The sequence below is a fragment of the Eleginops maclovinus genome, chromosome 12 (genome assembly GCF_036324505.1).
Source record: "Eleginops maclovinus isolate JMC-PN-2008 ecotype Puerto Natales chromosome 12, JC_Emac_rtc_rv5, whole genome shotgun sequence".
NCBI lineage: Eukaryota > Metazoa > Chordata > Actinopteri > Perciformes > Eleginopidae > Eleginops > Eleginops maclovinus.
The window spans coordinates 11,394,758-11,450,577 of NC_086360.1; the positions used below are offsets into that span (position 1 = coordinate 11,394,758).

The following is a 55,820-nucleotide window of genomic DNA, read 5'->3' on the forward strand; positions in this document are numbered from 1 at the left end:
TCATTTTCAACTTTGATTTGTTCTTTTAATATGAATTCCACATATAAGAATATTGTTCCTTAAATTATCTGCTAAAACAAATAATGGAAAGAGAGACCATTATTTTTTATTTTTGATGAGATGAAGAGAGCTGAAAATACACATTTTATTATTTAGGTTGTGTGTTTACCTTGTTCTTTAATATAAAAAAAGGCTATGAAGGATAATAATGTCATTTATTCAACAAAATAGAGATCAAATCGTAAATTAAAGCAATTTGACTTTGTATTAATTATATTCCTCCTGTTTCCTATAGAAACACCACTTGACTCGACCCCTTTTGTACGGACTTTAAATGGCCCCCAGTGACCTCATTCTGTCACATTGTCAAAGCTCAACAGAAACACTTTGACAATTATTGGATAATTAGCTGCAGCATTGACAGTTCTGGTAAAAATTAGGAGTTAGGTCTTTTTTTCTTCCTCTAGCTTGCCCTTTAAATAAAAGTTTTTCTTGCAAAACTTTAATCGATAAATGCAGATGTGGTGATCCTAAAAACCTAAAACCTAAAAGGAGTAAAAAAATGATATAATCTTTTTGTTTTGTATGTCATATTATCTCATTTTATGTATGTTGTATGTTTGCCACATTTGTATAGTCTTTTTTTTGTCTTTTTGTAATTTTTATTTTTCTAAATGTTTTTTCCAATTGTGCATGTTGTTGCTGAACAGCCCCTTACAAACAAGACCGTACATTTCAAGATTTCTTATTTAAAAAAACGCTTCACAAGAGTTAGAAGAGGAGCAGATAGGCCTACTGTACCTCTTTCATGACTCTACTGGGAGATGGTTAACTTAGTTTAACACTCAAACAGGATCCAAGGCTGAAGATAGTTTGAGAGGTTTGTGCTGGACAAACAGAATGAGAACAGTGTTCTCCTCCTAAACGTGATCAGTATAAAAATTACAGAAGCATACTTCCCAAAACGATTTTTTCAGAAGTTGAAATGTTGTTTTTTATTAAACTATCTCCACAACAACAACAACAACAACACATTCATGGTCCCCAGAAGTTGAATTGCAATTATTTTGATCCCCTGACCTCTCATCCATCGGCATCATCTAGTCAAATTTATAATTTTACCAATACTTAATGACCAAATAAAACTGGCACTTATTTAACAAGCTTATCAGAGTCAGATTGGGCTATTTATGGAGGGGGGCTTAAATGGAGCATTTCAGACAGAAGGTGAATAAAGCTAATCTTAAATAATGTTTTTTTAACATTAAAGCATGTCAACATGTTCTAATAGAAACCCAATATACATGTATGAACCTGAAAATGAGACTATTATGCCCCATTTAAGAACAACCTCACTTGCTAGCATAACTGTACACTCTAACACGTGTTTATTAGTTTGTTGTCAAGACCAGATACAACCTCCAATCCTAGTTTATAAAAAAGAATGAATATGTTCAGCTTTCTCGTATCATTTGATAGAAAATAATCCGCACATGGATGATAAATACTGAGGTGCTGCTGATGGATCATGCCTAAACAGGCATACATGCTCTTTATATTAGACAGAGAGACAGAGGCTACATATCAACAGTATGCTCTGAAGTTGCCGTCATACTGCTGCTCTGTAGGATAATTATTCATCTCTTACTCTATTCCTGGAAGGATGTTGTTGACAGCATCTCATCTCACTTTCTGAATACAACTGGTTTCCATTAGGGCAGGGATTGCAACGTCTTTGTGAAAGATTCAACAGATGCACTACATTTAAAAGCTTCGAAAGCAAAAGTGATACTGAGGCAAGAAAGGAAACATTTATTGTTTATGAATGTGGAGTCACACAGGTCCTGTCAGAAAAGAACAGGGAAGTGAGGTCTTGGTTTGAGGTCTCTGACATAATCCTCTCCTCTTTTCTTTCAACAGACAACTGAACTTTGGGACTGTTCCACATCTGCACATTCGTGTAAAAGCGATACATTGCAATTGCAAAAGACAGTCTAACATTCCACATGACAACTAGGTTTTACATTTGTGATGCCCACTGTAGTTTATATTGTTATAAAAATGTACAGAATAACATTTTTGTGTCTCAGTGCAAAAGATATATTTGAAAAGAATTTCAGAAAAGCCGTGCCCTTGATAAATGACCCCCCACCTCTCCCCTGATCTGTGCCCCCAACAGTACAATAACTGGCCTGTTCACAAGACCACCAATAAATAACCAACAGAAGCAGTTTTACAGTCACCGTCAGATAGCAGCAGTGTTTCAGCTTCGACTTTAAATACATATTCACAAACAACAGTGTGTACACCCAGAATTCATCAGAAGAACTTTAACTATAGATAATAATAATTACAGTTGTATTTATAGTTATAACCATACCAATTACAACCAAAAAAAGAAATCCAATGTGTCATATCTGCATTACAATATTTACATTGCTTTTTCAAGTTCTGTGGCTTAATTTCCGTCTGTGAATTCCCCAAGTAAAAGAAGGCAATGAAGTGTCTCTAAGGTGAAAGGCTGGGAGTGGGGAGTTTATCAACTGGTGCAGATGCTGTTGATGGAGATGATGGCGGGGTCCACCAGACCCAGCTCCTCGTGCTCGTTAACGCACAGCTGATAGCCGCAGCCTCGCCTACGCTTCAGTGGGGTCACCTTGGCGTCAGGCTTTGCGCGAGGCGGGAGGAGGAAGCCCACGCTTCCTGCGATCAGCATGTGCCAGATGCTGTGGATGTAGAAGTAGTTTTCCTCTGTCTCCACGAAGGCGTAGAGGGCCACGGCTGACGTGGCGATCATGGTGCCTGGGAAAAGGAAGAACACCCAGCGCTTCCAGGTGGGTGGGTAGCAACGCCGCCGACGGATGGTGCGCACCGTCTGAGAGGATAACACACACCTGTTATTCATCAAGTCTAAAGTGTAGTCGAAATGTCTCACAACCAATTTATTTGAGCTATCAAATTACTACTAGAGAAGTAGGAGTGGAGTTGGTTGAATTGAGTCTTTATTTAAGTTTGAATTTTAGCACCATAATATGAAACTCTGTTGAACAGCGCTTATCAAACGGCTTTTCCATTTTTTCATTTTCAAAGTACACCGGTCTACATTTTAGCAAGAAAAGTATTTCCCAGAAAATAACTTCACAATGCCAAAAACTTTAAATACTGAGATCTATTTGTTTGCCCAGGAAAATACAATCACATAGAACCAGAAAATGTTTAGTATGTTCACTATTGATTGAAACTGGGGTTATGCTTCTCTGGGCTGAAGGTAAGCCACTGTACAGCGGGTAAATGAAAGTATACCAAACGTGTTCTCTAAGAAACAGTGTCCTGTTTAAAGTAATGTTTAGTACAACTGAACATATAAAGTGCCAGTCAACACTATGTTGTTGGAGATTTGGTTGATCAGCACTTAAAGAATAATCCAGTTTAAGACATTGTAAAAAAGTCTCCAATACTAAGGTCCATTCAAAGGAAATGGCTGAGAAACAACAGCTGCATATCAATTTACTTTCATACAATTATTCGGAAACTAAGGCCAATAAAGTTAATTTCTCAAAGGCCACCTTGTTTAATCTTCCTCCTTCCTTAATTTAATGAACACATTTCATGTCAAAACAGGTTATTGAAGTGGGAGATCATACAGGGCGCAGACATTAAAAATTGAGACCAATGGGATGTGAGTGGGGGAGCAGCAGGCAGTTTACTTTGAATGGCAGAACAGAGGGTTGGATTTCTCATATTTATTGGCTGAAATTAGCATTCATGGCTACTGCTGCAGCCTAGTACATCACAAGGATCATAATCAGCTGATAGATGCTTTAAATTGGTCATCAGGGATTGGCCAGTCACAGCTTTTGCTACATTGTTATTTACAAATGTATTTATTTGTGGCAGTAACTGTTTACGATGTCTCTACTGTATTTGTATACCATGGAACATTTGCTCAATCTTTGCTGAACATGTGGCACAGAGAGACATTGCATTTGTTTCTTTCCAAACAGTATTTAGAGAGTGCTTCATTATTAAATTCAGACTCTATTTTCATCAGTACATAAACACGGATTTCTTGCATTAGATTTTTTTACCAGTAAGAATCGGGGAATTGCCAAGGGACATGTAAGTTGTTTATGAATGTTTATGAAAATTGCTCTCATTGACTTTATGTATGCATTTTATTTAAATAGAATACAGCCAATTCAAGAAACTTGGTCCCTTAGAAACTGCATCCTTTTTTTTTTCTGGTTAAAACAAAAAAATAAGACCAAGATGGCTTTTCACGTACAAAACTCAGGGACCTCATTTAGTTTGAGTTAGGGATACTTGGCATTGATAGATTTGAACTTCTCCCCTCCTTCTTACTGCTCACGAAACGTCTGCAGAGCTGAGCAGCAGACGCTTGGTGCCCTTCACTTGACTGATCTAATTCGGTTGTGTCTGGGAACATTCAGAATGCCAGGCTTTGCAAAAACATGACAAGTTGAAATGAAAGGGCTCTTTTAGAAAATGTGCAGCACTCAAACTGAGGCATTGAGGAGGTGGTGCTGAAATGCAGACTATTGAACAGCTGATAAATTATGAAGTGATGGGTAATCAAAGCCTGAGCAAGAGTAACTTTAAAAATTGGAAAACAGTAGGATAACTTGCAGGTGATTTTTTAAATACTTGTTAAATACTGTGGTTAGGCAGCGTCTAGGTCATCGACATATGAAAATGAATACTCTGTGTTTGAGTCTTTAGTTTTGCTTTTTTTCTTAAGAGTATGGTTTGTGCATGTAGTCCTTTATTTGATAATGATAGTAACAATAAATCAGAACATGATGTTTTCAATTTGTCAAATATTGAACAAGCTATACAAATATGCTCACATTTATAAATAAAAACATCATAATAGTGGAAGCCCATTGCTTTATGTAAACTCCTTAATACATTCACTTTTTTGAATGATAAACTAGTGCCCTGCATGAATCCTGAAGCACTGCTGACAATCTAAAATAAATAGAATCAGCTCTATGGTAACATTGTGTCCTTAAACTGGAGGATTTACATGTAGGAATTGAATACTACTTCATCTTCCACAGTTTGTGTATGATCCTGCAGCTCATAGAAAGATAATTCACAGTGTTCCAACTCCCACACTATATTCAAAGCAAAGCTTTCTCCAAGGAAGCCACAAACCTTGTTTTCAAACTCATGTCAGAGGTTTGGTGTTAAAGGCTTTTTTCCAAGAACCTTGCCTGAAAGACTATTATTTTTTATCTTTTCAGTTCAGGGAGCACATTATGACTCGGAGAAGAGTCAGTGGAAGTACAAGCTGACTTATAATGGAACTACAACCCGTGACTAATGACCACAGGCTGCAAAACTTTTAAAGCCCCTTCCATGCTATGTAAAATAGCTTCACTGGTCAGAAACCCACAGTTTTTAGCCATGCACATGTTCCAGCCCTAAGCTTAAATGATGGATTAAATCCTTTTACTTACTAGCATGAGGAACAATAGAGGAACAGTGCTGACACATTTCATCTGCATGTTTCAACAAGCGTCTATGAATGTCAAACACACTTCGTGTATTAAAATCAATCTTCTTTTATCCCTTGTAGACCACACGCTGTAAGAAGTGAAATTTCTGAGAGAAAAAAATCTGTCTTCAACTCGGAAATACAAGATTAAGAAGCCTATATTTAAAATGTTGTTATACAAGATCCTACTGTGTGTTACAAATAGAAAGACATTGTTAAACGCCTTTATCATTGGTATATTCTCATGAAGTGGTTTTTACCTTAGAATGGCAATTTTTCTGTTTTTAAATGCAGATAAACTCATTATTGAATAAATCTGCTTTTAGCTGTAGTCTCCTGGTCTACAATGCAGATAATACAAGAGTTGTTCTTACCCATGCCACGGCCATGATGCCCAGAGCAAACAGGCTGGGTCCCAGCAGGTTCCACAGACCGTGACGGTCTAGCTGCAAAGCCATAGACAGAGACATCGCCCCAAGCAGATACAGCACCTGACAAAAAACACATGGATCAATAACAGCCCTCTACAAACTCTGTTGACACTGTTACTACCCCAGTAAATAACAGGATAGTTGTGTATTCACAACACATCAGTGGTTTTGGTGAGAGTAAAACTGCCATAAATATAATTTCCTCCTCAAATTGTATAAAAATGGCGACAAAACCTTTGAAGTCCTTAAAGATTATTGGATATTACTAAAACACCTGGAATTGATTTTCAGTCACCAAATTTGGAACTACATTTCTTTCTTTCTGCACCTGTGTCCTGCTTTTTGGGTGCAAGTTCCACTTTTCTTAACACAGCTGCTACATTCATGGAGGTCCATTGTATAACTGTGTTGCTCCAGAAAAGCTAGAATGGAGCATAAAACTGGCAGGAGAAAGAATTGTGTGTGAGTGTAAGTCAATTAGTAAGAAATGGAAAACTACAGTAAAGGAGTATTAAAATAGCTGGAGATCTATTTGTGTTCTACTATCAACTTATCCCTCCCTGAAACAACCAACACCAATGATTTGATCCTTTAAAACATGTAAGCGCTGTTTGTCTTATCATAGCTTGATAAAGTGTATTCCTCTGTGCCATTGAGCACATTTGTGTCCAAAAAACTATTAAAAACACATCTGCCAAACTACTGTCCCTTTCTTACATTATCAGAATATGCACTATAGCACCAAATGTGTCTCTATCTGCAGCTGAAAAATGTGTTCTCAACAAATGCACTATTTACTCCTGTTAGGGTAATTCAAAACTGCAGGACAGTACTTTATGTTGTTAGCCTTCTTTCATCCTAGTAATGACAGAATATATTCGGTTTCCTTTGATAAAGAAAACATCACAGCTTCTACTAGAACTGACTTTCAAAGATGTGTAAAAAAAAACTTAAAAGCCTGCTCGTAAGTAAGCGTTTCATCAGTGCATAAAATAGAGGAGCTCCGCTGAAGTGTTTGCAGAACGATACACCAACTGAACTTTCTTTAAATGACTGAGAGAGCCCCAGCATTACAAAAAAACAAACACTTGCAACAGAACTCCATGCTATAAATAATGCCAGTTTAACTTTTTTTGGTCAAGTTCACAATTTGACATAAAGCCACAGGATAAAATAAAGTGAGAGGGAAGAAATCAATAAACTGGGCTACAGAGCTCTGGGAGAACTTAAGCCTGTGCAGGATGCCTGAGGTCTGCTTTCTTCTGTCTGGAAGGGCACGTGAGGAGGAATTGGGGATTTTTGAGATGGGAAGACCTGTGCTGCAGGAGACCAGGAATAATTGGCACAGACCGAGGAGGAGAGGAGCAGCGTGTTGCAGCCTGAGGACTCTGTGCAGCGAACAGTCATCAGTCATACTGCACCACTGGATCAGACAGGGGTACCTAAACATGCATGTATACATGTATTGTATGCAGGCTTGACTACAAATGATGCTCGCAGGCATAGTTTTAGGTGTAATAAATGATTATCTGTAGCTGTGACGGCCAAGCCTTTGGGAATTCGAGTACAGAGTCTATTTTTGTCTGCCACATATATTTCCACGCTTGCTTATATACAGTAATAAAGACTGTAGTTGTGCATATGTGGATTACAACATGTCCAAAACCAGTGCCTCGATGAATTGCGTTACAATGCTTAACAAAGAAAAAGGCAAATTATTTTGTTGAACATTAAGATAGTGAAGAGCATCCAAACACAAAGGTGTACTTCTGAGCTTTCAGAGCTTTAAACTAATCTCATAGTTAATAGATACATTTAAGACCTTGTCTTTACCATTTCTTCCCCATAATAAAGATCATAGTGTAATAATGGCAAGACATTGTGTTTCTGTATTGTTATACGAGCTGACATGAAAGAGATAACGAAAAATAACATCAATACCTAAAATTTCAGTTTTATATATCTGTCACGTTTTGCCAAGGTGCTCCCTCCAGGTCTGAAATCTGAAGCCATTGCTCAGGTGCATTTAAACTGCATTATTTCTTGTTTTCAATTTCTGTTCAGGCCAGAGAGTGCCTTTATTGAGAGGTATAGTAGTGAGAGAGGGAGACATAGGGGAGGACATTGTCTAATAGTTCAGTTAGTTTTTCCCAGTATTTCCACTTCTTACATTCCAAGTAATATACAGACCAATGTGGTGGTTCAACTTTGACAAACTTTAGCATACTTGCCGAAACCGTGCTGCCAAAAGTCTTTTTTGGCAGCATTTTTCAGATGATTGATTGTCTGAACGCTATTGTTTCATGTAGGGTTTTACCGAGATCTCAGCAATTACTTTGGTGAGGACAAGGTATCATAACTGATAATATAATACAATTATATTAAACTCATTATCCTTTTTGATTTATATGATTCTGAAGCAATGACCTTCAGCAGATTAAGATAACAATATTTTACTGAAGACAAAATGTCCTTGAAAGATATTCTGCCGACATATTGTGAGACTTTCAGCCTTTGGAGGTCTAAAAGTCACATACAAACAAACACACTATCAGGTGCTCCTGGGCCCTCTGCCCTCTACTGCTGCTGCGGTCATGGACAAAAACAAACAAACAAACAAACACGCACATACACAAACAACAAAGACACACACAAACACACACACTGTCTCCATCTTTTACACAAACACACACAGCTCCACTTGCCAGTCCTGACATGTGCGATTTGATTAGTGACTGTGTACTGCAGTGCTCAGCAAAAAATGAAAACTCTAGAGGACAGCAGATGTTCGTATACTCTCCCTCCCTCCCACTACTCCGCCCCCTCTCCCCCTCCCCCTCTCTCTGTCTCATTTATGGACACACATGCACACACACACACACACACACACACACACACACACACACACACACACACTTTCCCTGAGACTGCTCCATCTTGGTGTGCAGCCAGGGAGCGACATAGGGAGAAGGAGCACCTGTTAGTGTTTACTGTTATCCACCGCAATATGTCAACAACCGGAGAATTTAGCACCAGGCACTGCTGATTCTAACACATTGATCTTCTGATTAATAACTACAAATTGGGGCATATGCGGTACTCATTTATATTTTTCTCATCTACAGCTTTACTTGTGCATCATCTAAAGTTTGCCACATAGTTTTTCTCAAGTTGTCGACTGCTAATGTTGACCTCTCGCAGAAGTCTCGATGCTGTCCTACTGAATGCATGACAGTGGAAATGCTTTATGGTCCATTGATGTAATCTAATTCTTGATGTCTGTACAACCTATATTTCAAGCAAATCAAACAAGTCTGGAGTTTCTGTTCGGACAGGCTGCATCTCTGTTTAGAGACAAGAGCTTTTTCTGTGTATCCCGGTGCCTACCTGTTTGATGATGGACTTTAGCCTGGCCATCGCGATCACAGTGACCCACACTGACATAAGCGACCCGAGGAAGTCACAAAACTGCAGCACGTCGTACTCCATGATGCAGAACACCACAATACCCGGCTGATCACACGCATGGTAGAACTGTCAGAGGAGAGGGAACAGGCAGTGAGTGGTTATACACACAAGAAGATGCGACAGAAAGAAATTGGGTTTGTAAAGCTATTTATTATTAAATGATTTGATAACAAACACTGACATGTACATTATTGTAGGTTTTGCCTTAGCGTATGCTCATGTGGTAGGTCTTTCTAATATGGTGTACATTTCACTCTAAATTGGTATTCTAACCACCACTGTAACATCCTGATAGTGTGTTTATAGTTTCAGTGATATTTTTCTTAATTTGTATTTTCAATTCATATCTAATGTTTGCATCCATGTGTTGTAGTTTGCAGTTTTCTGACAGTCTGCTTACAGAGATTTCAAGAGATGTTTAGAGTCAAGCAATAATGCAGCTTTCCTACAGTACTATCATCAGATCCAAAAATATTTTTAGGTCAACTCACAGTTGAAAAGAACATGGTGAAGATGTAGACTGAAGCCTCCAGCAGGTAGTGGCTTCGGATGGCGATGGCCACCGGCGGGACGAACATCAGGTTACTGAGACAGAGCAGCAGGGTGGAGAGTAGCTGGAAACTGTAGGAGTAGGCCTCCGAGTTGTCTGTGCATCCCCAGCCATCCCAACCTAACACACACACACACACACACACACACACAGTCAGTACTATACTGTATGAGGATCTGAGAAAGTAGAGATTTAAGAGAGAAGAAAGCTTTTGTGTTCTTAGGCTTTTAATAGTTTGAAAAGAAAAACCGGAGTTAAAATGGTTTCTGACTTCCCAAAAACTCTGAATAGACTTCAGGAAAGTTTTCTTAAAGCTTTGTCTCTTTAGAATTCAAAGCATTTTTTTTAATGTTTAAAATATGTATCTCTTGACTAGATCAATGCTCCATGGGCCCTTATAAAAAGACATTTCTCTGTGAAAACAATCAAACAGATAAGTGCGAGGTTGTTTATTTTTTAAACAAGTCTCCGGGTGTGAACTCATCTTCGGTGAAAAAAAAAAACACCGCTGCTCTGCTTCTTTAATTCGATCTTCAAAAATAGCTGGATTAGATACGACACTGTGAATTAAATATTCGTGAGCACAGTTGAGCGGAGAGTTTGCCGTGTGAGATGGGCCAAGGGCAAGTGCTGAATGCAAAACGCCTGCCAGGAAGCAGTCACACATATGAAGTATGACAATGAATTTAACTGAAGAGAAAGCAGCTCTGATAAAAGAACATCAAAGGCACGATTTTTTTTTAAAGCCCGAGAGGACGCGCATTGTTTAGTTTCATAAGCTCATCTTTTATTGAAAAGCTGTTCGTAATTAAGAGGGTGTATTATTGGCTTATATCAGAAGATTAATACCAGGCCACTGCATGACGCATTCAACAGCGGCACATTTGATCGCGGTATTGCTAGGTCAATTCTGAGAAGATACCTGTGCCATTTAACCTTCTTGTCACACTGCATGATGTATTTTCAAACTAATTAAAAATGTATTGCAGCAATGATGACCTAATTCTGTTACATAAAGTCATATCTTATCTTGTATGCAAAAAAGCTTTTGACTGCTGAAAATCACTTTCACTTATTAAATCATGGTCACGCTTTTTTTTTCTAATAATTAATTACTGATTAATAATAAAAGACAACGTAGAGCATACAACAAATTTGCACAACTATTCATTAACTTCTATCAAACAACTTGCTTTGCTTTGTTGGTAACCGGCTTCCATAACGGGGCTTGGTGAATGCAAATGCAATTTGAAAAAGCGTACATTGAAATAGAATCAAAAGATGACATAAATAGACCACCTAATCTGAATTCAGTGCACATTCAAAGTGTGCCCAGAATCAAATCAGCAAAGGAGAAAACAAGCTCTCCATGAGAGCCTGAAGAATACTTTGAACATGCAATGCATTGCAAACCAGATTTTATAGGGAAATTCTTACCTGCTTTGCATTCACAGGCAGCATAAAGATAGTTGTTTGTGCGTAGAAGCTTGCACTGTCCATACGTCCCACAGTCATTGATGCATGGAGTCAGGTATGCACGCATGTACACCTCAGCAGTAACATTGATGCATGCCTCAAATCTGAAAAAGTCACAGACAGGCAGAAAGTTAGTTGGAGGTGAAGAAGACGAACATTACTGCAGTACCACAGGGGAATATACGTACCCTTTTTTACCAGTGTGGAGGTGCTACTGTTTCACTTTTAAAAGGATTTCAAATGACATATTCTGCTCTCAAGATAGCCTTTCTTATTTGTGGTCAGTTGATGTGGCCAAGCTAGAGGCATGCAACTGGAGATGGCAATGTCAGTCCGTCTTTCACGATTGGAAAGGAACAAAAGAGTCATCCTGTTCCCCAAATGATGAATCCTCATGACTTTGGTGACCCCCTGACTTTGTTATGTCACCATGAGGTTCACAGTCGTGGTTTAGAGTGAGAGGTCTCAAATACAATTTGAAAGACTGACAATAAATGTGGTTATAACATGATGTCCCCATCAGGATGAAATTCAAAAATTGTAGTAGCCATAGGATGATCTAGAATTTTCAAGATAATCCTGGCCAACATATTTGGGATTCACAATGTTATTCTGATCATCTTTGAAGTATGCTTACAACTCCTAAATGGCACATAAACATACTAGAATCAATTGAACTTTAATTTATTTAAGCACATTTTTTTGTTTCATTGACAGTAAACACTTCCATTTGTTACAATTCATTTTTGTAGAAAAAAATGTGCAATAAAATAAAGTAATCATAAACCACAAAGCTAAATACTCGAGTTTATTCTCAAGTGTATTTGAGTTTAGTGCTACTTTTTCTTCCTTAATAACAGCATTTGATTGTGAGCATGTTAGTATGCTAACATGTATTTACTCAATGCATTGCCAAAGGAGTGAGTCAGTGCGTCTCTCTTGTTGTTTTATGAGCTCCAGCACTATGTTGGATATCACAAAGCCATTATAGGGTCACAAGTCAGACACTTTTACTTTACAAACGTACAGTAGAGCTGTATGGTGATGGTTTAACTTCATTAAGTATCTCTAATAGACATAAAATGTTCCACAACACTCTACCTTCTAAAATAAAGAATGATATTTTATGCCAACATCTTTTTGAAATTTCTTTAGAAGCATTTTAAACAAAGTTGTTTTTTATTTTATTTTACTGCCTGATAGATGTTGTTGTTATGCAGCTAACTGTAGCTTACAAACTAACACATTCACATGAACCAATAAACAATGTGTTGATCTCTCATGCTACATAGGATGAAAGTAACAACCTTGCATTTTGCTAACTTACACTATCAGTCACAGACAATGAAACTCCAGGAGCTAACAAATGTGTCTCTTTGCTTTTTCCCAGAACCCATTTTTTTTAATTGGCACAGCTGCTCCCTTCTTAATCTTTATGTTATATCACTCAGCCTAATTGCCTTGAAGAGCATCTATCGTTCACACTTCCTCCCTTCTTCTCTAACAAGACCTGATTAATTTAGCATGTGGAAATCCATCACATATGTGAATGTTTTCCACATTTTCATACCTCAGCAATGCTCTCATGTGAGGAAGAGCCCATGTCCCGCACCATCTGCTATTATTTGTTATTCAAATTCAATTGGTAGTCCCATGTTGCCGGCGAAAAAAAGTCTGCTTAATTTCATTCTGTTCGCAATTTTGTGCCATTAAGAGTTCCGAAAAACAGCTCAATCTGCTGAATATGTAATACTTAAAAACTTGTGAAAAACAGTGCGACGGACAACTTAATGGAATGTTTTGCAACATTTCTCATAATGACTTCAAACCACGCTCAGATAAAGAGTGGGTTGTACTCATCTGTGGATGAAACTGTACATGAAGCTTGAGAAAACAACAGAGATAAGATATTTTCTTGTCAAGAAAAGAGAGGGGCTGCCACCAAAGATGTGCTGTAGTAGGTGAAAAGCATTATAGTCTACTTAGTATACCAAAAGGTAGAACCATAGTATCTCTATCTCTTTTACGCTACACGAGTACCTGCCAAAATGATAATCACTTTGGTAAGATGTTCCACTATGCAAATGTCAAAACGTGAAAAAGCTGTTTTTTAAACCCCAAAATCTAACCCTCCTCCATGTCATACGCTAGGTGTTTGCCAGAAGCACATTCATGGAGTCAATCCCAATTGAATCTGCTGGGTGACAGATGGGAGGGAGTGAGGCTGAATGAGAGAGGCAGCAACGTTCAATAGGGAGCATGGTGTCTTCATTAGAGCACTGACTTATTAATGTTGGCGAATAAATTACTTATTGTCATACAAATATGTTTTTAAGAAATAGTTTATGTCCTATTTTGTAATTGTCTTCTTGTAATTGACAGCAAAATTGTTTCATAGCGGTTGCTTTGGGGCACTGGGACCAAGCTGAAGAATCGATTATGAGACTGTCAAAGTCATTCGTTTTCCATGAATTCTTACTTTGGCGAAAACTCCAGAGAAAACTATTCATACCAATGTCTTTGTTTTAAAAATATTAGATTGACATTTAAGCAAATGTGCTCTCTTGTTAGAGGAGACTTTGATGTCTGTAATCTAAAAATTATTCTAACACCAGCTTCAAGACGGGAAACATGGACAGGTTGCTCCTGTCCAAAGATTTTAAAAAATCCACATCCTGGAACATCTAAAGCTGTCTTTTTCACTTTTATACTTTTATTTTTTAATTGTTGTTTGTTTAATCCATATGATTGTGGTTTGTTATGTTTGTATGATTTACGTTACATTGTTCTTTGTTTGTAATTTTGAAGCAGTAATCATAAAAGGTAAACACATATCTATATTAATACATAATCAGCCTGTCTTACCCATGTTCAGTGGCACAGAGAGAGCGCAGACTGAGGTACCAGGTGCCTGTCTGTGGATAGGGAATCCTCAGTTTGGTGATATTAGCAGAGGTGTTCACAGAAAGGAAAAACCCGGCCTCGGTTTCTGCAACAGAAAAAAAAATAATCGTGGTTTTTAAAACTGAAAGAGCTTATGGAAAATAGCATAAACAAAAACAGTTTACCCTTTCTGAAATAAATGTTTATTTACCTGCTTCTAAAATTGTGCATTTAAAACATGGGAAAATACTGAAACAGTTAAGGATAAATTAAATAAGTGAATACTGAATGAAGATGAGGTGGCAATTAAGTAGCAAGCAGTGATGAAAGGTTAAAGTATTAGATCAAAATAAAGGGCTGAAAGGAGTTGAAGATTCACTTCACTTAAAAGGGGTTGACATGTCAGGCGTGTGTGGGTAATGAGGTGTCACTTAATGTGAGGGCTGATAAGTGTCAGTTCAGCCGAAAGATGATGTCAGTGGTAGGGCTATTTGAAGATTAGGGAAAACATTGAATTGTGTCTGAATAGACAAAGTTTTGGGTGAAAGAGAATAAGTGTTTTTGTCGTCAAAGGTGAACACTTGGAAGAGCCTTACACTCCCAGTCATTTTGTCAAAGTTAAATTAGACATACCTGATTCACATTTCAATGATGAGTTTTCCCGTAAGAAGAGAGGCATCCCGTGGTTCAGGCAGCCAAACACTGTGACATTAGCTCCTTTCAATGTAGACTGCAGAAGGAAAAACAAGCTAATGTCATTCAACCATCCAACCAAAAACTATCTGCTGCCATCCCGCTGCTAATCTAACACCGTTTGTGATTACTTGAAATCTCATTTCAGCTGTGAAAAGTAAACTTTAAAACAACAAATCAAGTGAAACTGCTCTTCCTCTGACTGCCCGAGGCAACTAAATGAAGATGTTGGCAGTTTATCTCCTTAAAGCATCAATTATACATTAACACACTCAGGCATATAAAATAAATCCTGGAGAATTATTCAAGCATTGGAAGCTGCATTATGCTTATACAAATTGGCTCATTCTGCAGAGAGGTGAAAGGAACCCACTACAGTCCAATTTGGTTTACCCATGGAAGGACTATACTGGAGTACAAATAGCAGCAATAAATCACTGCAGGTGTTCATGAAGTATCAGTGTGCACTCACGCATCAAATTTGACGCTTCCTAAGTTTCTAAATTCCTTTCTTAACTTATTCACAGTGTCGCTGTCTTTGGGAAGCAGTGAAATGTTTTAAAACTATTAGTGTCCAGTGAAGTTACTGAAACTGCAGGTCAAAAATGGTAAAAATAGCTTTTTTACTGATACAATTTTTGCAGATACAGCAAAGCATATTCATTTGTGTCCAGAAGTAGATGTACCTGGTGGTTGGGATAACATTACGCAATTATTTCTTGAATACATACGATTTCTGTCACCCGTCCTAGCCCAGAATGAGCATAATGTATGTGCAGGGAGTTGGCAAAGTTGTTGATTAATGCAATGACTCAACAAACGCTTTGCCAGGTGCTGAGTTTTCAGGCTTCCTAAAATCGCCATCTGGCTTACTCTCTTGGTAGTAAGACTAAATCACGCCCAATGGCATTTCAAGATATACTCTCCTCCCCCAGCTCTGCCCTACAGTGTGAAGATGATAGAGTGAGAAAAAAATTGTGGATGGATTTCCAAACGGACCAAACCAAGGCCATTAACCCTGACTCTTTGTATGACTGTCACCATTTTTGTGCCATCCCTATTACCAAAAATCCGCAAAATGAACCATGTCATTAGTGCTCATTAGTAAAAGTTTGCACCTAACTAAATTAACCTGAATGCCATTGCAAGAAAGGAAGCATACTGATGTAAGCAATTAGCTTTAACTGGCATTGTATCAAATTTTGTTTTGCTCTTGACCCCATAAGACTCACTTAATAAACAGTTGTTTTTTTAAATACTATATATCATATACTTGTTGGAAAAGTATAGCTACACAGGGAATACCCCAAGTCCATTTGCAGTTGTAAATCTACAGCAGCACTAAGCAGAGTTGCTAATGTTGCTATAGAGGTTTAAAACACTACTGCTATGCACAAGGATACGCCCTGCACACCTCCGTGCCTGGGTCCAACTGTTCCATCATCAGTCCATTCAAACAATCAAGCCCAGAGTCAAATTAACAGACATTTTTAAAGACTGCCTTAGTAAGTTGGATCTCTCAAAGTGGTTGCCGCTTCCCTTGACCAAGATAAATCGACACTTATTTAGAAGCTGAGCCTAATAAAAAAATGAAATAAAAAGATTGTTTTGCGTTAGTAGTTTGAACGCTTTCTTCCCGGCAGACATAATAACTAGGGTGATGTCATCGCTGTGCATGAGGAGGCACACAGGAGGAATCCAGCCAAAAATAAAACCGTTTTTTGGACTTTTGCCTTAAGCGACCAGAATGAAGAAACAAGAAATAAAAACACATCTTATTCTCGCTTTAACTGATATGATGGGGGTGTAAATATGTGTGTTTTCTTTGGATGAACTAGTATTACCCCATCGCAGTTGAATGCGTCTATCAACCAGTCAAGTGGTAATTAACATCTATATCAAAAATGTCATCACTCGATAATTGTATCCTATTAGACATTTATGCGAAATTGTCATAATTAACATTTGAATGCTTCACACACACACACACACACACACACACACACACACACACACACACACACACACACACACACACACACACACACACACACACACACACACACACACACACACACACACTATAAGGGTCTATAATGATGAAAATGTTAAGCCTTGTGCCTTTAAATGATGGAAAGTCAATATCAGTGAATATTCAACAGGATGCGGTTTTGACCACAACTTATTTCCCTCACTACTTATCAATTGATCCACATTTCTTAGTTGGATTAGATTAAGCTATAATACTGCCACTTTTTACAGAATTTATTATCTGCACTCAACAATATAATGTAGCACAGGCTAGTAATGTTTTGGCGTTACAAATCCTTTTACGACAAACTTCAGACCTTGAATCTCAATCACCCTATTCGGTAAGGGCTTTTTTATGACGCCGCCACATGTTTTGTGCCTGCTACCACCTTGTCCCAACAGAATAGGACATGAATGCAGCTCTTAAAAAACAGATGATTATTTTGTGATGTGTTAGATCCTTCTCAACACATGTCTGACACACTCATTGGTGGTATAAATCAGAAGGCTCTTTTGTTTTCCACAGTCTGCCTGTGTCTCGCTCACTTTAAGATTTCACTGGTAACTTTGAGTCTGAATCCATATTCCAGCTCCATCTGCGTCACGGGTAATTCACTAAAGATGTAAATCTTTTTTCCCCATGCAAGGTGTTGTTGTTAATTTATGGTCCGGTGTTGTTGTGCTTGCCTGTTTTTAGCCCCATTTCAAATCCACCCCTGGAATTTTAATGTTAATTTTGTTTGGGTTTTTATTTATTGCTGCTAGTTGTAGAGCCCATTTGTAACATTGCAGGGAATATTCCTACTTTAATCCTATTTAATATTGTGATTCATAAGCCTGATCCATTATGCAGCTGTTAGTTAGTGTGTGCGTGGGTTCATTATTCAAACAGGAGCGCTGTCTTTCATCAATGAAATCTTCAAGGTTACTGACTGAAGCAAACTACTGTAGACAAACTTCAGAGTAATTCCTTTAAAATAATTACTACAGATTTATGATTTCCACTCTCAAATAATAACATATTCAAGATAGAAACAACTTCTGATGAATGCCAGTTCATCCCTGTTGTGTATAGTTTTTGATTTGCTAAATTTCCCAGGGGTTTTACTGATGACATCTGCCGTGTGAGACACAATGCCAACAGATGCAAGCACATGGATGAAGCCGGCATTGGAGACTGTATGATGCACATCCCAGCGCCCAAAGTAATTCAAATAAACTCCATGATAAGTTGGAATTTTGTATAGAAAAACATTAAAAAGTCTCTTTTTTGACTTATAATACTAGTAATTAATAATTCATATTATATCCCAAGTATGCCCCCCCCCCCTGTGTATTCATGTTTAGTGCTTAGCAACCGTAAACATGAACATATCTTTCAGTTAAATATTTTTCTATTCAAGTAAGACATTATTTTACAAGAACATACTCAGACCTGGGCCCCAAACATTAAACTGGAGATAGATTTAAAAAAAAATTAGTATATAAAATAATGATCCCTTCAAATAATCAAATCACAATGTTGATCCCTTAAAATGGAAATAAATAGATTGATAGTCATTAAAAAAAAGCATATTCTCATTTATTTTCCACATTCATTTTGTGAGAGCTGGAGTTAAACAACTATGCCATGGTCTCTCATTGCCCTCATTCACTGACGAGCTATGTGGTTGTTAATAAATATCGAAATAATTGTTGGGGGGCAACATTAACAGTATATGTAATGTGTCATGCTTATTCATTCATTGATTTAAATTCATTTCTGTTTTAAAAAACAACTGAAACATATAAAAGTTAACAAGTCCAACACTCAGGGACTAACGCTCATTACAGTGCGCACAATCTCTTGTCTGCATAAACCCTACCGGGAGAAAAACTTTGAAAAATGGATCTTGAGAATTTAAACTGATCTACAGCCTGTGAGGTATCAGTGGAAAGAAAAGCCATATGCATTCCTTTCACAGAGAGTGATGCAAGGCAGACAATCAGCTCCAGCAATTGTCTCCTAAAGCCGTGCAAATCTGCCACAGTCCCCCCGTGGCAGCGCCTGACTGGATCCTGCGCCAGTGACAAGCGAGTGACAGATCATCGCCGAGGGGGGGAGAAATCTGTCCATAGAATAATATCACATGACAGTGTCTCTGAAGAATACATCCTGCGGCTCATACAGCGGTTTTAAAGTAGCATAGTGTCTCTGTGACATCCGCCGAGTTAAAATCAACCAAATAAACACACTGATGAGGTAGTGGGTTGGAGGGGTCAGGGTCTCCCCCAGAATTGCACTAACTGTCAATTAATAAACCATCATAATCATTACTGTCAATTATTTCCTTTCCTTGCAGTAAACTGTTTGTGTTTTTCTCTGACATTTTGGGAAATAAGGCTGTTTGCTTTCCTACCGGAGGTTAGATGAGAAGATTGATTATCAATTTCATCTCTGTGTGTGCAGTGGAGATGAAAGATGAGTTTAGGCTAGCTTATCACACAGTGTGGAAGCAGGGAGAGACAGCGCTGAGGCTGCATGATAACAGCTTTAAACCTTTCCTTTAAACATGTGTTGCCAAAAAAAAACATATTGCATTCAAGGATTTTTAGAGGTTATATTGTATCAAGATTTTAAAGATTTTTAAAGATTTTCCAAAGAAGGCGTATCCCCTATGTAATGAAAAAAAACAAAAAAAACTGAATTAGGTTATGTAGTGAGTCCATAGGCTCACTGCAGTTGAAATGCTGAAAAACGCTGGGAAGTCTTGGCTATCTTGGTGGCTAACATGTAAACGATGTGAATAATTTGAAAACTAAGCAACAGTAGTCGTCTCATCTCATCAGAAGGTCCATTCAGTAGCTGTTTCAGAGATTTTGTTTGTATCACACTGATGTTTGTCGAAGTAAAAAATATACCTTTAATCTTCATTTTTAAGCAAAAGTGTCAAAAATGTATACTTTAACATATTCATTAATAATTACATTAACATTACAACTGGGCACTCCCTCACATTTTAGTTAACTGGTCTGTTTTTGGTTACAAATTACATTTTGTATGCCGTTAAGTGAAGATCAAACTATGTATGGCTTGTTTTCAGTTGATGTACAGTAGTAGTTAAGACTAAGCTGATCACTAGTGGAACAAAACGTATTTTCTATGTGTCATATGTCTTCAATAAAATCATATTAAAATGAAAAAAAAAACACTCCAACTGGGCAACTTCCTCTGCAGGGGAAAATCATGTGATAAGATCAAAATTACCACAACAGCTACAGAATGAACCTCGCAGAAAGATTGCTCAAGATTGTTCATCTGACAGTTGTTGTAGTTTTCTGTTTCTTCTAAAGATCTGTTTCTTCCTGCTTCTGCCTTTGGTGTTAAGCACATGCAGGTACTGCAGGCTAAAAATATCCTTGACCAATATCTTTCCTGAAAGCAGAGAGATAAAACAGCTAACAATCTAACTCACAGGAAGACAGCACAAAAGCATACTTGTGAAATGTCAGGATACGCCTTTGAACTGAAGATATTTTCCAGGGTTTCAATCTTCATACTGTAGTTGTTTCAACACTGGTTGCCTTGCTTTTCATATGAGAATGAATTGTTCAAAAGTCCATCTGCCAGCCTGTAGCTCTCCAGAGCCACTGCAGGTAGCATTAATATCTAAAGGACAGCCTAACAAAGACATGTCAGATCCTGTTTGGCTGATATTAGCATTTTCTTCTCTTTCAATTAGAGGCATGTGTCACAAACAAAACCCTTCTCATTGAAAACCTATTCAGCTCCACAGTAAAGTCTATGACTAGACAAGCATCCATATTAAGTATGCTCTCTAAAACTTTGCTTTGCTTCTTTTTTTTTTTCCATCTGTTGGGATTGGGGGTGGGGGGGTGGTCCTTTGTATCCTCACCTGGTTTGACTGTGAACATTGTTACCCTCTTAATATATTTACTTGTGAGGACTACTGTACACCGTATTGAAATTTCCACAAATAAATCATTAAAAAAAAAGGTATGCTCTCTGAGCCAGACACGTTTCCTTGTTTCCCTTCGCTGACTGTTGCATATTTACTTGATTATTTTGATCTCATCCTTTGCACTAGTTCAGCAGTCGAAGGCTGAGGGTGGCAACATCTGGAGCCAAAGTGTCTCCTTTGTGAATATTCAAGGTCTCTGGTAATCTTCGTTTAACCTTTACTTGCTAACCGCATTAAGGATTTATCTACCCAGCAAACCGCATGATGATGACGCTTTACATTTCTCACATCATATATTTATGGGCAAACTGACAATTAATTTCGAATTTTGAAAGACTTACCATGAATAAAATGTAATGCCTTTCTTTTTTTGTTTATGGTAGCAGGTTAGCTAGCCAGCTACAAATGATAACCGTTGATATTAAGACTTGTCCATTTAAAGTAACGTATATTCAGATACAGACAACCTTATGTACACTCTAAACAAATATACAAGCATTTGAACGTAATTAATGTGTTTTGATAACAAAAACAAGCATTTTATGTTTGTCATCTCATCATTAATAAAACAACATTAATGTTTTCTTGTATAAAAATTAACTAAATATGAACAGTATCAGAATACCTTGATGACTTATTTCTAGTTTTTTCATAGTGTATATACCTTTATAAATAACCATAATAAAAACCTTCCAACCAATTTGTTACAGCAAATTGGCGTTAACCATTTGATTTGACATTGTTTTTATGTATTATGCCTTTAAATAAATGACATTGTGCCTTTAGAGCAACTCACCATGTTGAGTTTGAGCTCCATGTTGAGGACTCCTCCACTGTCTAAAACAGGCATCAGGTTGATGGCGAACACAGCAGCCCTGTCCGGTGGGATGGATATATTTGGACCAAAGAAGACGTAGAAGTGCACAGAGAAAGTGTCCAGCTCATTGCGCAGGGTCGGGCGGATGGGCCAGCACTTGTTTTGGTCGGCCGTAGGGGCCAGGTAAATGATGCTGTCCTCAGAGGTGTGGAGGTGACTGGCGTTCTGCGGCACACTGGGCAAGGAGGCCACCGATAGCGTCTCAGACAGAGAGAACCCCATTGCTGTTCCAAAAGACTGAGGCATGTTCATGGAAGAGCTGGGCTGGGACTGGTCCTTTGACAAATTGGTCTTGGAGCAATCTTGTGAGAGGAGAAAAACATCAAATTCATAAAAAAAAAAGAAAATCAATCACAATGATCCCAGTATGATGGAGTTTTACTGGCTTGTTGCAGAAGCTTTCACAAATGTACCTTGCACCATTTTGTGTAATGTAATAACACTGCCTTCCATAATGTCAAAACAACCAATCCCCTGTAAGTCCCAAACAAACAAGCAATAACCAGGGCAGTTATAGTACTTGCATTATTATGCATGCTAAGCTACCAAGTATTTTGCAAATGTTTGAAATGATCCCCTTCGGCTGGCTTCCATAATGTAAACAGTGAGGTTCAGTGCCGAACACTGCTTTTTAATGAGACAAAGATTCACAGTAATTGCAAACAGCATGCTTTCACTCAACACAAAGAAACTCTGCAAAATGGTCATTGATGGCAACTGGCAAAGTACCATCACATACTGCCAATCCCCAAGGGGAAAGGATTTCAAAGGCTTTTCTAACTCAGCCTCGTTTGCATAGTGTTGTCTCTGAAAGGGTTTGAAGTATTTTGATGTCCGTTCAGGCAGCTGAAGTTCTCATCAAAATACTGAAATACCAAATACTGATGGCTCGAGGCAATTGTAACTTTGGTCGAAACTAGAAAATTCTATGTATAATCAGTATCAAGACCCAAATATGTTTAGGAATGCATATGTGTGGGTGGATTGGAGAGTTTGATAACATTGTAATCCTAAGAGACGATTTCTTTTTGATTTCATACACAGCACAACATTCAATGCAGATTTTTTAAAGGGCAGGATACCTGCAGTGAAAATAAACAACAATAATAAATAATAAAGTTTAACCTAGTTTCACCACTTCCTGTCTAGGCAGCTCCCAAAACAATACGTAAATTAGGCTGGATTGGAGTAAAGGGCACATAATTCTGAGTAGGCGTAAAACAACGATAACCTATAACGGCAAGAAAAGCCTCAGAAGGTGAGACTCCAGATGGTCTTTTCTCTAAACCTGAGGTGTTCTTCAATTTAAATCCACAAAAAGGTCAAGTAAGATCTGCCCGGCAGGCAGGGGGGAGAAACCGAGTGTGAATAATTAGTGTCTGTGTTGCTATGGTGACAAAGTGCACTGTACAGTGTCCAACACAGGCAGGGGATCGCTACACAGGAGAGGACTTCCCACAGATTTGTGAGCCATCCCTGTAGAGTGAGCATAAAAAATATCTCGACTCTCTCCACACAACAGCATGCAGCACTTTAGCTTCCGATCACTGGCTTCTTAGCAATCCCATAAGAATCCCCTCTGTTTACGATACAGTCTTTACTCGAACTACTCTACTAATGGTCCATCCGTGTTTGGCCATTGTTTCCTGATCAGAACACATGTTCACAATGAATTTGAGTCTCTCGCATCTGTGAGACACGTTAGAATCTTGCACATGTTTTAAAGACATTTGATTTTAGATTTTTGTTAAGGACACCTAAGAATCAGTTATGTTTTTAAAGAGCCTGTGCCCATATTAAACCAAAATCCTTTCTACTTTGACTGTATAATGTTGGATGTTGTATGTGGCATGCTTCAAATATCTACTTTTTTTTGGTGGATTTAATGAGTTTTCAGGTTTATAAATCTACCCCAGTATCATGCAGAATTGCAAAGCAAAAGCAGCAGGAAGAAAAATGTTGAATGAGGCTAGAAGCAAACATTGCCAAAATGATCACAATTTATTCTAGTGAGAGTAATCACAAACACATTAACTCGCATAAATCATGGAATAATTTAGTTTAATTGGCAAAATTGGTAAAATACTCTCATTTAGCAAACGGTGTACACAAAACGATGACGGCACCAACACAACATTGCAAGATATTTTCATCTTAAGACAAAAACGAGAAAAACAAAATTAAAATAAAAATAAAATAAAAATAATCCCAAAATGATATATTTATAAGATACCCATGATTTTCTTTTCCATATAAGTGATTTTAAATGTAAGAAATAAACTGAATATTCCACTAAGCGTGTCAGGTCTATAATGTAGCGCTTATATCACAACTAATATGAAATATATATTGAGGTTCAAGTAGAAAGGTAAATACTGTACTGTAGATTGGGAGGGTTGTTGTTTTTCTCAGCATCTTATGTGTTATTCTATGTTTTATGTTTTTAATTGGATCTTATTCGCTTTTTTCTTATATAGGGAAAGGCATTTCTTTATAGTAAGCCGTGAAACCCAACTTGAATTCTCAGGCAGCAGAAATTCATAACAAGCGAGAAATGAAATTCATGAGAACGAACAAAACAAACAAACCCGAAGACTCATTAATCCCATTACAAAAGACACTCACCTGTGACCTGTACACCGATGCGGAAGTAGACGTTGGAGTTTGTTAGATATCTCTCCACCAGGATGTAGTACCATTGTTCCCAGGCAGGTACGAGAGCGTCTAATTCACAGGGGTTCCACTCCCTGCAGTCGAGGGCACTTGAGTTATGCACCGGCGGCGCCCGCGCTCTTATCTTCAGCACCACGGGACAACTGTCGCTGCTCTTGTTCTTGGTGCTGCAGTTTACCAGCTGAACCTTCACCTTTGATATATAATTGGGGATGAACACTCTGCACAAGCGCGCGCGCGCACACACACACACACACACACACACACACACACACACACACACACACACACACACACACACACACACACACACACACACACACACACACACACACACACACACTTTTAGGACACACACACTTTCAGGGCTGTATTAACACCAACCAGGGGTGTATACTATATCAAGAGCAAAAGTAGACAAAAACACAGCATTACAGAGGTTACAATCACTCTTACTATGAAAGAACATTGTGTCTTTGCCTTTTCAGTTTAATTGTATTAATTACTCCCAGGGTAATACATGTTTGGTTTTTTTTACAATATTTTTAGGCAGATTTATAATAATATTATTCCTCTGCTAACAATATCGAGGTGACTTTTAGAGAAGAAGAAGTTAATAAAGATGCTCACACTAGAAGCACACACTTTGACATTTCATCTTTTAAAATGAAAATGCAAGATAAGCTCACAGAGAACACTGTAAGAAAAAAGGAAATGAAGAAATGTTGCGGGGGGGGGGGCGCGAAAATAAATGATTAGGTATATATATATCTATTTTAATGAACACATTAAGATCCAACTTCTCTAACAACTAACTTGTTTTTTTGAGTGTTCGATTAGAAGACTTACTTATAAAGTGCAGATCTGTTATGGACAGGGATCATCTGGTCAATGAAGTATCCAGGGTATAGCACCGAAATCCCAATGAGCTTCTGGACAATGAGCTGAGGTTGAAACAGATACTGGCATTCTTCAGAGAGACCCTACAAACATAACACAGCAGGAGACGGCATGTTATTGGTTAACTCGGCAGTATTTTTTAAAAGCTGGTAAGGAGGACATTAGATATCATTCAAACTGACTGAAGAATCCTAATGGACTTTGTGTCCGCCTCCTGGATTAATATCGCTCTGTCCTCCCTCGGCCTGCCACACAGCATAATATGCAGCCAGTGCTTCACTCATGTTGTTCTGAACCATTAATGCTTGATGTGCATTACTCTGTGAGATGAGCCGAGCACACAGAATGACTTCGAGCCAGGACGAGGTGCATTGTTTCCACACATGAAAATGTGTTTAAAAAGGGAAAGGGCTTCTTTTTACAGCAGATTCAAAAGGACAGGTGTGAATGCCAAATGAGGCCCTTCATTCCTGTCAGCCGATCAGTGACCCGGCCTGCTCGAGCCACAATTACTGTGGCATGTCATTAGTCCAGGAGCTGGCGAGGTGACCCTTTGATTTATTACAGGCTGTCAGTTGGACCAGCAAGTTGTGTTTTAATTAAGGCTCAACCAGTATGGAGTTTTTAAGGCCAATGTTTTTACAGTATAAGTGAAGACATCTTATGATGGCTTTAAATGTGACTCTTTCCATGCCAAAAAAATATATAGGCATTCATTTATTTTCTGCAGAATCTCAGTCTTGGCAGGATGTTAAAGCATCTAAAACTCCATTTAGGCCATATATCACTAACACTCTCCATTGAAATCCGGACTAATTGCATTACTTCAGCTCTTTCAGCAAGAGTGACCCTATGAGACTATGCAATTTTAGGAAAAACTCTGGGGTATACACTGAGCTTTCACTTTATTAGGTACACCTGCACAATCCAATGCAATCCTCCGCAATAGTGCTGCAATAAATGCAACATTTGAAAGCTTATGTACAGCTTTATTGAACTCTATGGTCCCTTTTCAGTCATTAGTTAGTGGTGGTATTGTTGTATTGCATCACAGTACATTGAGTTTCTTATATAAATACTTCCATTTACACACTATAATGTAAAGAGAGAGAAAGGATTACCTCTCAATATAATTATAAGACTGTTACTGGAAGGATTTGTGTCAGTAATAATACATCAAGTGGAAAAAGACCGTATCAACTTAGAAACCTTAGTGTATGTGCTATAATATAATTGTGCTAATTCACGAGACAGGTGGATACTTACTAATTAGTAAATAATGTGTGCCAAAATGTTAATTGCCACTTTTAAACACTGTTTTGCAATATTTTCACACTCGGAGTGAGCCTCATTGCTCTGACAGTAGCAAGCGCTGACTGGCAAACATCCAGCATTTAATAAAAAGCTAATAAATCATATCATACCTTTATTTTAACGATCATCATGAAATGGTAAGACTGTTTGAGTAATGGGTAAGTAAGAGAAAAGAAACCCCTAAAGAGTTGTAATTGATTGTGTTATGAGTTAAATGAATTCCCACAACTATTGCTTTTAATAACATATTACTATAAAGCATCACCATAACCCAGATACAAGATAAAATGGTTGCTGCCTTTAATGAGGTCGAACCAACGATTGTCCACCAGCCAGTGATGCTTTCTGTCTCATTACTTTAACTACACAATAAGGTAAAAATAAACAAATATATTCAACAATTACCTTTTAAAGAGAGGAATACAGATCAATGATTTGCAGAAAGACTTACCTGACTAAAATACTACGATCATATACAGAGGATCTTGCCTGTCAAACAATGGACATTTCAAAAGTCACACATAGATATTGTATTGGGCAGAGAAAGCAGTTTTTCACTGCTTCTTTGTTCCTGGCTGCTAAATCCTAACGCTGTGTGTTCAGTATTTTACGTAGATTCTTATAAATGCAGGGTGCACTCCCTCCTGTTCTGCTTGCATTGCTTCTACCCGTGTTTCCTTTCTGATCTAATATCATCAAATCTTGGTTCTAAAAAATTGCTTCAGAAGGCAAGTGTAATTTCCATCTATGCAGTGTGTCAGTGGAGGCTGCTTGCATTTCAGCCACAGCTTCTATTCTCAGAGCCCCCAAAGCAAACCAATGCTTTTGTACATCCCATGTTGATTTCAACTGTTGATGATATTTCTGCCTGTTGTGCATTCCTGGTGCGTTTTTGCCAGCCAATGGAAACCACAAAGGGACCACGACTGGATACCATGCCAATGACAAATACATTTCCTTTATGTGGCCTAATATAAGAACATGATGAGATGAAGAAAAAACTGTTCTGCTTTTCTTATGCTCTGAATCGCTATCATGAATACTAATTCCAACCAACACTTACATCATCTTTATGTTCTTCGTTTCATGAAGTAACCAGGAAGAAAAAATATGTTCGATAAAGATCTAATTTAGGCCATCTTAAAAACACTTTCCCATACATAAGCTTAGGTTTAACCTGTCACTTTTAGCAAGTCATGTACTGTATAATTACATAGTGACTCATTGGCTGCTCTAAACAGCTGATTCTGGTTGCGATTTATTTCAGCTGCTAGCATGGAGTGTAGGTATGGCAATGTTGTTGGTTCAGTATCTCACACATGGATTCTCATATCATTTTAAACATTCATTCATGGAATGAAACCCAACAATTTTGGTGATCCCCTGACTTTTCCTCTGAGGTTGACATTTTTGGTAAAACATTCATGGTTCCTAAAGGATAAATCTGACTGACTGGCATCTAGAGACCTTTATCAAGGGCCACTATCAAGTCAAATTGTTCACTTATGCAGTGAAGTATCTCAAATATAGATGTATTGGCATTAACCTGGTACCCAACATTTTATTTTTCGACTGACAACGCCCTGAGATAGATATTTGTGATTTTGAGTATTGACAACAATTGGATGGTTTTCCTTTGAAACTCAGTTCAGACCTTTATCTAATAACCCTGCCCAATGTCAGGTCATACTCTATACAATACTTACCTTTAAGTACCAAAGCAGCTAACAACATCCACAACCGGCTCATAGTGTAAGAGAAAACGACCAAATAAGAGCATGATATCACACCAAACTTTAACAGTTACAATATACCTGCATCATAGCACCGCTTTTGTTAGCACTGAGCTCAAAGCATCACTGTGCAAATGCACAGTATAGTATCACAGAGCTGCTAGCATGTTAAAAGGTGAAAGGTAGATATCGTAAGCTGCAAAAGTAACTGTATGTTTCACGGGGAAAAAAGTGACCAAAGTTAGCATCATCTCAGGGTTTCATATTCAGACCTGAAACTGCAATGTTTATTTGTGTAAAACGTTCAGGCTCACCTTGACGGAGATCTTGCCTTCGTCCTTGGGTAAATGTACGGCTAGGAACCAATCTCCAGGGAGAGGGCTGGTCACGTTGAATGCTCCTGTTGTACGGTTTGGAAGAGTCCATGTAAGAGTCACAGCAAAGGATCCTGGGACGACTGTATCCCGAGGGAAGCGGGTGTACAGGGGGTTTATTACTGGAGGAGCCCCAGACCTGAAGTACCTATTACACACAAAGGCAAAATGTAATCCCTGTTAGGCCTTGTGCTTTCACAAATTGCAGAGGCATCTGCCAATAAGTAATTCGTATATAAGAACAGATGATGGCATCGCCACAGATGGCATCTCCTATTTTAAAGATGAAAAATGAAAATCCGAAACATTAATTATCACATCCACGTCAATCACAACATCACAGGCACAGAGAAGAATCACCTGGGATGCCAGCTCTCATCACAAACAATATATGATAACCAATATAATACAAATCGACAGGCAAAATGAAAAGTTAAATGCAGCTCTAACAGCAGTTCCCTCCATACATCGAGACTGACAGTAGCCGACACGGTTCGAGTTAAAGCAGCTGAACCCTTTCCCCAAAGGTAGAATACATAAGATTATTACTGATATATATATGTATAGCTACACCATAGAGAGGAGCAGACTTAACTCCCTCAGTTTCCAACCTTTACAAAAGAGCAAATAAAGAAAAAGCTGAACACGAGCGACTCCACAATGTGAAAAAAAGATGTTGTGATGAAGTCCTCATCTTACACAGTCACATTGCGGTTCGGGCAGCTGTCTCCAAACGTGCCACCTTGCTCCTTGAAGGTGATGAGGTTCCATACGGCCATCATGGTGTCGTCAGGCACATTAAAGTGGAACAGCTCCACACTGGCAAAGGAGTTGAAAGCATTCAGCTTACGAGGTGTTCGGGTGAAGTATTCAGTCACAAAAAGGCAATCTGTGGGAAACAGAACCAGAGGGAAGTCTCTTTGAATATTTGTGAGGATTTATATATGGAACACATGATATAGCCTCATTTAGAGTTGCCTTCTTTGATCAACAAGAGTCTACAGCCATTCTTGCTGCTTCAAGGCTTCACTTAGGTACAGCAACGGTTTGAGTTCAATGTGTTAGCCTGCTATCATATATACAATGCTTACAGGCTATGGTTAAGCCCCAACTTAGTTTAGTGTTCTAGCATACTAACATCTGCTCATTTACACAATTCAGCTGTAGCTGATGGAGAAATAAAATTAGATTAGAAAATTTAGATCTTCTAGTGACCCACAGGCGGCGCTACCCACAGAGTAATGCAATCAAAAATATCATTAAGACTCATTCTCTGGGGATCATTTGTGTCTGCACAAAATTCAATAGCAACAACCCTGTAGTGGTCAACAGATTTCCGTCTGGGTCAAAGGGCTGGACCTAGCCACCCCTAGCCATGCTGCTAGTGGGGCTGACAAAGATGTAAGACTTTTTAAAAGATTGAAACTCAAGTACAAACATTTTCAATTCTATCAGCACTATCATTCGTGTGAACAGACAACACGTGCAGTCTCTCTGTCGTAAGTCCTTTATGACAAGCATCTCCTTGAACCCGTCAATCTGTATAGAGCTAGATCATCTAAATATGTGATCACAGACTTTAACTCCTGTTAAAGCAGCTGACGGAGATGTACATATGCAGGCTCACTCGCGTCCTGCATAATGTCAAATCCTTGGATTACATCCAGGGAAGGCTCTGCATATAAAAGCAGTGGAACAAGTGACAGCTGTAATCTACCACATTACCTACATGAGCCATCGAGCTACAAACCAGCGGGTGGGCAAGATCTGGGGGAAATGGAGTGTGAGTAAGTTAATAGCTATATTCTCCTACATCAAATTCAGTAGAACATAAGGATAAGTAGATATGAAAGAAGATGACAATATTTCATAGAACAATGAGAGGTTTGTTTTTCCACTTGAAACAGAGTCCCTTTTTGTTTATTCATATCCAGCCTTTCTACCCTATGTACTTGGAATACATGTGGCGGTGTCTGTTAATGTTTCCTTTAGGGGATAATTTATCTCACCTGCGATTTGTACAAGTATACTTAAAGCTCAGAAAACTGTTTAGAGGATGCAATGAAAAGCCTGTGCCTCTAAAACAGCATGAGCCCAATTCGTTTAAGAGTTGCAGCGACACAGTAAGCGAGCACACGGTACTAATGCTGTCATTTGCAGCTGCATGGTTTGCTTTTGCTTCTGCTTTTAACTTGATGAGGAGACAGAGTAAAGAAAACCAAGGGACCCTCTATAGTGTCGAGGAGCTTGGGCGTGGAAGCATATAAAGGAAAAGGTTTTCTTGAATGTGCCGTGTGTTCTATAGCGTGTTAGGAAACAGACAAAAATGTCTCTGCTCTGCTCCTCTCCCCAGCACTATTACCAGTCCTCAAAGCCCTCACCTATGGAAGCAACCTTGAATACTAAAGAAGCAGAACAAGGAGGCAGAATCTCAAAAGAATGAAGCAATCTTGCTGTCAAGAGCTAAAGCTTAATCCCATACAAAGCCCTCAGCCTTAATTTTCACTCTCATCCCCTCTGTTTCTCTGCGTTAAATGTGAGCCTTCTTTGCATTTGGGTTCTTCTTCGCAATTTCATTACAGTGATGTCTGTGACTGAGTCTGAGGAGAAACTGCTTCCATGTCACACATTCAAGTGCTATAACTCAAAAGGTGGAGAGTGGCACCAACAGTGCTGAAGTCACTCTGCAGTAAGCCTCCTGTACGTTCTGCTTCTCTGACTAGAAAGAGACAGACCTCTTCTTCCAGTTACAGATCACAGCTAACACCACTTAAGTTTAATATCACACTGTAACCGGTTGATTACCTGTTGGTAGGACATCTTAGAGAGGAAAAAGCGATATTGCACATCTTGATATTGTCAAGGACGCTGCATTATTAAAAAATACCCATTAAACTACGATGAATTGTGCATCCCATACATAAAAGTCCCCATTATTACATACAAAATAAGCTATTATACACTCTAAACCAGCAGTTGCCAAAGCTGTGGTTAAGGACCCTAAAAGGTGGTTGAGCTATGAATAAGAGAAATTCCTACATGCACACTTTGGAAATGGTTCCCTTCTTGTTGTTCTTCAGATTTAAGAAATTTGATTCATTGTAGGACAATCTCTCTTCAGTTGAACTGCTCACATGTCAAATACATTTGAGTAGGTATATTACAGAAAGCATCTCTTTGTATTCACCCATGGTCTACAGAGCTATGTCCGGGTATAAGGAAATGCCTTAAATAAAGAAGGTGGATACACTCGATTGACAGGCTACATATGATGTGTTGTTGTGACAAATTAAATACATGACTGCAAGTGACAGGCCAAGTTATTATTAATAGAACAAACAAACTTGCATCTATTTATACACCTGCTCTATGTGAAGAAAAAAAAAGGAATAGTCAATGGAAATGTCTCAGTTACAATCCAGCAGCCGCACACTGTGCCTGCTCTGACTGTGAAGGTGTAAACACGCACGAATATTCAAACATTTTTGTTTGCCAGCTAAATAAAGACATTTAAAGATAAAGACAGCAGTGTGCTCACAGGCGTTCTTACAGCACATTTCTGAATTCAGTCATCTCAGTAATCTTCAATGAGCACCTCCCAACCACTGTTTTACCCTGTTGGAGGCTTAATACAAGCTTAATCCAGCTTTTTGTCATCTCAACCAGAGATTTATCCCTGAATGCTTAGCAGGATGGCCTTTAAACTTAATGTTTTTGGAACGGCGTAGGTAAATGCTGCTTCTTAAAATGTCTCTTCTCTTAGCAGGATTTTGAAGGATCTTTAATACATAACGAAGAAAAAATAAAAAGCATTTATAACAAAAATTACTCAAAAAATCGGCAACATCTGCCAATTAATTTGAACTCTTGGTCAAACACACAAACCAAACTGAATAGTAGACTTCCTGTTGATCATTGATGAGCATTAAATCCTGGATTTAAGAATCAATCTTAAAATATCACGCTGACCATCCTTACTGTACATTCAAAAAGAAAAAGAGGGTAAAGGGAGGCATTCTTGACTGACTTTAACCAAGCATTTAACAACATAGATGGAGAGAAACAGCAACAAGTCTGTCAGGGGACTGCAACATCCTCAGACAGACATTTAAGGTCTTCTTTGACCGCAGCAGTACAGCGTGTGCAAAAGGTATGGATTCATTGTTGTCTCACAATGAGCTCTGAGCTTTTTGTTTCATGCTTCTGTCTTGAAGCAGCAAAGCAACTTGGTGTATGGGCACCAAAAACACAAGAAAAAAACACTCCTAATTCGTCTTTACATAAGATTTCTCTATTTTAAAGGAAAACAACTTAGACATTGTAACACATCCTGTATATTTTCATCTTGTCATGTTTTATGATAAAAAGTGGCAGACATCTGAGAGATTTTAGAGATTTAATGTAAATATTGTCTCATTATTCAAGGAAATCCTCTCATTTTGATTCAGGCAAAATTGAACCAAAAAATAACAAGGTTACTTATTGTCTTATAAATCCAGTCATATTTTTTCATTTTGCCAACGTGTCTTATTAACTTGTGTTTAACAAAGCATAACACCGACAAACAAATGTCAAAGGCACCAACAATGAAATCGTCCAGCCCGATGTGTTTTCTTGTGGCCACATACAGCCCTCAGTAACGTATCGTACAACATATAGGAGCATCTGTCAATGTGTTGCGTGCCATAATTAGCAGCAGCTTCTATGCGTCACGTAACTGAAGCATGTATTTTTTTGAAACGTTTTAAATTGTTGACCAAGAGTAAAACTAGCAGTTGTGGATGTTTAGTAGACTACATTAAAACCACAAACTGGACCCGATGCTGCTGCTGCTGCTCTCCGAGGTTTTCAGCACCCCGACAAAAGGAACAGCTCACCGCGAATCAAAGCAGCACACAATGAATGGAAAGCACTCACCTCCAAGGGCGCACAGATAGTAAACAAGCAAGAGGAGCCTCGGAGGGCTACATCCTGAGCCAATACGCTCCAGCTGCAACATCGTTAAAAGCAAAAAATGTAGTGGAGGGCTCCAGCCCGGGTGCAGTTCTCAGTCGCTTTGCTGGTCTACATTTTTTACGGATTTTATGCCAACGACCAGCTGTTTCTGCATGACGTAATTGAGACGAGGACGGGACAGCGCCTCCCCTTTGGCTTTGATTTGACAACCTCAATATGTCGACTTATCTCATTGGACCTCCGGCCCTGTCAGTCCGGGCAAGCTGCAGACGTACAATGCACCACAAGGCTCGTCACTTCGGCGTCCGGGCCACCACACAGCACGGAGCGCAGAGAGGCTGCAGCTGCCCCCGGAGGCTGCTGCCTGTTCACCCGGGAACCGGGACACACAGTTGTGGGGGCATCAAAGCATCTGACCTGATCTGATCCTGTGCAGCCTTGTGGACTCAGAAACATCTGTGTCATAAGAAATGTTTTATCTTTTAGTCATGCAGCCTGTTCTGTTTCTGTTCTGTACACATTGGTAATAAAACAGCTACTTGTGTGGTTAATCACAATGTTTTAATGCAAACCGTTTTGTTCTCATTGACAGCTTAAAACATCTTGTTCAATTGTAACGTTTCCTAATCTTACAGGAATTACATATAAACATTATCTTTAGAAATATTCAAAAAATCCTGAAATATGTCGTTTGAACACAGATGTATTGTAAATATTCAAGACCAGTTAATGTCGAAGAGAACGATGATATTTAGATTTTAATGAGGTCAAATTAAATATTTGTTGGTTTTGCAACTAAATTAATGAACCAATAAGGACATTAACATGGTTTCATTGGACTTAAATTAAGATGGTAAAAACAAACATTTTCACCACTGTCTGCATCAGACAATAATCGTTGGCCCGCCAGAAGCTGGGCATTAAAGACAGACTCAAATTCTCAGTCATGATTATTTTTAGGCTGTGGTGTGACTTCGACATGAGTCACGACTGTCCAAGCAGATCTGTCAAGAGGGAATGAGCTCCTGAATCAAGCCGGGCGCAATTTACTTGGCACAAATGAATCATTAAACAGAATATTGCCCTGAACTAAGAACAAATGTCTAGAAGGTTGAGAATGATAAGTAGGTTAAAATTCACTTTGTGACCATTATTTTTGCCAACATTAAACTAACCCAAATCCCTCAACATGTTTTTAGGATGAAGGAAGGTAAGCAAAACATGAGGTTTGAGGTTTACAATTTCAACCAGTTATTGATTCCGATCGTATTAAGTATAGTCCAACTAAAAACAGAAGTACATTTCAGTGATCAACTAAGAAGAAATGTATCTCAATCTTAGGAAACATGCAAGATGTGTGCTGATTATATGGAACAATGTGGCAAGAAGAATTGACAAGACACTCTTTGTTGTGCTCAAGTAGCTCGTTGGTAGCTGGTATTCGGTTGGCAACAAAGTTGTCTGTGAAGTTTTCTTAAAAAAGTAAAAGACTGCCAGATTCCCTAGAAACCAAGACCTACGCATAGCAACCAATCTTGTGCGATTGGCCTTGTCAAATGTTGCTAAACACAGCTGCACTGTGTCAATGAAACATTCTGTTGTGTCCTTCATCAGCTGTAGACATTCATCCCTATAACACAGTTACACTTTGAAGACAACCAGCACTGATACAATATTAAACTAAAATTAATTTATGAGACATAAACACTTGTCTTGTGGAATGTAATCCCAGGTTTGTCATGTTTTCCTTTTGAACCTGGAATTTATGGTTTTTGGTCCAAAGATATTCAAGTTTGGATAAACTGGCTGGCTGCACATAGCTGTTAATGAGGTCATCTGTCTGTGTACAGATGTTGATAGGAATGTTGCATTACAATCCTCTGGTGTGAAAATCGTGCTCCAACTCAAAGTCAAGGTTCTCATCATCAAACGGAAAGACAGCCATTCTTCTCCTAAAGAAGACCTGACAGCGACCTAGCGAGTCATAATTACAGCAGTCATAGAGAAAGGTTAGGTCAAAAACAAAAATCATAAACCACCGAGATTCATTCTACATTTCAGTGGACCTTGAAAACACAAACAGGACTACACTTCCAATCATTAGACCTCAAAATCTCGGAATTTTTTTTCTTGCATACATTAAAGTTAAGCTTTTAAAACTGCTTTTGTTTTGTAATGATCCAACAATGATATGTGGAGGAAGAGCACAAAGCATAACCAGCAAACCGTTTTTAAGAACTGGTGGTTAAAGGTGGTAGATATTACCAAGGTTATGCTTTGCAGTCTCAGTGTACACACAGTCATACACAGATGAGAATGAAGGGCTTCAAGTTATTTTAACCCGCTAAAATCTTATGAGGATGTTCAAACATTACAATACACAGCCGCACCTAATCCACCCAAACAATTGAGTGAATAATGTAACTTGTTGCCGAAGTGAATTCAGATGGTCTGTACCAATATGTGAGCATACCAACTGTGTGCAGCATGTTCAGTTAAAGATATAGATTTACGCAATGGAAAAAATGCCGGGGGCAGGGTTGCCAGCTGGTTAAGTTAAGTAGTACTCTTCTTCTGTGGCTCAATATACTCTGATTTACGATTCATTTGCACAACTATTAAAATTTAAATCAAACATATGGCTGGGTTTGTCTATGCACAAGATATTACTGTGAACGGGATTTAAAATTTGCACTGACCTTCGACCTCGCAAACATGTTTTTTTAATATTCTTCAAAACAGCTCCTCTGTCAATATCCGAGCATCAATTTGTTTTCTAAAAGGCATCTAGCGTGAAAAAGGTTGAGTGCGCTTCTCTGTTAAGACTGTGGCCAATCAGATATCTAGCTAAACAGTGCCCCCTTCTGAATAGTTTTACTCTGATATTTCTGTTTCAGGTACAGAGCACCAATGAACCTGAAATAAGACTGCTACTTGTATGCTTATATCATTTTATAAGTCATCATTTACAGGATTCAATAAAAAAAAAAAAAAACAATCCAAGTTCGGAAAAAAGAAGGGAAAAGAAAGCATTGATACGGTTTGCATTTACAAAGGATTAGTGACAGTTAAGGCACAACGTATTAGTGGAAATATCCCACAACAACAGCACACCATCCAATCACATCGATCCAAGGTCTGTGATTCTACTTTAGTCATTATTTTTGTGTTTGTTGCCCTTAATCTGGTGACACCTCACAAGTAAAACTACAACAACTAGTTTAAGTACAGTATAAGTCAAACTCTAACAGGTAGGCAAGCTTCATGAGCATTACATCCTGAACACTCCAAAACGTGTCTTCTTCGTTGGTGCATTGAGTGCTGCACTGAGGCTCAGACCCAAAACCAGACGAGTATCTGCGGGATCAATAATCCCGTCATCCCACAGTCTGCAAACACAGAAACATCACAGGATTAGTTAATCTCACTCATCTGTTGCCTTTTGTCCTCATCATCATTTACTCAAATACAGAATTTGTGTTTTTATTGCTATTTTATCTGATAGTCTTCAATTGTAAATACATTTGTAGGGCTTTGAAAAACGTTTTGGAAGACATTTTTCCTTTCATATGTGCTTAGCTCACATACACCGAGAAAATAACCCACAGGAACGAATTATAAAAACAAGCAAAGATGGCTTCTATTGGCAAAACAACAGCACATCTAGGATGGAGATTAAAATACACTTGAAACCCATCACAGCATCCCCTTCTTATGCATGAGCAGCCATCATGTGATTTGGAAAAGCAGGGTAATATGATTTGATTTACGGAATGATTAAAATAAATAAATAATTAAAAGCAAATGCTGCTAGCATGTTGTTATTCCACCTCTGCAGCATATACCATTTCAAAACGACTATTTGAAGATTGAGTCAATGCTGCTGAAGCCTTCGATGAATACTTTTATCCCACACACAGAATGATGTGTCATGACCAAAGCTCACCTTGCACTGGAGAAGTATGGACTGCCTTCCTCTTCAAACCGCTGTACGATTGGCTTCTTCATGGCAGCCTCTTGCTCTGCTGTGAACTGTGAATACAATGTGAAATCAAAGGAGTTGGTGCTGCAGGTCTACCAAAGACAATTGCATTAGTTCTAGGTCTTGTTTTAGCTACGAGGACTGAAAAATGGCAACTGAACGTTACAACATGTGCAGTGCATATCAGTCCTGTCTTCAGGTATGATTCTCAAAAAGGGAATGCCCTGACGATATTACATAGCAAACATGTTCATAAAGGTTTGCGGCTGAGTGTGTTTTAAAAGGCAGTCTGAACCAGAAGTTTTGTCAAATCCTCTGAAGGCAATTAAGAGAGAGGAAAGAGGAAAATTGAAGGTCCGGATTTGGGAAAAGGTGTGAAAGGGAAGAAATCCATTAAATTATCTCTTGTTATATGAATAACCTTACTATTCATTAAAACAACTCAAATCAGTTTCTTCTTAAGTGACAGGTAGGGGAGCTTCAGTCATTTATTTTTCACTATCACAACTGTCATGGCCCCCCGTTACTGCTTCCTTAAAAAAAATAGTTTGAGCGGGTATCCCCTTTATGGGATTGAAGATTTCAATATTTTCACTCTAACAGTTTCTGGTTAATAGCGTTTTTCTATGTTTCTGCAATGAGGCTCACTTGCATAGAAAGGGGGACAATTTTGCTCCAAATATTTGCATATTACCTAATTTAAGCAGTTGCAAATAGCACAGACGCACGAGCCACTATTTGTTTAGCAGCACAGTTAGGGGTTCATTTCACTCTTAGCCGGTGCTTTGAGAATTACAGTTTATTGCCATCTTGTTTGCACAGGTTTAGCGGCTGCAAGAGCCCCACAATCCTTTTGTGAATCCATCCTCGAGTGTACACCATGTCAGTTAATGACACAGTGATGTATATTTATAGGTGTCCAATAAAATGTGATTTGGGGCAACATGCTAAGTCTGTAATCATATAAAGCCACGCTTTGTAATAGCGTGATGATTGTGGTAGCTACAGTGGGGCAAAAAAGTATTTAGTCAGCCACCTATTGTGCAAGTTCTCCCATTTAAAAAGATGAGAGAGGCCTGTATTTTTATCATAGGTATACCTCAACTATGAGAGACAAAATGAGAAAAAAAATCCAGGAAATCACATTGTAGGATTTTTAATGAATTAATTGGTAAATTCCTCGGTAAAATAAGTATTTGGTCACCTACAAACAAGCAAGATTTCTGGCTCTCACAGACCTGTAACTTCTTCTTTAAGAGGCTCCTCTGTCCTCCACTCGTTACCTGTATTAATGGCACCTTTTTGAACTCGTTATCAGTATAAAAGACACCTGTCCACAACCTCAAACAGTCATACTCCAAACTCCACTCTGGCCAAGACCAAAGAGCTGTCAAAGGAGACCAGAGACAAAATTGTAGACCTGCACCAGGCTGGGAAAACTGAATCTGCAATAGGTAAGCAGCTTGGTGTGAAGAAATCAACTGTGGGAGCAATTATTAGAAAATGGAAGACACACAAGACCACTGCTAATCTCCCTCGATCTGGGGCTCCACGCAAGATCTCACCCCGTGGGGTCAAAATGATCACAAGAACGGTGAGCAAAAATCCCAGAACCACACAGGGGGACCTAGTGAATGACCTGCAGTGAGCTGGGACCAAAGCAACAGAGGCTACCATCAGTAACACACTACGCCGCCAGGGACTTCAATCCTGCAGTTCCAGACGTGTCCCCCTGCTTAAGCCAGTACATGTCCAGGCCCCTCTGAAGTTTGCTAGAGGGTATTTGGATGATCCAGAAGAGGATTGGGAGAATGTCATATGGTCAGATGAAACCAAAATAGACCTTTTTGGTAAAAAGTCAACTCGTCGTGTTTGGAGGAGAAAGAATGCAGAGTTGCATCCAAAGAACACCATACCTACTGTGAAGCATGGGGGTGGAAACATCAGGCTTTGGGGCTGTTTTTCTGCAAAGGGACCAGGACGACTGATCCGTGTAAAGGAAAGAATGAATGGGGCCATGTATCGTGAGATTTTGAGTGAAAACCTCCTTCCATCAGCAAGGGCACTGAAGATGAAGCGTGGCTGGGTCTTTCAGCATGACAGTGATCCCAAACACACCGCCAGGGCAACGAAGGAGTGGCTTCGTAAGAAGCATTTCAAGGTCCTGGAGTGGCCTAGCCAGTCTCCAGATCTCAACCCCATAGAAAATCTTTGGAGGGAGTTGAAAGTCCGTGTTGCCCAGCGACAGCCCCAAAACATCACTGCTTTAGAGGAGATCTGCATGGAGGAATGGGCCAAAATACCAGCAACAGTGTGTGAAAACCTTGTGAAGACTTACAGAAAACGTTTGACCTCTGTCATTGCCAACAAAGGGTATATAACAAAGTATTGATATGAACTTTTGTTATTGACCAAATACTTATTTTCCACAATCATTTGAAAATAAATTCATTAAAAATCAGACAATGTGATTTTCTGGATTTTCTTTTCTCATTTTGTCTCTCATAGTTGAGGTATACCTATGATAAAAATTACAGGCATCTCTCATCTTTTTAAATGGGAGAACTTGCACAATTGGTGGCTGACTAAATACTTTTTTGCCCCACTGTACATGAGAGGGATCATGGGTCAGAGATGTGTGTTTGGTTTGAGATTGAGGTATAATTTATAAATTCCTCCCTCGTTTCCTTATCCCCTGACAATATTAGGGACGTGTGGGTGGAGGCCAACGGCATCTTAAGCATGTACTAACAATGCGAAGGCTATGTCAATTTATGAACTGTGTGTTGATATATTCATTCCACTGCTGATAACATCTTTAGCAAGAAAACACCTGCTCAACTTTAAATAAAAGTAGAATAAAGACTGTTAGAGGAAGACTTCATTCAAATGTTAAAGGGGCTCATTTTCAGGTTCATATTTGTGTGCCTTCGCTGGGACATGTTACCATGTTCAAAAAGCTATTTATTTTTCTCATACTGCCTGTGCTGCAGCCCTTCTTTTAACCCTCTGTCTGAAACCAGAACCCAGTCTGCTCTGATTGGTTAGCTGGCCAGCTCTGTTGTGATTGGTCAACCGCTTAATGATGTCCAAAGTGCTGTCACTATGCTATAAGAGTAAACAAATGACTCCAATGGAGGCATTTCCAGAAGGGAGGGGAGTGTGTGGGAGAAAAACTCACTTTGAAGTGACCACAGGGATTTTAAGCTTTGCGGACCATTCACATGCACACAAACCTATATAGTACACTACAGGAAAGCATTATAGGGCCTTTCAATAATGCTGATGATAAGTTTCAATTTTAAGTCTTTTTAAATCCCCACATTGGCAAACAATCTTAAACATCAGTGATTAAAATGCATCACCCAGGGCACGCGATATTCTGAAGCCATTAATGTACTCTTAATTCACCCATAACAGTGTCTCTGACAAAGTGTAATGCAGCCATTTGATGACTGCAATATTCTGTCATCACTCTAACACTTAACATTGATATATCTTTATCCTTGTATAAGTGCCATGTCAAACCATTACTGAAACAAAAGTGTCTTCATAATGTTTCTGCTTTTGGCAGTAAATGCAGAAAAGCTCATTTAGGCCTTTCCAGTGAAGCAAAGACGGGAAGATTAATGTTACCTCCTTTCCCTCTCGTGCCCTCTGATCCTTGGTGATGGTGGCCAGGACAGTGGCTGCCTGCTCACCGCCCATTACAGAGATTCTGGAATTTGGCCACATGTACAGGAATCGTGGGCTGTGAGGAGAAGAGGAGGAATTGTCAATTTGATTGTCTTTTTGCAGGGCCAGAATAGTCTGCTAAATAATGGATGAAAAACGAATACAAACAAAACAACATCCAGAACGCTGCATTAATGGAAATGTTATATTCTAGTCACGGTTTAATAATCTCCCGACAGCTATGGAAAAACATCATTTATGAGAGCCATTAAAAATACCACTTAGGGAATATCAAATACGTTTTAAAAAATCCAACCTAAGGGGTAACTTCAAATGTATTTTAAATGATTTAAAAATGATCTCATGTATTATTGCAAACTGCACATGTGAGAAACACTGTGTGAAGTCCTTTGTGGAAGTAAAAACCATCCAATAATGTTTGCTTCTTATTTTTACAAAGGCTTACCTCTCAGAGGATATCATTTAAACAGATAAGGAGCCAAGAAGAGGCGAGGAATGGTAGACAAAAAAGTCAAACTCAAATACATGTTTCTTTAGCAAAATGTGTTTTTTAGCGTTGAAAAGGTTCAAAGATAAAACCCTCCGTTACTGTGGTTACTAAAGGTCTTTTTCATCTGAAAGGAAAAGTCGAAAGCCTTCTGATGCATACTTTTCAACATAATGAACAGCATACAGAGCACATTTCGTACATCTTAATTATGCACAGCTAAAGATCTTCACATTTTTCTAAGGCTGCTGGTCTTGGCCAAACTTGTATGTTTATTTTCATTTGTGAATTTAAGAATTGTTATTCTTACCTGTAAGCTCTGCCGCACATGCCATAGTTTCCTGCCCCATAGGAGCCGCCGATAAGAACAGTAATCTTGGGTACATTGGCACAGGCGACCGCAGTCACCATCTTAGCTCCATCCTTTGCGATTCCCCCTGCTTCATACTCTCTACCCACCATGAAGCCTAAGATAAAGATGCATAGGAGAGATTGCAACTGAATTTGACTTGGTGTGTTGTCATTTCGAATAAAACATTTGAAAAAAGAAGGTTAAAATTGGTAAAACCAAGAGCATTTCCGAAATATGCATCATTTCATATCTGATTAGGATGTGAACATGATATTAAATCAAATTGCAGTTAGTGATATCAAGATGGAATTAAAGACAGGGTTTCATTAGGTACGTAAGTTCCTAATCCAAACCAACAGTTACATTTTAATTAGAGTTATTTAAGAACTTTAATAATCATGAATTACATTTAGTTGAAGCAAGACTAAGAGAGAAAATAAGAACACCACAAAAGAAAAGAACCAGAGCTGCCAATAATCCCAAAACTGCACAAATAAAAGTTCCCACTCACCCGTTATGTTTTGGAGGAAAATAAGAGGAATGTTTCTCTGGCAGCATAATTCGATGAAATGCGTTCCCTGAAAAAGGAATACAAATCTTCAGTCGACGTAATATCTTCCCATTGCAACAAATTGACTTGCTAGAGGACAAAACACAATCAAGTTATATGCCACTTTAAAATATTAACAGGAAGTTAGCCTTTACCTAATGAGACATTGATTTTGTTCAAAGCACACAGGTGTCTGGATCACATCTGGAGTTTGTGCTTACTAAAGGGCGAATCAAAGCCGATATCAAAATTGACTTCGGACAATTTTGCTTCATGCTCATCGAACCATTAACACAGTGATGGTCTTGTGAAGACTTGGTCTCGCTTTTATCTTTATTTGACACATTTGACACATTAGACTCTGGAGGTAAAAGCATCAGGCGCCACATGCTTTATTTTTGCTAGATTTTTACTTTGAATACGAAAGAGCTGAATGGCCTTCAGCCTTGCCAGAGAAATACATTGAAGAACACAGAGCTGCCAGGAGCCATTGCACAGAAAACCAAGCACAAAAGACTGAGTGGAGACACCTCATTTCCATATATTTTGTATTGCTGAATTGCTCAGGTGTTTTCCTCATATTGGCAGTTACCTCTGCTGGCTCTCTTTCAGCGAAGCATCCTGCCTTGCATTGCAAAGAGTAAACACAAGTTGGAGACGGCCTGAAAGACGGTTGCTTATTATAAACTGTCACCAGGTGAAAAATGATCCATCAATTTGCTCCCAAACGTTCACACAACAACAAAAATGTAATCTTTTCTGTGTTACTGCTCCTTTTCACAAACACCTGGGGAAAAGCTTTTAACAATTTAACAGTTAGCATAATAATAGAAGCCTGGGCAAATCTTTAGCGATGACAGCGTGCCAGAAATGAATCTCAAAATGCAGGTGCTGTATTGATTTTCTTGGATATGCTCTCAGACACAGATGTGGAACAGACATGCTCGGTCTGAAGCTCTGTGTCAGTATCTTTCATCAGCAATTACACTGATGAGATAAACAATGCTCTTACTGGCATATTGAGACCTCAGAGAAAAAATATTTTTTCAGGTCAAACTTGTTATCTAATTTAAAATGTGTTTGAAAAACGCATTAGGCTATAATCACAAATTCAGCTCCTCATCTTTCCTAAGCGTGGGTAAAGTTCAGCTGTTCACGGCAGACTGGCTTACAAATTAATGGAATTACATTGAATGAAAATCATGATTGTCCCTTGCCTATTCTTTCAAAATGCTATGTTATTACAATGCCATTCGTCAGAGTACTCCTGAGATGCCCCAGACAACTGCAATTTGAGAGCTTATTGTGAAAGAGAAACTCGCCTCTGAAAGGTCAGTGCGAAGCATCTATAAAGACTGAAGCTCCCTCAAGAGAGAAATATTGGTAGTTGGCGCTGTAAGCAGAAAATCCCTGTGGACAATACTACCTGAAGTGCTTCAGTATTAATTTAAAATCCGTGACTTTTAGAGGAACAATATTGAAAGTACAATTCTTACCCCTTTGAACATTAAACACGATCATGAGGCTCAGCTTTTTACAGGTTACACAGCTGTCACCTGTCTGTTGAAGCGGTACCATAAACCAGAAGGTTTTTTGTGAAGCCAGGGGCACGTTTTAGCTTTTCTAATAACACTGTGGAGATACTGTGAACAGACTTTAGAAATCCATTTCTTTCAATCTGATCTTACTGTACAAACGATATTTACCTTCTTCGCAGACTCTGAAAACAACACTCCGTTGTTGCCAATGATTCCCACAGGGTAACCAAATATTCTTGAAAATCCTGCACAGGTACAGAGTTCAATGTTAAGGTTGGTGAATTCCGTGGGACGAAACATAATTGTAGGCATCATTTTCTGGGTTCTAGTAATGTCATTTTACATACCTGTAACGAGCGTGTCTCCATAGAAAGCCTTGAACTCGTCAAATTTACTGCCATCCACAATTCTGGCAATGACCTGCAATGAAATGAATAGAGGGAAGCTGTAAAATCCAATAATGCAAAGCCAAATGCAGTAGAGAGACAGAAAGCAGATAACAATTGCAAAACCAGTTTACCATGTTTGTTTATTCCAGAGCCTGGGATATGCAATAGAGAGAATTAATACAATAAACACCATGATTTATTAATTTGTTCCAATGAGATGTAATCCGTGACCAAAATTTAATAAAATTGTTCCCATAGTTTGGTTATTGATGTAGACCAGATCAGTGCATAACAGACCGGCCTTTCTCTCAACTGCAGTGCACCTGCTTCAAGTATTGGTATCTTAAAAGTCCGCCTCTTGCCAATGATTTAATCCACAAACTCTCAATGTCCTCAACAAGTGCCTTAAGCAGCTGGAGTGAATGACTTGGCCTTGTAAACTGCCAGGTTTATATAATTTCATTTAATTTAATTGGGGGTAACACATTACAAGCTGTGCGCACAAATTAGCAAATCCTGGCCTTGATAAGTATGTGTTTATATAGTGTATAACCATAGTTTCATCCTTACCCGGGAAAGCCGATAATATGCTATCTTTTTGATATGTCAACATATCAAAAGCCCTCAGTTTTTCTATTTCCAAGGAGGATGTAACTTGTTGTAAATTGGGCCTTAAATATATTGATTCTAAAAGAGAGGTGGGGAAACAGCTGGGCTTTGTAGTTTTCAGTAAAAATGACTGAAAAAAGGGGTGAACTGAGTATTTTGGGGACCGTTTTAAGCCAAGGACACGTGGTAGTTAGCATGTAAATCAGCTACACAGCATGTGGTCAATTTATCTAAAATAACTTGTAATGTACACTGTTAGGAATGAACACCCAGTGCAACACTGTGGCTCATTGGTGGGGTTTTTTTTAATCGTGTTTGGACAATGGAGCTCAATGGCAAAAAGGTTTCAGAAATATCAGGCTGACAGACTAAAGTAGGATCTTTTAATCACGAATGATTTATCTTAAGAGATGCCGGATGCCCAGTGTCCCTTTACAAGTTAAAAGAGGAAGAAGCCCCTTGATCCTGTATGCTAAATGGACTGCCAATACTGTCCCTAACTACAAACACTTTGACATCTCTACAGTTAGCAGTAATTCTTGCTCAAGGGTTTGAATCAAGAATCAAAGCACAGACTTTAAACCAAATGAGAACATCTGGCAAGCCGTGCCGGAGAGAGAAAACTAGGTGATTAAAGTGATTGATGCCTGCTGTCCATTATTGACTCCTTACAGAGACCCGACAGCTAAAAAATGTTTAGAGTGCATTCTGAATCCTTTAAACGCCAGGTTTGATTGTATTTTTCATAAATCTTAAGAGTAGAACTGAGTTGCAAAGTGTGCTAGGTTCTCTAAATCTTGTTACTTTTGGTAATACTACAAATAAAAATGGGCTGCTACACAAACACTTCACAAAAGGGGCAGGGGTTTATTAAGAGTTTTTAGACTTTAAAAGTGACGCAACCTCCCCAATTTAATACAAATATTTGGCAATACAAACAACATTTCTTTCTTGAATGACTATATCCTTATAATTTCTTGCCCCTTTGAGACAAAGTAGAGAAAGCCAAACAAATACCTCTCTGACATCAAAGTTGCGTTTAAGGTTAGCGCCAACTATGCCGTAGAGTTCCTCAGCGGGGTAGAGAGGGGCTTCAGTCGGCTCTGTGGTGACCTGAAAAACAAAACCAGACTTCACATCAGCAGAGAGCACACACAGCTTTAATTGTTGGAAGACTGGATATAAAAAGGTGACTGTTAATGACTTTCTTTATTTCACTGACCTCAAGTTGTTTCCTGTAGTTGAGGTTTCTCACTGCTTTTCTTGCTAAATGGAGCGCGTGGTTATCATCCAAAGCGTAGTGGTCCGTCACCCCAGATTTTCTGTAAATAAGAAAGAAAATAAATCACTGGGACATTATTATTTCAGCATATAATCAATACTTATGACTAAAATACTAATGGTGCATGTGTTTCATGTAAATTAAGCTAAATAATGATCAACACATTTAAACATGATCACATCTGTTGTGACTCGATGACTCCAGACAGTTCGTACTTAAATGAGCAAGATCATTTCCAAAATATTTTGACCGGACAAAATAGAGTATGAATTACTCTTTTTACCCAACCCTGTCTCCAAGACAAAATAACATTCCCATACTACTAAACTGTTCGCTCGGTCATCATTTTTTAACATGCGTTTTCAAATTTTAAATAGTAAAAGACCCGGGTCTAGATTAAAATACAGTTGTGATGTACTACTACTCTGTGTGTAAACCCAGCTTGTAAAAAATATTTTGATTGTGCATAACAGGGTTTCTTATTCTAATGGATAACAGCATATTAATACAGGTTAATGAACAACACTTTACTAAAAGCAGAACCATGATAATCAAAACACCCAAACATAGTAAGTGATACAAAAATAATAATTGGTGTTTCTTACTTGCAGTGAAGATCAGCACCACCAAGGTCCTCTGCAGAAACCTCTTCCCCAGTTGCAGCTTTGACCTAAAAAAAACAAAAGCACAGACTCTCCAACAAACAACAAACAAAGATATCTGTGGAGTATTTTTAAAACGGCTTCCACCTGGTCGCTTTTTACTGTACAGCTTGAATAAAATCACTACCGAGAAAAGGGATATTAGTATTTCATTTCTTGTGCTTAATTTATGATGGTGGTACAACCCATATATGGTCGATGAATCCCCAATTCTCTCACAGGATTAGGAGCCAATTTGATGCTTAAAGTTTCATACTAGTTTTATATAATCTAACACCAAAAAGATGTCCTACCAGTGGAGGTCCTCCGAGGAAGATGGTTCCTTGCTTCCGCACGATAATGCTCTCGTCCGCCATGGCAGGAACATAGGCCCCTCCAGCAGTACATGAGCCCATCACAACAGCAATCTAAAGGAGTCCAGAAAAAGTTTCTTATTAACAATCAACAAATTAAAGCATTAAGGTTTCGCTATCAAATAAATATCTGATTTATATGACAGTCCAATATCAGCTCTAAGACAACCTAGCCCCAAGCAGGTTTGTAGCTTCACACTTTGTTTGTACCAATAGTAATTCAGATTCAGTATTGATTTTACACTGCACCATGGAGCTGTCCTTACAGGACCTTTAACTACTGAACTGGTACACTTTGTAAGTCTTGTGGTAAATGTTGTGGTGATACTCAATATACCTTTTTTAGAAGAACCTGAAGGGAAAAAAGAAATGCTAAAGAAGGGAAATCCTGAAAGCAAAGTGTTTGTTTTGTTGATGTGATATTATGCAGCTGTGTTTATTACTAAAGTGCCAGAACTAACTTCGCCATTGCACCCGTCACATTTATCAGCTCTCACACAAACAGACTTCTTTTTGTTTTTTATTTTAAAACACAATGATGTCTATTCTTCTAAACAGTCAAAAGGAAGCTGAATCAGATGCCACCACACAATGAAAAGATGAAATACCTACAGTAGTGCAGCTCATTTAAATGTACCATCTGTGCCCATTCTTCAGACAATCCTTTCTGCTTCTTAGAAATGATCCATGAATCAACACGAGGTTATTTCAAACCAAACTAATGCAATTTTCCAAAACAAAAACACCCTACAGAAAGAGACAGCTACCAAAGGTTGACAAGAAGATTATTACGCTATGCTTTGGTCACATCTGCTCTGGGTGCGTTAAATGATAAACATTTGAAATGCAATTTTATCAACCGAACAAAAGCCTCACCTGTGATATTCCCTCTGAAGACAGCCTGGCCTGGTTGTAGAAAATACGTCCGAAGTGATCTCTGTCTGGGAAGACTTCGGCCTGTCTGGGAAGATTGGCTCCTCCAGAATCCACTAAGGGAGTCAAAACGTCAGAATATTTAAAGAACTCAGTAATTAATATTTCAATAGGTCATTTTGCTTTATTACAGACACATTTTCTGACTCCTACAATAAACTAGTAAACCTATTTTTCCCCTTTTGTAAGTATTTTTTTAATTGTTTTACCAAACCTTTTCAAATTACCTAAGTAAATGCATGGCAGGTGGTTCTGCTGTGCGATCTCTTGTGCACGAAGGTGTTTCTTCACTGTCACTGGGAAGTATGTCCCACCTTTGACAGTGGCATCATTCGCAACTATAACACATTCCACCCTATCAGAAAGACAAAAAAAATATTAAAATATGTGCTGCACCTGGAGAACTCGAGGGGAATCTCATTGGAAACTATCCAAAAAACTCATTAAAAGTCACAAAGATTAAATTAACACCCCATGTAATTATCATAGACTTTTAATGTTGAATATTTTGCATCTAGTTAAGAAGCTCAATATGCATTTAAATAGACAAAGAGAGGCTTAAAATTTGTTTTTAATAGGGATATCTGCTCATTCACGATGCTTACCCTGAAACACGGCCAATCCCAGTTAGTATACCGCCTGCTGGGACTTCCTCTTTTCCATACAACTCATATGCAGCAAACTGAGAGAACTCCAAGAAAGGGGTCCTGCAAAATAAAACAACAAAACATGAAATAAAGGCTTGCAATTAAAAGTCCTGTTTAAGTTGAAATTACAATGTTTGTGGAGGATTCTGTTAGGGGTCTATGGGTGACTGTAGGATAACAATGCTATCCTCAGGCCCCTGCTTTCAGAGGAAAGGGACGTTTGAAGTGCTGCACACGTTGGAACTACCTGTGCCATGGTTTAGGTGATGACGTCAGACCAGAACACATACGCGTGGAATGAGTCAGCCATGAATTTAAAATCAAAGATGGAGGTAGAAGATACTGTACCCAGGATCCAGCAGTCTGTCGATACGTTCTCTGGGCAGAAGTTTCCCACGAGAAGTATGAAGTCTTCTGGCTTTTTCTCCCCCACCTGGATTCCCCAAAATAAACAGAATGCTTACAATACGGCAACACTTTGGATAGTCCCAGGGTGTTATTTTACCTATATGTCCAAATGTAGATTGTAACTTGAACCACGATCCTATACCCTCAACATTTACAATAAGATAACATCAAGTATGTTTGAACTACTTTACACTCTACTGTATGACATCATGAAACTAACTGTAGTTACACTGCAATCAACTCAATCTTAGTGAAACTGTGAGTGCTAATGTTTTTACAAAGTTTAAGAGCTTAGAGTTTTTACCCCTTTTATCATTGAAGCAAGTTAATTCAGAACCAGTTATTACTTTCAGTTTGCACATTCACATGTGACAGCTGCCTTAATACCCACAGAAATATCCTGAGCAGTTTGATGAAATAGTTGACAAAACACATTTAATTTGCCGTATTTCTTTTAATAAACCAGATGGCCTGAACTAATTTGCGCTGTTGAAAACAGAAAGCGATGAAGTAAAGTTTTGTGTTAGTTTAGCGTCATGTTCTCACTCCTACCCAATTTAACCTTCTCAGTACGGCTCTTCAGTTCATCAACGAGAGCTTTCATTCGCTCATAATTCTCCTGAAAAACAAACAAGGATATGAAGACATGAACGATACATTTAGGGCTAGCTGCTGCTGCATTAAGTTATGAGGTTGAAGCAACTAAGCATTAATAACAAAACACACAAAATCAAATATTTGTCTTAATCCAAATGACAATAAACCCACAAAGAAACCGCCTACAAGCAGTTCCTCCAATAATGCAGACGTATAAAGAAAATGATATACAGCATAAGACAAGAACAACAATTACCTTACAGATATGTCTAGCTTTGTGTTTTCTTTTACAAAAGTACTTTTCCAAAGTGGAAGTATGAAGAAAATATGTCTATAGTGCCATCCAGTGACATATTTTGGGGTTGCATCGGTGAACCTTAATTGGTTGTTGATTACACAATAGTGGACACTGTACCAATATTAACAGTGATGCGTCTTGTTATTAGATTCACTACATTATAACTTCCATCAAAACCCTTGAGCATCAAAACCTTACACATAAAAAGTTACCGATTTGCATTTTCTCCAACCTTTCCCTGATAAATGTCTATAAGTGTTATGAAAGTATGTTTTAGAGGTAACTCATGTTGGTACTGTCTTTTTCAGAGTTTTCGTTTGTTTAAGACATGTTTTATCCTTTATGCATTTCTGGTTTATGGCTGGTTGCCACTCAAGCAATGTTAACCGTAACCTTGGATTTACTATACATATGGTCACTGTTGTTCTAACCAAATCAAGACCCCATTGTTTGGGAATAATATGTTATATATTAACATCCAAGATATTAAATGAAAGGTTTGGGGATTTGGTATGGTTGGTATGGCATGACCTAAAAGTCTGATCTGCAGAAATCATGATTACTTGAGAGTTTACCCGTGGAGCAAGGATGCTGATTTAGAAACAAATTATAAAAATAACCTGCAGAATATGCTACTCGACTTACAGACTTGTCAAACATGTGGAGCGAAGGCTGTGTCTAGCTGCTGAAATGCAGTTACATTTTGAGTAAAAGAAATGAACATGCGTGGCTAACTTAGTGTGATGATGCTAAGACCTTAGCTGAGTACCATGGAAGCTCAAGGTGTTGACCTCTTGTAGCGAGTAAACAGTGGAGATATAGCTTATAATCAGTTTAGGAACTAAACAAACTAAAGTCTAAATGCGTGTTAACTTTAGCCGACCTCACCGTGGTTTTACAACAGCTGTCAGCTATTTATTTGAAAAGTTAACGTTGACATTAGCAGCCAGTTTATTTCCAGCTTGGCTAGCTGACGTTATCAACAGGCTAACCTACCTGATATTCAGAGGACTGTGTATCCGGCTGAGACCCGAGTCGGGCAACTTTTTCGGCATAATAAGACCTTGTGCAAGCCAAAGGTAAACTCCTGCAACGATAAAACCACGGCCTAACTGTCTGTAAAAGCATTTTGAGGTTCACGTCTATCAAAACGTGCAATTTGTAACTGCTAGCTTGCTAGCTAATCTAGCAGTGATTTTCTTCTGTGGTTGCTGTTAGTTGCAGTTAAGTTCGATATCGCCACCTGCTGTTTGTATAAATAATACACGTGTTCAACGTCTGTGCTACTCCTTTATTTGTTGCACTGTTGTCAGAAGTGGTACTCAGATCGTGTACTTTATCAAAGTAGAATTACCAGAGTGTAGCAATACTCTGTTACAATAAAAAGTCCTGCAATCAAAATGTTACTCAAGTAAAGTACACAAGTATCGGCATCAAATTATACTTAGAGTACCACAACTCAAAGTACTCCTTATGCAAATCGGCCCATTTTTCAATCGCTGTCAGCGGTTAACAGTTAACGTTGACATTAGCAGCCAGTTTAATTCCAGCTTGGCTTGCTGATGTATATTATAAGTTTTCAGTATAATTATCAATGCATTAATGTGGTAATCACTGGTAAAGGTGGAGCAATATTTTAGTCCTGTGAATACTGCAGGGTAGCTTGTGGTTTCCCTCCAGGTGTAACTAAATACTTAGTTAAGTGTATATTATATTTCACATCATTAATCCAACTAAAGGTGTTAAATACATTTCAAGTAAAAGTTCACAGTGAACCTCTGAATTGTAGTGGTGTAGAAGTACAGAGTAGCAAAGAATTCCCTCCTGAGTACCTGCATAAAGCTACTAAGGCACTTTACACCACTGGTTGTAACCTATGGAAAAACTCTTTGACAGAAAACCTTAGCCCAAGGTCCATTTAAGGGTGTAATGTATTTGTAGGATATGAAATATCTATTAAGTGGACCTTGAATTAAGATAATTTTTTCAACATATTATTCCTAAGGTCAACAATAAAACATCATGCTTATGTGTATTCTCAGCACATCTAAATCATTGTAAACACTGCATTGTCCCTTATACGAATACACATTGTTGATACATTTATGCAAAATATTGCATCATACTAAATAAATACAATATAACTCCATTGATAAATGGGGAGGGGGCGGGGGTTACAATAACACATATACCTTGACAATCTATATAATTAAAAACACATATACAGTGGGGACAACAAGTATTTGATACACTGCCGATCTTGCAGGTTTTCCCACTTACAAAGCATGTAGAGGTCTGTAATTTTTATCATAGGTACACTTCAACTGTGAGAGACGGACTCTAAAACAAAAATCCAGAAAATCACATTGTATGATTTTTAAATAATTAATTTGCATTTTATTGCATGACATAAGTATTTGATCACCTACCAACCAGTAAGAATTCCGGCTCTCACAGACCTGTTCTCCACTCATTACTTGTATTAACTGCACCTGTTTGAACTTGTTACCTGTATAAAAGAGACCTGTCCACACACTCAATCAAACAGACTCCAACCTCTCCACAATGGCCAAGACCAGAGAGCTGTGTAAGGACATCATCAGTGCTGAAATTGTAGACAAGGCTGAGATGGGCTACAGGACAATAGGCAAGCAGCTCGGTGAGAAGGCAACAACTGTTGGCGCATTTATTAGAAAATGGAAGAAGTCCAAGATGACGGTCAATCTCCCTCGGTCTGGGGCTCCATGCAAGATCTCACCTCGTGGGGCATCAGTGATCTTGAGGAAGCCCAGAACTACAAGGCCGGACCTGGTCAATGACCTGAAGAGAGCTGGGACCACAGTCTCAAAGAAAACCATTAGTAACACACTACGCCGTCATGGATTAAAATCCTGCAGCGCACGCAAGGTCCCCCTGCTCAAGCCAGCGCATGTCCTGGCCCATCTGAAGTTTGCCAATGACTATCCGGATGATCCAGAGGAGGAATGGGAGAAGGTCATGTGGTCTGATGAGACAAAAATAGAGCTTTTTGGTCTAAACTCCACTCGCCGTGTTTGGAGGAAGAAGAAGGATGAGTACAACCCCAAGAACACCATCCCAACCGTGAAGCATGGAGGTGGAAATATCATTCTTTGGGGATGCTTTTCTGCAAAGGGGACAGGAGGGCTGCACCGTATTGAGGGGAGGATGGTTGGGCCCATGTATCGCGAGATCTTGGCCAACAACCTCCTTCCCTCAGTAAGAGCATTGAAGATGGCTCGTGGCTGGGTCTTCCAGCAAGGAGTGGCTCCGTAAGAAGCATCTCAAGGTCCTGGAGTGGCCTAGCCAGTCACCAGACCTGAACCCAATAGAAAATCTTTGGAGGGAGCTGAAAGTCCGTATTGCCCAGTGACAGCCCCGAAACCTGAAGGATCTGGAGAAGATCTGTGTGGAGGAGTGGGCCAAAATCCCTGCTGCAGTGTGTGCAAACCTGGTCAAGAACTACAGGAAACATCTGCTCTCTGTAATTGTAAACAAAGGTTTCTGTACCAAATATTAAGTTCTGTTTTTCTGATGTATCTAATACTTGTATCTAATATCTAATACATGTCATGCAGTAAAATGCAAATTAATTACTTAAAAATCATACAATGTGATTTTCTGGAATTTTGTTTTAGATTCCGTCTCTCACAGTTGAAGAGTACCTAAAATATAGACTTCTACATGCTTTGTAAGTAGGCAAACCTGCAAAATCAGCAGTGTATCAAATACTTGTTCTCCCCAATGTCGAGGGATTCTCAACATGATTGACGTTTTGTGCGACAGCATTAACCTCAGCAACAAAGCTATATGTTTTTCAGTCACAATTTTGACTACAGTAACATTGTCACAGACCCAGTCAGCCATGTCTCGTTTATAAAGGGGAAATAAGTTTGGTTTTAAGTGGGAATCAGAGTTAGCCTAAAAGCTTAAAAAAAAACAATTTCTGTCACAAGTGCTTTATTCGAGCTAGAGTACTTTTGGCAGAGTATTTGCTGGAGAGTATTCAAACCAAGAGCTTTTAGCTATAGATTTTCATTTAGTTTTAAGAGGCCTTTCTCCTCCAACGCTTCCACTTATTCTGTCGGCATGCATAGAAATGTCTATGACCTCCACTCAAATGGCTGCTCCTGTTTTCTTAGGAAATATACAATCCTCCACTCTCTGTGGAACTTAAACCCTCTCACTCATCCAGCTCTCTCTACTTTACCGTGACACTTGCACCAATTTCACTGCTGCAGCGGTGAATTGACAGAATAGATGTAGAGGCATGAAAAGCCTCTTGAAACAGAAAAAATATATATTAATAAATAACATGTTTGGATGATTGAGAGTGGAATGCAGGGAAGTATGTAAAAGCACACAAAAGGATGAAACAGAAAAGGAAGAACATTACCAGCCGTAATGCTTTTCACCTTGTGAGTCGGTGTGTGTTTCTATTAGTCAATTTTAAACAACAAAAGTCTCAAAGCTTTCTAGATTTCCAGCAATAACGGATAAATATCCAACACAGATTATCATCACTTGTGTTTTGAGTAATGGTGGGTATTACACCTTAATTCCTTTTGGTCAGTCAGTGAAAACTACTTTATGTCTTTTGTGGCTCTGGGGACTATGTTGTAAAGTCTGAGAGACAGCAGCAGTGTCATTTTCAAAACATGGGGTGGGATGCTACCCAATTACTTTATGGGAAATATAGGATTACATTTTTCTTGCAACTCAATCCACACTATGGAATTAAAGTCAGGAATCATCAGCTTTTGCAACTCCCTCAAAATGTGTTGAAATGTTGTTAAAACCAATTTCAGCAAAATGAATGAACAACAATGCACATGTTTTACTGCAGATACATATTAAAAAAACACAATTTTCACACCATTAATTGCTCTTTGGGTTTAACTATACACAAAAATAGCTGCTTCTTCCACCTTTTCTCTGAAACAGGTTACAATGTAAGGCTATGCTCAAGTGTCGCTCAATTACTCAGACGCAACCACCCACCACACACAGATCCTGCCCCTGTTTTATTCAAGCTTAGCTGAAATAAAACAGGGGCTTTTCTCTGAAACAGGTTACAATGTAAGACTATGCTCAAGTGTCGCTCAATTACTCAGACGCAACCACCCACCACACACAGATCCTGCCTCTGTTTTATTCAAGCTTAGCTGAAATGTCTC

The 55,820-nt window shown here is 38.7% G+C and overlaps 2 protein-coding genes across 2 annotated transcripts; both read right to left on the reverse strand.

Moving 5' to 3' along the window:
- Nucleotides 1–806: 806 nt before the first annotated feature.
- Nucleotides 807–34,066, reverse strand: tmem8b (transmembrane protein 8B). Its single transcript, XM_063896595.1, has 13 exons — nt 33,804–34,066; nt 29,586–29,775; nt 28,827–29,034; nt 25,415–25,548; nt 24,518–24,786; nt 21,812–22,194; nt 14,963–15,059; nt 14,312–14,435; nt 11,408–11,550; nt 9,912–10,090; nt 9,340–9,486; nt 5,896–6,012; nt 807–2,875 (listed from the first exon to the last, which is right to left on the reverse strand). The coding sequence occupies exons 1-13, from the start codon at nt 33,883–33,885 to the stop codon at nt 2,540–2,542; spliced, it is 2,409 nt and encodes an 802-aa protein (XP_063752665.1). The 5' UTR covers nt 33,886–34,066; the 3' UTR covers nt 807–2,539.
- A 2,710-nt stretch (nt 34,067–36,776) lies between these two features.
- Nucleotides 36,777–51,846, reverse strand: mccc2 (methylcrotonyl-CoA carboxylase subunit 2). The gene is made up of 17 exons (XM_063898128.1): nt 51,622–51,846; nt 50,283–50,349; nt 49,671–49,755; nt 49,281–49,382; nt 48,903–49,030; nt 48,619–48,731; nt 47,683–47,796; nt 47,333–47,397; nt 46,668–46,767; nt 46,463–46,558; nt 44,795–44,867; nt 44,616–44,692; nt 42,871–42,937; nt 42,318–42,474; nt 41,461–41,575; nt 37,789–37,874; nt 36,777–37,231 (listed from the first exon to the last, which is right to left on the reverse strand). Exons 1-17 carry the CDS (start codon nt 51,751–51,753, stop codon nt 37,114–37,116), a joined length of 1,695 nt encoding a protein of 564 aa, XP_063754198.1. The 5' UTR covers nt 51,754–51,846; the 3' UTR covers nt 36,777–37,113.
- Between the last annotated feature and the right edge of the window lie 3,974 nt (nt 51,847–55,820).

What these genes read in the sequence shown, in the direction of transcription:
- tmem8b (XM_063896595.1), bottom strand. Translation starts at nt 33,885, where the DNA reads ATGTTGCAGCTGGAGCGTATTGGCTCAGGATGTAGCCCTCCGAGGCTC. An exon ending in TCACCATGTTCTTTTCAACT is followed by an intron (nt 9,487 to 9,911) that starts GTGAGTTGACCT and finishes CTCCTCTGACAG; the next exon opens with TTCTACCATGCGTGTGATCA. An exon ending in TAAAGTCCATCATCAAACAG is followed by an intron (nt 6,013 to 9,339) that starts GTAGGCACCGGG and finishes GTTTTTTGTCAG; the next exon opens with GTGCTGTATCTGCTTGGGGC.
- mccc2 (XM_063898128.1), bottom strand. Translation starts at nt 51,753, where the DNA reads ATGCTTTTACAGACAGTTAGGCCGTGGTTTTATCGTTGCAGGAGTTTA. An exon ending in ACTACAGGAAACAACTTGAG is followed by an intron (nt 46,559 to 46,667) that starts GTCAGTGAAATA and finishes TTTGTTTTTCAG; the next exon opens with GTCACCACAGAGCCGACTGA. An exon ending in CCATACTTCTCCAGTGCAAG is followed by an intron (nt 37,232 to 37,788) that starts GTGAGCTTTGGT and finishes CTGTGTTTGCAG; the next exon opens with ACTGTGGGATGACGGGATTA.